The sequence below is a fragment of the Epinephelus fuscoguttatus genome, linkage group LG24 (assembly GCF_011397635.1).
Source record: "Epinephelus fuscoguttatus linkage group LG24, E.fuscoguttatus.final_Chr_v1".
NCBI classification, from domain to species: Eukaryota; Metazoa; Chordata; class Actinopteri; order Perciformes; family Serranidae; genus Epinephelus; species Epinephelus fuscoguttatus.
This window is the reverse complement of record NC_064775.1, coordinates 17,894,223-17,966,311: the sequence shown is the minus strand read 5'-3', so window position 1 is coordinate 17,966,311 and position 72,089 is coordinate 17,894,223. Positions and strand designations below refer to the sequence as shown.

At 41.6% G+C, this 72,089-nt stretch overlaps 1 protein-coding gene and 1 pseudogene across 1 annotated transcript; both read right to left on the bottom strand.

The window, feature by feature from the left end:
- Window positions 1-4,481: 4,481 nt before the first annotated feature.
- LOC125884637 (uncharacterized) lies at window positions 4,482-6,044 on the bottom strand (annotated as a pseudogene).
- A 27,357-nt stretch (window positions 6,045-33,401) lies between these two features.
- Window positions 33,402-68,592, bottom strand: LOC125884964 (sodium/potassium-transporting ATPase subunit alpha-1). Its single transcript, XM_049570300.1, has 23 exons — window positions 68,344-68,592; window positions 51,380-51,493; window positions 50,647-50,706; window positions 47,934-48,035; window positions 47,663-47,764; window positions 47,208-47,321; window positions 46,635-46,769; window positions 45,752-45,869; window positions 45,308-45,576; window positions 44,918-45,226; window positions 42,283-42,417; window positions 41,739-41,934; window positions 41,460-41,635; window positions 41,098-41,234; window positions 40,783-40,933; window positions 38,782-38,950; window positions 38,497-38,651; window positions 38,252-38,375; window positions 36,204-36,349; window positions 35,978-36,108; window positions 34,288-34,389; window positions 34,050-34,141; window positions 33,402-33,788 (listed from the first exon to the last, which is right to left on the bottom strand). The coding sequence occupies exons 1-23, from the start codon at window positions 68,353-68,355 to the stop codon at window positions 33,760-33,762; spliced, it is 3,078 nt and encodes a 1,025-aa protein (XP_049426257.1). The 5' UTR covers window positions 68,356-68,592; the 3' UTR covers window positions 33,402-33,759.
- Between the last annotated feature and the right edge of the window lie 3,497 nt (window positions 68,593-72,089).

Here is a 72,089-nt window from a genome sequence, read left to right as displayed (position 1 = left end):
TTGCACTGAGAGATGTTTGAACAGAGCAGGTACAGCTACTGCATATATTCTGTATGTTCTGTTTCTATGTTTTCATGCTCTTCTCCTCCTGGCTTTGTGTCGAGTCCAATAATGACCACATTGTTTTGTTGCCACCAGCATCACTGCTGGCTAAAAGTTCAGCTTCCACACACACATACACACACACAGTGAGAGCTTCCGATCGCAACGAAGAGCAGGTTTATAAATGCGCGTGTGTGTGTGACAGTGTGTGTGAGAGCGAGGTAGCTTGCCAGACCTAGTTTGCTCATTTATAAAGCCTACATGTCCACTGATTTGCGTGTCCACATGTGTCCCTGTCTATTTGTGCCCAGTTAAATGCATCTGTGTGTGTGTGTGTGTGTGTGTGTGTGTGTGTGTGTGTGTGTGTGTGTGTGTGTGCGTGTGTGTGAAGGAGTGGCTGAGAAAGAGTTGGCAAAGCCAGTGGAAAATGTGCAAGCCAGCGACGATGACGTTGGCAGAGTGGAGAAGAACAAACTACTTCCTGAAAATCTATTCAACACTTTGACTAAACGCTCTGTCCAACAGACCTCCTTACACTCAGTCTCTCTCCGTCTTTCATTGGCCCCAGACTTTTTAACTCTTTATGGTTCATCTGGCGGTCTCATGTGTAACTAATTACAAGAAACAAGATTTCAGTTTTGCTGTGTTTGCACAAAAGAAACAACATTGGTTGAAATCTCGTGTGCTTTTCTTGGGTAAAATTCACTTATTAATTTCAATGTATTGATGTTGAGTGTTTCTATTGCCTCTTATCCATGGTATTTCCTGTCCTCAGTCTATTTAGTTGTCTAATTTCATTTTCTTTTTTTTTCATGTGCATGCATTGGACGATTGTTTCTCTGTTTATATATTTGTACTAGGGCATTAACAGAAAAGTCGATTTGTCGACGTGTCAACGTCAGTGGCACAAGTCGACACCCCCCGGGAGGAGTCGACAAGTCGTGTGTTTTTTCCCTCTCTCTCTCTCTCTCTCTCTGTGCTTGTGTATGGAATGCAATCGCTGCCTCTGATTGGCTTACACTGATACTTTAATACTCGGGTGTACTATAAGCGGAGCAGACTCCACGAGGAATGTCCGCAGTCATTCGGGCTTTCGTAGTCGAGCGCACTTCCACATTGTATTTTCCTGTAAAAATGTCCGTGAAAAATCCCCACGATGTGAAAAATGCATGCCGAGCAGTCACTGATGCGCGGAGCGGAGTTCACGCGTAAAATCTGAGCTTTACGCGCACAGGGCTTGCAGACGTCCACTTTGAGTCCACGCGGACCTCCACAGAGTCCGTTCCGTGTACGCACGAGTATGTTGGGGACAGACACACATCTCATGTGTGGAGATACTTCACTTTCCTCCGCCATGTCAATGTGATGACGTCATCAAATGACTCGTCGACTCGACTTCGACTTTATTGACAGATAAGTCGACCTGAAAAAAATCAAAGTCGTTAATGCCCTAATTTGTACAGTCCTGTGTCTATTGAAAATGCACTAACTTGTATGAAAGGTGCTACAAATAAAGACTGTGGCGTATCCCCAGGGGTCAAAGGCTAATGGTGACAAAAATTTTTATACAAATAATGTATATTTTAATACACTTGAGAGTTGGACAATAAGGCGCAACAAAGTTTCATCCTACACCATCCATGAAAGTTTTGATATTTTATGTTTGGGGACAATAGGAGTCCCTCGAGGATTTATAACAAAAATGCACAAAAACAACAAAAAAGTCAGCACAAGGTGGATACACTGAGGCTATACACTGTGGCTTACTTCCCCTCCTTCTGAGCTATCACAAAGATTATTATGTTCATGCTGCAAGGACACATGCTCACAAACACATAGATGCACATAACGTGCATACTTATCATTTGCATGCTGCTATAATCGCCCATCCCTCTCAAACCAGATGCTCCCCCAGCTCAGGACTCAGTAATTCTACTCAGCCCTGCAGTAGCACAAATGCAAGGACACACCCACCGGCAACACACACTCACACACACAGTCACACACACATATACTGGGTCAGGTAATTAACAGTCTGTAGATCTAAGCTAGCTTTAATCTAATCAAGCCACCCAGCCTCAATTTCCCCTATGGGTTTGCACAACAATTTACACACACAAACACACACACACTTTTCCTTTTTTATCTTTCATCCAGTTCTCTCTTTTCCTCCCTTGCTCTATTCATCTCACTTAGGCACCAATTTGGCATTTTTATCAAACACATTTGTAATTTAGCACACACCTGTTTCTCAAAAGAATCTATAATGTGATTGGTTGTGTGTGTGCATGAGGGAGTGTGTATGTGAGTGTGTGTGTCTGTCCTTCTCAAGCTAATCTCGCAAACTACTGGACCAAACACCAGTTTTATTGACCGTTTTATATCTTCATTGACGTCTAATTCCTCTTAACTCACTAGGGGCCGCAAGTTTTCCAGAAATTAACTCAACTAAAACATCAAGCTGCACAGTCAGTTGCAGGCCTCATTTTGGCTTTCATTGTGGCTTAAACACTTACATCCATAGAAAGGTTTGATCTGATTTTGAACTGGAGCACCTGCAGATTAATTTCAAACTCGATATGTTATGATCTGCTAAAGTAAGGCACGTTACAAGATGAATTAGTCCCTGCTTTTGTTATCTTTGCCATCTTGACAAAGGGAGCCAGGAGGGACAAGTCCATCAGGCAAAGGTACCACCTGGTTTTGTTCTATCTGCTACATGACCTCATACCACACCAGAAACGTTTCAGAAGCCAGTGTTTGCTTGCCCAATTTTGTCATGCTGATTTTGTTGATTTGGGCATTTTTCCTTGATATTTGTGCTTCTCCCCTTAGCAAGTAGGCTATGTAGTTACATGGTTTCTCTTTTTTGTCTGTTTTAATTGTGTTTAAAGTTGTTATTTCCTATTTTGTTGTGTTATGGCTGACAGACAAAGTTAAGACAGTTTAAAGTCTAGTTATGAATACATTAATCAAAGGTTTGTGGCTGTGTTTTAGGTATCAAAATACATTTTTCCTCATAATTATATAGTATCTATAGCCCCGTTTCCACCGAGCAGTCCAGTACGGTTCAGTTAAGTTCGGTAAAAGAGGATAGTACCAATGGAACTGTTCCATATCGTCCCCATTTTTGGGTCCCCCCTCTGTCGGGGTACCTAGCACACAGATCTGGTACTTCACTGGCAAGGACCACGCCACAACGATGTGCAGTTTAAAGATTTAATGATGTAATTGTCAGAGAAATGGTTATGAATGGGGTGGTGATGAATGGGGGAGTGCAGATTTGCAGATGAGTGAATCAGGATGGAGATGACATCATCGGAGGGTCAGACTAGGTGAGGTGTAGATGGGGGTGAAGAGACTCAGTGTGGGGGTTCCGTCTTGTGTCTTGATGAGCCCGTGCTGTTAGGAAGCCCCCCGGTCGATGCCAAGAGTGAGATGAGGAGAGGCACACAGCAGATTGACAAGATAGAGGAACAGAGGGGGAGGGAGGGTGGGTTCGAGAGATCTGAGAGGCCTGTGGTAGTGCTGTGCTGGTATATATATGTTAGTCAGGTAATTAGGGGAGTGGTTGAGGCGTGGTCCTGCTCCTGAACCTAAGTTAAACAATTAACTCCATTTCACTAGCGAGGACCACGCCACAACAATGTGCAGTTTAAAGATTTAATGATGTAATTGTCAGAGAAATGGTTATGAATGGGGTGGTGATCAATGGGGGAGTGCAGATTTGCGGATGAGTGAATCAGGATGGAGATGACATCATCAGAGGGTCGGACTGGGTGAGGTGTAGATGGGGGCGAAGAGACTCAGTGTGGGGGTTCTGTCTCGTGTCTTGATGAGCCCGTGCTGTTAGGAAGCCCCCAAAAGAGTCTGGTTATGTGAGACTTAGTCTGTCGTGCGCTAGACAGAGATCATTGAGGTTGTTGTGGATGTAGGTTTGATATGCTTATGAAGACCAGCGGCCGAGGACCTGGATGACTTGGTCTGAAAGCGAGTAGAAACATTAATTACAGTGTTAAGTCGACTGTGGGAGAAATGTAACCAGAGCACAGAGTGCGTATGCAGCGGCAGAGCAGATCGGAGGTGAGAGGAAGGCGTCTGGCTGTCAGTGCTGGTTTGTGCTCTCGTAAGCCTTTGATTAGCATGGTGACGTGGGAGTGTGAGATTGACTGACAAGGAAGGCCGGTGGATAATTAATGGAATAAATTGATACCAGCCAGATATGTTTGTATGCTGGAGGCCCGGATCTTTGTTACAGTGTGACAGTGCGTGATGAAGTTGCACATGGACATGGCGTCCAGAGAGGGAAATGGTGGATGATAAGTGGCGTGGTAATTCTTGAGGGAATTCCAGCCGGTGAGGTAAGCAGATAGCGTGCTTGGCGCTAAACTGAAGGATGGCTTCTTGGGAGGTGCGAGTGAGGTTTGCCAGATGAGGATTTAATTGAATATGGTCGCTGAAAACGATGGGATTGGTGTGGGATGGACATCCGAGTCTGGAGCCAAGCGTCTGCACTTCTGGAAAGAGAAGCGGGAGAGTGAGTCAGCAATGGCGTTGTGGTGACCGGGAATGTGTGATGCACGGAGGATGAATTGATGCTGAGCAGAGATGAGAGTGAGTCAGCAGGAACGGCCTTTATTGATGATATCTACTACTGCTGTGTTGTCAGAGTGAATAGTGATGCATTTTTTGGACCATTCGTGTCCCCAAATAAGAGTGGCGATGATCACAGGATACAGCTCGTACAGAGCAGACGAGGGAGAGCATGACTCTGCGTCGAGGGACTCGAACTCGGAGGGCCAAGCAGCAGCAAACCACCTCCCCCCATAATACCCACCGAAACCTACAGAGGGAGCTGCGTCCATGTAGAGTTGAATGTCCTCGGGATGAGTGATGAAGTCATCATAGAAGAATGAGACGCCATTCCAAAATGACAGAAATTGCTGCCACATGCGCATTTCCATTTTACAAGTGTCGCCCAGAACCACGTGGTCGTGGAGAGAGGGAATGGATGCAGCTTGAGAAAGAAAGGATTTTGCCTGTGGAATTATGCGGATGGCATAATTGAGCTGCCCGAGGAGAGCGAGCAGCTGGCGTTTGGTGCACCTGTCTGTCAGGAGATAATTAGACAAGAGCAGCGAGATGCGCTGCACTTTCTCCAAGGGCAGTGAAGCCTGGAATGACAGTGAGTCCAGAGTGATGCCCAGAAACTCGATGGACGTGCCAGGTCCTGAAGTTTTTTCTTCAGACAGAGGGATGCCGAGGTTGGAAAATGCGGACGTGAGTGTAGTGAGACCGTGGCGAGGAGGTGAGGATGGAGGAGTCATGACAAGAAAATCGTTGAGGAGATGAAGCGCGTAGGGGAGCCTGTAATTGTTGGAGAGGATCTAGCATAGAGCCTCAGATAAAGAATCAAAGATTTTGGGACTGCTCTTGCAGCCGAAAGTGAGGCGCACAGAGAAGTAGTAAGCTCCCTTCCAGCAGACATCAAAGTAGCACCAGAAGTCAGGGTGAATGGGCAAGACCTTGAATGCGCTGGTGATATCGGCCTGTGACAGCCATGCCCCATGCCCTGCCAGACGGATCAGTGTCATGGCGTGGTCAATAGTGGCGTACTGCATGGAAAAATCCGGGCTGGGAATAAGGCTGTTGATGCTCGGGATGTCGGAGCCGTGTGGAGAAGACAGGTCAATGATCAGCCTCTTTTTCTCCGAGTATTTGCGTGTAGCGACACCGATGGGACTAATACGGAATACAGAGAAAGGAGGATGATCAAAAGGGCCTATCATAAATCCCTCAGTGACCTCTTTTGCCAGTAACGTGTCGACAGTGTCGGGCTCAGTGAGAGCGGACTGAAGATTGTGACATGTGTGGGAAGAATCGGGAAGCACCTCCATGCCAGGGTGAAAACCATGAGTGAAGCCAGAGATGAGAAAATTGACAAACTGCTTATCAGGGTGGTCACTGAGAGCAGCAGCGAGTGCACGTACCTTGATGGGCATGCCGAGGTGACGTTCTAGTCATGCTGCTGTGTTGGTGGGATTGTGGGGGCAGGTGGTCCTGGCGTGAGCGCCCCCGCAGAAGGAGCAGACGTGCAGAAGGCGGCAGCCGGACGAGTTACAACCCCACTGATTGAAATTATTGTACACCATCCTGCCGCCCTGATAGAGGATCGGCCGTCCTCGCTTGTCAACGCCCTTTGACACCGGCATGTTGACAGTGGGACGTGCGTCCTGGGCTCTGGGGATGACAGGAGGAGGAGGTGCAGCGGAAGACAGACAGTCGAAGATTGGGGCATTGCGTGGGGTGGTGGGGCAGGAGTGCAGTGGAGGAGCCATGATAGTGCATGTAGAGGCCGGGTGAGAGGGGGCGCCGCATAAGTCGCAGGAGAGGGAGGGACAACCTGCGAAAATGCGGCAGTATATTTCAGAATCAAGGACCCCCCAGTACGTCCCCTGATTTTGCTGCTGCAACCGGCCGGCAGCTTGTGCAGCGAAGTGGACATGGTAGTTATAAAATCCCACCCACCCAAAACGCAAAGCCATGTCCAGCACGATGGACAGGTAGTCGTCCAGCTCTGATCGACGGTAGGGATAAGCGGAGCAGATGATGTCACGAAAGAGGGAGAAAGCTACAGCAAACTCGACAGGAGTTAAGTCTTTAGACCTGGCTGGCAATGACTGCTTCAGTAGAACTGGACCGAGGACAGTCTGCAGTTCCCTGGGTTGACTACTGTCAAAAAAGGGATGGCTGAATGAGCTGGGCTAGGTCTACATAATAACCGGATAGTATTTGCTGGCGCAGTGAGTGCGAGACGGGTGAGGGGCGGTGGATGGCAGAGGATGGCGGAGCTGGTGGTGTGGCTGTGGCCAGAGTGTAGATGGCAGCAGAGTAAAAACATTAGGGTGTTGGGGAAGGGAGGGGGTAGGGTGGGAGTAGGGAAGGGATAAGGAGAGACACGTCGGAAAGAGAGTGGAAGGCAGTGAAACGCCTGCTGGAGGAGCCTGTTGTGCTGCAGGACGGGGCTCCTGGGCTGCGCTGCCAGCCGGACCAGGATAGTTGGAAGGGAGGGTAGAGGAAAAGGATGTGGGGATGGAGGATGTGTATGCACGGGGTGAGAGTGGAGGCCTGCGAGACAGGGAAGAGAAGAAGGCAGATACTGCACGTGACATATCTGCATCAGAGGGAGTAGGCACAGGGGGTGATACGACCTGACCCGGCTCGGCTACCGGCAGACTGCTGGAACGGAGTCGGAGGATCACCTGGCTCAAACGGGGAGTCGTACAAGTCGTCGGAGTCGGATCCGGACGGGTTGACTTGCAGCACATGATCCATCTTGGTGAGTACACGAAAAAACACACTCGCTTGAGATACGTAGGGTCACCAATGTTCGAGAGATCTGAGAGGCCTGTGGTAGTGCTGTGCTGGTATATATATATGTTAGTCAGGTAATTAGGGGAGTGGTTGAGGCGTGGTCCTGCTCCTGAACCTAAGTTAAACAATTAACTCCATTAAAAGGTGGAGCTGTGAACACTGCAGTCTGTTGATTGGTCAATAGCAGACAGTCACTCTGCTCAGGGCTGAGTTGTGGCTGGTTTTGAGGTTCATGTAACCACTGTTCGTGTAGAGTTTTATTAGTAAAATATAACTATATAATGAAAGGATGTTTTGCTGCCTCTTGCAGCAGCTGAAGTCGGAGAAAAAAATGATTTAATTCACTAAGCTGACTGCCAGCAACTTTTAAGGTGGAACATTAACTTGTAATGTTACTCAGAGTTGACGACGTGAATCTATCAGCACTCCTTAAATTTCACTTTACCAATTTTGACCATTACGTACGTTTTAATATGACATACACTTTTAGTAATGAGTGGATCTTCAAGCATTTAAAATGTTTATTAATTTCGACCGGATTATGTGAACTGCATATATTCTAATCCTCACTCGGAGAAAAAAAAAGCATTGCGAAGCGTCGTCCCTGTGGGCTCTGGCAACACTAAACCCTGGCCTTAGAAGGACTAAATACACAAACCCACTATTTTTAATTATCTCATCAAGTGAGACTCTCACTGCAGCCTGTTCTGTTTTATTCAGAAAATGTTGCCGTGCAGCCTTGTTCTGTGGGCAATTAATGAACTGCAGACTTCCATTTGTGTCACCGGTAAAGAGGAAATACAGTGAGAGCTGGATGAAGCAGTGAGTGACAACAACCCTGCCCACATTTAAAAGGTACTGTTTGCAGTGAAAACGCTTTGCGGACCCAGGCTCTAGGTACCATGTCTGAAGGGTTACTTTTGGTTCCAAAGGTACCATACCCAAAGTGTTTGGTGTTAAAAGGGCACATATATCACATATAGTGCCTTTTAGTAATTGTATTCTCCTAAGCTTTTGGGATGCTTCTGAAACATGCTGCAGTGCGTCTGCTGAAATTACAAGGGATGTCTGGAGTGGTTGCCTGGCGGAGAGCTGCACCCTACAGAGTGCACCTTTCTAGCTAGACTTTGTGTTTACAATTAACATGTTTTCTATCTGCAATGACATTATTATACTCCTGTGAGGTGTAATCTGTTCCTGATCTGCCTTTATTATTGCACATTAGTGTTTTTTGTTTATTGTTGCTGTGGGCAACATTTTAGCTGAAATGGTTTGTTTTGTGTAGAAAACTGAAACGAACAGAACTTGATTGGTAAAACTGAATCTATAAAACAGTAAAAATATAAAGAAACAGTGCCTATAACTGTGCAGGTTTGGAGCTCCTTATTGCCTTATTATTTACAACTTTCAAGATAAAAAAAAGTAACTTTCATTCATCAAAATTCAAAGGCATGCAGCCATCATCATTACAGAACTGCTTGATCACTTCTCAGTGCTCAAACAGAAAAAAAGGGTGCTGATTTTGTGTCAAACCTCTACAGACCTCATGCAGACACAATATAATCTTTGCTAAAAAAAAAAAAAAAAAATCTCCAGTTTAGTAAAAAGTTAAAGTTCACTTGCAGCAGATCTGGCTGACAAACTTAACAACAAACTTTTTCTTCTTGTTAATGGACACACATACGAAACAAACAGCTTTGAGTCTGCAAAGAGTCATACCAAGTCCCCTCTTAATGTACTTCATTATTCTTTTTCTACAAGCAGAAAAGTCTTGTTAATTAGTGCTCAGTGTGCTGTAACCTCAAACTTCGTCATGATGCCACAATGAAATGAAATGAAACCATCCAATTAAATTTCAAGGTTCTCTAGTCTTTTGACAGTGCACAAGAGGCAAAAATGTATTCCTCTGCCTGTTTTATCACAACTTACTGAGCATCACTGAGTGTCACCAGTGTAACCTCAAATCAAGTCAGCTGTATTTAGTCAGGTAAGTTTATATTTGTATGAATCATGTCAGACAATATCTACGCTATGAAACCAGTGGTGAAGTTAATGCAATGTGGGCCTGCCTCGATAATCTCCATATTCATTGATTTCTATCTTATTAGCACTGCTAATGCTTCACAGCATGAGAACCAATTATATAAACCAACAAAAATCAATGTTACTGTCACACCGGGACAGTTGGTATGTTGAGTCACACATTACAGCAGCACCAAAGGCTTGGTAACATTTAAAAGCTACCCTGCTCTTGCTCTTATTTATTTTCATGTTGTATTATCACTTCTATTTTATACTTATCCTTCTGCACTGTCTGCATGGTGGGTCTTGTATCTTGAAAAGATTACAACAGAGGGATGGTAAATGGACCTGCACTTGTATAAGGCCTTTCTCATTCCCAACCACTCACAGCACTCTTACACTACCTCACATTGACCCATTCACACACAGGTGGTCGATCATACAAGGAGCCACCTGCTACTCAGCTTAAACGCACTCACACTCCGATGGAACAGCCAACGGGAGCAATTTGGGGTTCAGCATCTTGCCCAAGGATACTTCACTACGCAGACCAGAGGAGCTGGGGATCAAACTGCCAATCTTCTGATTAGTGAACGACCTGCTCTACTTCCTAAGCCACAGCCGCCCCAACAGCAGTACCAACTATATGATTCTTAAAGTGACACCCATACTATAGAGTGATTCATTTGACAACTTTTTTTATCCATTCATTTCCACATTTGATACTAGTGGCAGTTACGTTTTTTTGCCTGCTGATACCGAGTCCAGATCCAATATTTCTATTTTTCTAGATAACACAGCTGCGCAGTTCTCACTTCAAGTACACATGATCAATACCTTAAGGGTATCGAGTACTGATAACCAGCCCTTAGCAGCGCACAGTTTGAACTAAATACTGAGATCTGTATGAAAACTAACTATAAAATGGTAAAAATCTTAAATGTGATGACATTAGCAGTCACACAGAAACATCAAGCGATGCAGTCTCATCTTGTTAGTTCCTCGACTGTCCAAGCACATCTGTGCCCACTCAGTGTGCGCTAATTCAGTCCTAAACTCAACTTATTACTCTGCTACAGCCGAAAATTTCGTCATTAGATAGATTTTTCATGCTACTGCAGTTTCTGTTTATTTCTACAGCGGTGACATGGTTTATTCATCTGCAAAGTTTCAGGATGCGAGTTTGTGTGTTGCACTGAGAGTAGACAGGTGCAGTTGCCTAAGAAATAACTTCTGCCTGAGGGTAGCCTCCTGTCTCTTACTAACAGAGAGAGATTGAGAGCATTGTGGATGGAGGGAGGAGAGAGTGCAAGAGGATGGAAAGAGGGAAAACATTTCTGCAACTCACTTTAGCCCCCAGGAGAGTGAACCGAACAACAACACAGAAACCCATCCACTCCGAAGCACACACACACATAATGTCATACAAAGAGTAACACAGGGACAAGTGGTTCCTTCTTTGCTCTTGGACAAATTTTCTGGCTCATTGGGTCCTTTTAGAAATGGTGGGCAGCAGCCGTTACATGGGTCTGCCTGTAGCGAAAATGACAATGAGACCTATAAACTCATAAAAGTCTATTTATTGTCCCATTTCTGTTGGCTTATGTCCATTTGTGCCTCATATAACCTGGAAATTGTGTCCCTGAACATCCTCATATCTCAAGCAGGTTCACTTTTCTGTGATTTTCCCACTAAGTCCTTTATAAGTCTTGATTTTTTCAGGAAGCTAAGGTTCGCCATGAGTCATCTCAGATGTTTCACACATGGGACACAAAGTCAGCTGCCTGTAACTGTTTGAAAAAGAAGAAAAGATGTGGATTCTTTGGGACCATGATGCTATAAGGCATTTACATGGGTTAATTTATGACTGCTGTCATCTGCTTCATTGATGCTCAAAGCGGCAGCTGCTTGCCACCTCAGCTAACTCGACTGAGCAGTTTACTGCTCGATGGCTTCATCAGTCTTTCCCATAAGCCTGCATATTCAGTATATTAAAGCAGTTCCAGTCTGCAGAGGACTTCGCAGAACTCCTAGCAGGCTGAAAATGATCCTAAGCAGGCCCAGTGGAAATATGATTATTCCAACAATCATCTTGTAAGCCTCGAGGCCAACTGTTACCTTCCAGAGAACACACATTAGCTGTGTTTAGGGACAGACAGTTCAGGATAAAATAACAAAGGTTTGGGCAAATTAATCAATCCAATAAAATGGAGCCAGTAAGATGTTTCTTTTAATGTGTTTTGGTGGATAAAAAATATTTACAGAAATATGTGGCACAAATGAGCAGACTGAGTTTTTCTCACAATGAGCTGCATACAGACAACACATAGATGTGCTAGTGTGTGTGTGTGTGTGTGTCACTGTGCAGCATCGTGGCTTTATAAGGACAGGAGACAGTTTTATTTCAGGCAGCAAGAACAGATACAGTGTACAGAGATGACTAAACAATGAGCTGGACTGTCTGGAGAGACAAGCACCAACAGTGACAGTGAACGTTGTGCTCAGCTTCCTGTAGTCTTGTCACTGTGAGTTTTTTAATTAGTTATTTATTCTTGGGGATAGTGCACATAGATCAGCATCACTGTAAATGTGCCAGTGTCAGCCAAAGGGCTAATTTTCAAACTGTTGTCCCTCATCCTGATGTTTAATTGGCCATTCAAACAACAAATAAAACACACAACATGGATCTATAAAGAGACCTGGATACAACATTGGAGACGGGGCCCCATTCATTCCTATGAAAGTTGCTCAGTGGCGCATGTAGCCAACATGGTTCAACTGCCGTGCAAATATTACCCAGATAATCAGCACTGCTTCTGCATCTTTGGGTCCATAGAGCAGGCGCACAAGACTTCCAACGGCCAAGCCGGCTAGTTCCGGTTTAGCGCTCCATTAACTTAAATAGGGATAAACTGATTGACTTGTGCAGCTCTTCTATACTTTCAAAATGTTAACAGAACAAATGGCTTACATTCTGATAGTAAAACAAGTCATAGCCAGTAAGTCTATGAGGAAAAGTCTTTTTGGGCTGCAGGGCATCATGTGACGGTGCAGAGACACTGTTCGGCCACTACAAAAATTGTCTTCAAAGCTCAGCACACTTCCTGGGGGCCTATTTGAATAGTGCCAGGCTAGCTGTTTCCCCTTGTTTCCAGTCTTTACGCCCAGCTTAGCCAACCAGATGCAGCTTCATATTTCACTGGCAGATAATGAGAGTGATATCAAATAAGCGTATTTCCCAAAATATCAAACTATTCCTTGAAATGATACATCAGATTCCCGATTTGGTTCTATGAGATTTCTTTGTCATAAAACTGTCTTTTGAAAAGCACTCAGAGGATCCCACTATTCTCATATTCACGTTGTTTGAAAAGCCAGATGAAACTACAGTGGGTTTATACAAAATGTCATATACTTTCCACATGCACAGTGTTTCTTTATAAGTCTCATATTTTTTTTTACCTTAGAATGAGACGTTTGTATGGACATATGGAGCAGCATAGACATATATACATAGACGCCGCATTGACTGCCGCTGCCTATCAGAGCCGACGTCCTCGCCGGCCGCCATCTTGGATGGGTCTCGCTTCGCCTCCACAGTGCACTCACTTCTATTGAGGAAGTAGCTGTATGCACAAGTAAAATAGAATAACCCACTGAATTTTTAACTGATTTTTACGCGGTTTGGTTTGTTACAAACGGCACATATGTAGTTATGATACAGGATGCTTTCGTACATTAAAAATGCGGGATTTCATGCTTTAATACTTTCTGCAGATAGCAACAGCATGTTATTTAGGTCACAACACAGTTATTTTATTCACCTCAACCCCAGAGTGGGATATATATATATATATATGTATGTGTGTGTGTCTATACATATATATATATACATGTATATATATATATATATATATATATATATATACAGTACAGGCCAAAAGTTTGGACACACCTTCTCATTCAGTGCGTTTTCTTTATTTTCATGACTATTTACATTGTAGATTCTCACTGAAGGCATCAAAACTATGAATGAACACATGTGGAGTTATGTACTTAACAAAAAAAGGTGAAATAACTGAAAACACGTTTTAAATTCTAGTTTCTTCAAAATAGCCACCCTTTGCTCTGATTACTGCTTTGCACACTCTTGGCATTCTCTCGATGAGCTTCAAGAGGTAGTCAGCTGAAATGATTTCCACTTCACAGGTGTGCCTTCTCAGCCTTAATTAGTGGAATTTCTTGTTTTATCAATGGGGTTGGGACCATCAGTTGTGTTGTGCATAAGTCAGGTTAATACACAGCCGACAGCCCTATTGGACAACTGTTAAAATTCATATTATGGCAAGAACCAATCAGCTAACTAAAGAAAAACGAGTGGCCATCATTACTTTAAGAAATGAAGGTCAGTCAGTCCGGAAAATTGCAAAAACTTTACATGTGTCCCCAAGTGCCTGACGTGCTGACGTATTGCTGTAAGCGAGTTGTGTCATTTCCGGTGTTTCTGTGACAGCGTCTCTGTACTGCTCTGGTGAATTCTAGTAGCCTGTTTTCTCACTTCAGTTGCTTTAACGTCTACTTCAAGTCTTAACCCACACTAGTTCTGTTTAAGCACTTATAGCTCTCCTCCTTTCTACGACTTTATCGCTAATCTCTTAGCTGTTGTTTGCACGTTACTAGCCTTGGTAGCTACATTAGCTTTAAAGTTAGCGATGGCTTCTCCCTCTGTTCTTTCTTGCTCGGTGTGCCAAATGTTCAGTTATGCCTCTGCCTCCTTTAGCGACAGTGGTAATTGTAATAAGTGTAGCGTATTTGCTGCGTTGGAGGCGAGACTTAGTGAATTAGAAGCGCGGCTCCGCACCATGGAAAACCATTCAGTAGCTGCGGTAGTTAGCCAGCCCCCTGTAGCCGGTGCGGAGCCACATAGCATAGCCTTAGCCTCTACTAACTGTCCTCCGGTAACTCCCGTTCAGCCGGGAGGTTGGGTTACGGTTCGCCAGAAACACAGCTCCGAGCCGAAGCCCACGGCTCACCACCAGCCTGTTCACGTTTCCAACCGCTTTTCCCCACTCAGCGACACACCCGCTGAGGATAAAACTCTGGTTATTGGCAGCTCTATTCTGAGAAACGTGAAGTTAGCAACACCAGCGACCATAGTCAAATGTATCCCTGGGGCCAGAGCAGGCGACATTGAATCTAATTTAATACTGCTGGCTAAAGCTAAACGTAGATTCAGTAAGATTGTTATTCATATCGGCGTCAATGACACCCGGTTATGCCAATCAGAGGTCACTAAAATTAATAGTGCCTCGGTGTGTGAATATGCAAAAACGATGTCGGACTCCGTAGTTTTCTCTGGACCCCTCCCAAATCTGACCAGTGATGACATGTTTAGCCGCATGTCATCATTAAATCGCTGGCTGTCCAGGTGGTGTCCAGCAAACGATGTGGGTTTCGTTAATAATTGGCAAACTTTCTGGGGAAAACCTGGTCTTATTAGGAGAGACGGAATTCATCCCACTTTGGATGGAGCTGCTCTCATTTCTAGAACCTGGCAAACTTTATTAGTAATTTAAATCCCTGACAACCCAGAGTTGAGACCAGGACTCAGAGTCGCAGTCCTATACGCCTCTCTGAGCTTCTAGTTCAGTTACCCAGCCATAGTTTTCATAGTTTTATACAAACGGTGTCTGTCCCTCGACCACCTAAATTATTTAAATCTAAAATTAAACAAAGAGGAGTTGTGCATAACAACCTCATAAAAATTAAAACCTCTTCTGTGACAGAAAGACAAAACAGGAGAATTAAATGCGGACTGTTAAATATCAGGTCTCTATCGTCTAAAGCAGTGTTAGTAAACGAATTAATATCAGATAATCATATTGATTTACTCAGTCTCACTGAAACCTGGCTGTGTCCAGATGAATATGTTAGTCTAAATGAGTCCACTCCTCCCAGTCATAATAATACCCACATTCCTCGAGGCAGTGGCCGAGGAGGGGGAGTTGCAGCCATTTTTAACTCTAGCCTGTTAATCAGCCCTAAACCTAAACTAGATTATAGTTCATTTGAAAGCCTCGTTCTTAGTCTTTTACATCCGACCTGGAAAACCTCGCAGCCACTTTTATTTGTTATAGTGTACCGTGCTCCTGGCCCGTATTCTGAATTTGTATCTGAATTCTCAGAGTTTTTATCCAGTTTAGTTCTTAAATCAGATAAAGTTATTATTGTAGGCGATTTTAACATTCATGTCGACGTTGATAATGACTCCCTGGCTACCGCGTTTATCTCATTATTAGACTCCATTGGCTTCAGTCAGGGTGTACATGAACCCACTCACTGTTTTAACCATACCCTCGATCTAGTTCTGACGTACGGAATTGAAATTGATAATCTAAAAGTCTTTCCACAGAATCCCTTGCTATCGGATCATTATCTGATTACTTCTGATTTCTTTTTACTCGATTACACGCCACTCAGCAACAGTTACTATACTAGATGTTTATCAGATAGTGCTGTCGCAAAACTTAAGGAAAAGATTACTCCGTCATTAAATTCAATACCAAGTCCCTCAGTAACAGAGGTTTCCCATACCGACTTTGATCATTTTGTCGATAGCGCTGTAGGCTCGCTGCGAACAACACTTGACTCTGTAGCTCCTCTTAAAAAGAAGTTAAAAAAGCAAAGAAAGTTCACTCCTTGGTATAACTCTCAAACCCGTAAGTTAAAACAAATATTGAAAGGAATTGGCGATTAACCAAACTGGAAGAATCTCGTTTAATCTGGACAGACAGTCTCAAAACTTATAAGAGGGGCCTCCGCAATGCCAGAGCAAACTATTACTCAGCATTAATAGAAGACAATAAGAACAACCCCAGGTTTCTTTTCAGCACTGTAGCCAGGCTGACTGAGAGTCAGAGCTCTATTGAGCCTTGTATTCCTTTAGCCCTTAGCAGTAATGATTTTATGAGCTTTTTTAATGACAAAATTCCAACTATTAGAGGCAAAATTCATGACCTCCTGTCCTCAGATAGTACCTATCTAACCTCAAACACAGCTGTAAAACCTAATATATATTTAAATTGCTTCTCCCCAATTTCTCTTCAAGAATTGACCGCATTGATTTCTTCATCTAAATCATCAACGTGTCTCTTAGACCCCATCCCAACTAGACTACTTAAGGAGGTCTTTCCTTTAGTTAACACTCATATATTAGATATGATCAATATATCCTTATTAACAGGCTATGTACCACAGTCTTTTAAGGTAGCTGTAATTAAACCTCTACTAAAAAAGCCCACCCTGGATCCAGAGGTGTTAGCCAACTATAGACCAATATCTAATCTTCCCTTTATGTCAAAGATCCTTGAGAAAGTAGTCGCAGACCAGCTGTGTGATTTTCTCCATGATAATAATCTATTTGAGGAATTTCAGTCAGGATTTAGAGTGCATCATAGCACTGAGACAGCACTAGTTAAAATTACAAATGACCTTCTGATTGCTTCAGACAAAGGACTTGTCTCTGTACTTGTTTTATTAGATCTTAGTGCGGTGTTTGACACAATTGACCATCAAATTCTACTGCAGAGACTGGATCACTTAATTGGCCTAAAAGGTTCTGCACTGAGCTGGTTTAAATCTTATTTATCTGATCGTTTTCAGTTTGTTCACGTTCATAATGAATCATCCTTACGTACCAAAGTTTGTTTTGGAGTTCCGCAAGGTTCTGTGCTCGGACCAATCCTATTTACTCTATATATGCTTCCTTTAGGTAACATCATTAGAAATCACTCTATAAATTTCCATTGTTATGCGGATGATACTCAGTTGTATTTATCGATGAAGCCAGAAGAAAGTAATCAATTAACTAAACTCCATAACTGCCTTAAAGACATAAAAACCTGGATGAGCACCAATTTCCTGATGTTAAATTCAGACAAAACTGAAGTTATTGTTCTTGGCCCCAAACAACTCAGAGACTCTTTATCTGATGACATAGTTTCTCTAGATGGCATTGCTCTAGCCTCTAGCACTACCGTAAGAAACCTCGGAGTAATATTTGATCAAGATTTGTCTTTTAATTCTCATTTAAAACAAACCTCACGGACTGCATTTTTTCATCTGCGTAATATTGCGAAAATTAGGTCTATCCTGACCCGAAAAGATGCAGAAAAATTGGTCCACGCTTTTGTTACCTCAAGGCTGGATTACTGTAACTCTCTATTATCAGGTAGCTCTAGTAAGTCCTTAAAAACTCTCCAGCTAATTCAGAATGCAGCGGCACGTGTACTAACAGGAACTAAGAAACGAGATCATATTTCTCCTGTTTCAGCTTCTCTGCACTGGCTCCCTGTAAAATCCAGAATTGAATTTAAAATCCTACTGTTAACTTATAAAGCTCTAAATGGTCAAGCTCCGTCATATCTTAGAGAGCTCATAGTGCCTTATTATCCCACCAGAACTCTGCGCTCTGAGAACGCAGGGTTACTCGTGGTCCCTAAAGTCTCCAAAAGTAGATCAGGAGCCAGAGCCTTCAGCTATCAGGCTCCTCTCCTGTGGAATCATCTTCCTGTTACGGTCCGGGAGGCAGACACCGTCTTCACATTTAAGACTAGACTTAAGACTTTCCTCTTTGATAAAGCTTATAGTTAGGGCTGGCTCAGGCTTGCCCTGTACCAGCCCCTAGTTAGGCTGACTTAGGCCTAGTCTGCCGGAGGACCCCCCTATAATACACCGGGCACCTTCTCTCCTTCTCTCTCTCTCTCTCGTATTCTATTACTGCATCTTGCTAACTCGGCCATTCTGGATGTCACTAACTCGGCTTCTTCTCCGGAACCTTTGTGCTCCACTGTCTCTCAGATTAACTCATATCGCAGTGGTGCCTGGACAGCGTGACGTGTGTGGTTGTGCTGCTGCCGTGGTCCTGCCAGATGCCTCCTGCTGCTGCTGCCATCATTAGTCATTAGTCATACTTCTACTGTTATTATACACATATGACTATTGTCACACTTGTATACTGCCAGATATTAATACATACTTTCAACATATTGTACCGCAGTAGCCAGAACTATAACTATAATATTATTACTTTCAATAATGTTGTTGTAAGCTACTGTCATTACCTCTCCCTCTCTCTCTCTCTCTCTCTCTCTCTCTCTTTCTCTGTCTCATTGTGTCATGTGGATTACTGTCCATCCTGGAAGAGGGATCCCTCCTCAGTTGCTCTTCCTGAGGTTTCTACCGTTTTTTTTCCCCATTAAAGGGATTTTTTTGGGGAGTTTTTCCTTATCTGCTGTGAGGGTCATAAGGACAGAGGGATGTCGTATGCTGTAAAGCCCTGTGAGGGAAATTGTGATTTGTGATATTGGGCTTTATAAATAAAATTGAATTGAATTGAAAATTGAAATTGAATTGAATTGAAAGTGGAGTCGCAAAAACCATCAAGCGCTACAACGAAACTGGCACACATGAGGACCGACCCAGGAAAGGAAGACCAAGAGTCACCTTTGCTTCTGAGGATAAGTTCATGCGAGTCACCAGCCTCAGAAATCGCAAGTTAACAGCAGCTCAGATCAGAGACCAGATGAATGCCACACAGAGTTCTAGCAGCAGAGCCATCTCTAGAACAACTGTTAAGAGGAGACTGCGCGAATCAGGCCTTCATGGTCAAATAGCTGCTAGGAAACCACTGCTAAGGAGAGGCAACAAGCAGAAGAGATTTGTTTGGGCCAAGAAACACAAGGAATGGACATTAGACCAGTGGAAATCTGTGCTTTGGTCTGATGAGTCCAAATTTGAGATCTTTGGTTCCAACCACCGTGTCTTTGTGAGACGCAGAAAAGGTGAACGGATGGATTCCACATGCCTGGTTCCCACTGTGAAGCATGGGGGAGGAGGTGTGATGGTGTGGGGGTGTTTTGCTGGTGACACTGTTGGGGATTTATTCAAAATTGAAGGCACACTGAACCAGCATGGCTACCACAGCATCCTGCAGTGACATGCCATCCCATCCGGTTTGTGTTTAGTTGGACGATCATTTATTTTTCAACAGGACAATGACCCCAAACACACCTCCAGGCTGTGTAAGGGCTATTTGACCAAGAAGGAGAGTGATGGAGTGCTGCGGCAGATGACCTGGCCTCCACAGTCACCGGACCTGAACCCAATCGAGATGGTTTGGGGTGAGCTGGACCGCAGAGTGAAGGCAAAGGGGCCAACAAGTGCTAAACACCTCTGGGAACTCCTTCAAGACTGTTGGAAAACCATTTCAGGTGACTACCTCTTGAAGCTCATGGAGAGAATGCCAAGAGTGTGCAAAGCAGTAATCAGAGCAAAGGGTGGCTATTTTGAAGAAACTAGAATATAAAACATGTTTTCAGTTATTTCACCTTTTTTTGTTAAGTACATAACTCCACATGTGTTCATTCATAGTTTTGATGCCTTCAGTGAGAATCTACAATGTAAATAGTCATGAAAATAAAGAAAACGCATTGAATGAGAAGGTGTGTCCAAACTTTTGGCCTGTACTGTATATATATATATATATATATATATATATCCCACTCTGGGGTTGAGGTGAATAAAATAACTGTGTTGTGACCTAAATAACATGCTGTTGCTATCTGCAGAAAGTATTAAAGCATGATATCCCGCATTTTTAATGTACGAAAGCATCCTGTATCATAACTATATGTGTGCCGTTTGTAACAAACCAAACCTCGTGAAAATCAGTTGAAAATTCAGGGAGTTATTCTATTTTACTTGTGCATACAGATCCTTCCTCAATAGAAGTGAATGCACTGTGGAGGCGAAGCGAGATCCATCCAAGATGGCGGCCGGCGAGGACGCGCTCAGGCACTCGATGCGGCGTCTATGTATATATGTCTATGTGGAGCAGGCCCTCTTCCACAAATTCCACCATGTTGTTTCTACAGTAGCCCAGAATGGACAAACCAAACACTGTCTTTCAATAGGGCCACTAGTGTTTTAGCGCCGGCCACTGTAGTTCTCCTATGCGCATGGCACATGTGACAAGTTTAAGTTCTGTAACCTCACTGCTAGATGCCACTAAATCCTACACACTGGACCTTTACGTTTGTGTTTAATATAAAAAGGTTAAAATCCAGTGAAATGGTCTATAATAATGGTCATGGATGTTGACAATGTATCTGAAAATTAAACAGATAAAATCCCAATCTGAAAACTTTGTTGACAAAACTTTATACAAATGTTTCTGAGAGGAGTTTTACATTTTCCCTTCACTTGTTGAGACTATGAACAAAACGCGATCTCTTCTTACACCAGAGATGTGCGCAGAAGCAAAGAAAATGGCAGCTGCTGCTAAAAAAATGGTAAAGTGGTAAAGTATCATCATCATTGATATGAGTGAATACACCATCAACCAGTGGTCATGTGAGTTCATTTACTAAGTCTGTAGCTTTGATTATTTGTGCAGCGAGTCTCTTCCCGATTATTAAAGCTATGAATAGTGGATCTCATCTGCGCAAGGAAGAGGCACAGATGGTAAGAAAATAGTGACCAGTGGAATTTTTTACATGTATTTATTTTTGACAGCAAAGTTTCTTTTGTTTACCTCCATGATTTCAATACAGACTCGCTGTTCTCAACAAAGCATTATCAGGTAAAAAAAAAAAAAATAGGGTGTGTCCCCTGGTTGTGTCGATCATGAGTCTACTGCGTACTATCAAATTTTAATGCATCAGAGATTCAGGACGCATACCTGGCAACATCACTGTGAAGTCTTTTAATATAATCAATGCCAGGCCCTATGAACTTATAATTTCTGTAGCAATATTCATTTGCAGTACATGACAAATGAATCACTAGCTGCTGAAAAAAAACTCACTGTCACAAAACTTTCAGAAACAAAGTCACAGCACAGGACTGCGCCTATTGTTCCAGGATGGCAGGAGTGTTGTTACATTCTGTTCAAAGAATAGTCACATTTGTTCTGTGAAGAAACTATGCCACCAGTCCTGTGCCAGGGACAGGGCGGAGAGTAAAACAGATGCACCCTGTCCCTGCCAAATCAAGATATCTACAGTTATTTTTAAAAGGAACAAGTCAAACTGTTCATTTTGAAATGTCTCGGGGTAAGTATGTATTGTTGGTGTGTTATTTGGAAAAACTAAACAGATCCAAAATCATACACCTGCTCGTCTATTATTTATGTCCATGACACATTCTGCTGAACAGTCACATGGGTGGTAATGGATGTGATGATATTAACGTGGTTCAATGATATCAAATCTCAGAGCTTAGCAAGGATAAGTTTCCTCTTTATGTGATTACGTTTATAGCATTACTAAAGATATTACACACAGAGGCAGGATGACAGGACTGACGTACAACACAGGAAGAGGACTCACCCACAATCTAGGCTGTTCATGCAACATAGAGGTGGAAAGGCAGCAGTGTGACATGGCACAGCTAAAGTGATTTCATTAATGAGTAGACCGGAAGGCAATAACTGATACAATATAGGTTTAGATGGCTAGCAATCATCAGCTTCATGAATTTCCATACAAAAACATTACAGCAGCTGGTGCCTGCAAGTCAAAGACACAATCTTCAAGGAATATAAGCACAGTGTTTCAGTATGATTTAACTGTAATTTACACTAAAAAGCACACGTGCAGAGTTCCTTCTAACATTTCTTTTTCTAGCTGCATTGATAACATGTGTTTCCTTCAGTTTGCAAATACAAAACAGGCAGAGCAAGCCCTTCCTAAACACTAATAACTATATATATATAAAATAATGACCAATTTCTTAGAGTGAGTTTTTATTTTAAGAAGCTTTGGGTATTGCTATTGAATTAGTACGAGGTACACACTGTATGACACTTGAGGATACTTGATCACAGGATGTGGCACAGGGGACACACAATCCCATGAGAAGTATACCTTAGGGAGGAATTTGATTGAATCGTTTACAAGTGGGTGTGTCATAATAGTGAGGCCATGGCAGTGTATACTGACAGGGGTGGGCGGATCGATCCTAAAATATCTATAGTCTCCATACTACATTTTCATTTTGAAGATCAATCTTAGCATCAATGGGATCGATACCAAAAAAGGGATCAGTTTCTCTCTTCTACGTCGCATCTATCCGTATTTCAAAACTAATACTGTCCGTGTAAACAATGTTCCGTTGTTGTGAACACAGCTAGAGCATGTACTCTTTGCTTCTCCATTGCTTTTGTGTTGTCTGCATTCAAGCAACTTACTCCAGACCAAGCATCGTCTTCTTAGTTTCACTTTCACCCAATGTCGGCAGTAGGACAGTAAGCTCACCTACCAGCCGTCCCGTTTACTACTGGGGAGTATGAATAGAAACATCTGCGTTACCGTAGCTGTCTGTGGACATTCAATATGGAAATTATGTCAGACACATAATAGCAGTGATGAATTAATGAAAAAGGAAAACCACAAGAAAGAGAACTTGGAGCTGCAACCAAAACAAGAGGAGAAATGTCTCAGCATCCAGACCTCTGACACAGAGACAGAGTTCACTGCCAGAGTTTTCAGAGAGGATCAGACAAGGAATGTCCAGGTATATAGTAGCCTTGTGAAATTAATATTTTAGTCAAATCAGATATTCAGTATTGGTTGATGTTACATTTTCAGACTGTAACTGGTTAGATGTCAAGATATTATTGGTTGAATATTGGTGGTTTAAGCTTAAATGCACGCCTTGGGTTGTGGTTGCATGCATAAGGTGGGACCCATTATGAAGCCTACTCAGACAAGCTGTTGAGTGTGCACTGGACACCAGGGCCAATCATCCACCACCAATACCAGATGACTTTGGTGTTGACTGGTAAGGTGACCCACTGTCTGATCTACCAACACCTGACTGGTTTTATACCAGACGCAAAAAGAGAGGAGGAGATAAAATGTTTGAAGGCTACACCCTTCTCTTTTTCTACATCACTGTCATACATTCTCTCTCTCTCTCCGTAAGGCGACTGGCGCCAGCTTATATGACATCTGTCACTGCAAACTAACCCTATCTGAAAAAAGGGTATCCTCAGAGACAGAGAAGAGAGGATGTGAGCTGAGTTAACACTGCATTGTCAGCACGCAAGCACATGTACAGAGCAATGGGTTCACACTCACACACACATCCACACACACTGGAGATCAGAGTGCCAGAGCTGTCACCAGGGTCAGTCGGGAGACGTGTGATATCTTGACAGAGCTGAAGTGTTCACTGACACAGAAACACATGCAACACACTGTGGAGCCTCACAGTCTGTCCCTGTCCCTTGGTGCGACCAAGGGTGCGTACGTGTGCATATTTTAAGGACGAGTGGGTCCTTTATACTTAAAGTAAAGCCTGACTTTATTAGCAGACACTGCTCTTAGCTCCAGGAGCATTAAATAAAATCCATTTATCCTTTCTAATATTGTGTTGTTGTTGTTTTCTTTTGTTTTCTTTATTACAACACAGTCAGAGCTCTTACATTCTTAACCCTTTTGAATTGCTTTTGAGTGCAGTACTGGAGATGCAGTTATTGGTAAGTGACATCTGTTAAGCATAAAAAATTAACATATTTAGGCCATAATATCAGTCTGTTTATGCATTCAATTAACCCAGATTTACTGTATTGATCATCAAGTAACAAACAACCTGTGTTTGCTAATGACATGTCGAAACCCTTGTTAAGTTTTTGCTCTTCATTTTAAAACAGCAAACATTCTTTGAATATTCCACATTAAAGTAGAAGCAATATTCAGCATCAAGGACAGGCTATTTAATCTAAGATAATTATACACTTTATGATGTGACAATTTCTTGAATTCAAAGGGTGGTCATGGGTATTTAAATTCTTGTGTCTGTAGGCAAGGAAGAAGTTTTGTGCTGCTTCCTTTAACTGTAATTCTCTTCAGTTACTTTATGATTTAAGTACGCAATAAAAATCCAAATAAGCTTTTTAAAAAGAGGCCTTAGTTGGAGCATGCTACATACCATGTGCTGTGGTACATATTGTACAAGGAAATACTGAAAGGGTCACACCTATATGTGTAAGACATCAAACACATCCAAAGATTCTCCCTTTAATGAGCTCCCAGGATGCACAGCCTCATGCTATATGAGGATGTTTACTGAGATGACGGACACGTGCCGACATTTGGTTGTTTATTAGCCATGATGCCGTGTGGAGTCAAAAATGACGACAAAGTCAGAGGAAAAAAAATCTCTGCTTTATCCTTATTTAGGGAATTTGTCTTCTGTAATTAACATTTTAAATTGCACTTTAGTTATTTGTGCTGTATTTTATCCTTACTGTAGTTTGTGCATTATTTAAAGCACTTTGAATTGCATTTGTGTGACATGTGCTCTGCATATCTTAGCTGGGTCTTTGTATTAACGTGTAGTTGTCCTTTTTTGTCTTTTTATGGTGCATTTCTAGTTTATATAAACAGAATTTTTTGGCGTTTCTTTGTAGTAATCTTATTTTGTGTTTAATATGGCTTGTTTTAGAATTGTATATTTTTATTCTGTATTTTTGTTTAATGTCTGTCTGTCTGTCTGTCTGTCTGTCTGTAACTTATGTTGCTGCCTGTCTTGGTAAGGACACTCTTAATCTCGAGGTTTTTCTGGTTCATTAAAGGTTAAAAAAATAAATAAATAAATAACATAACTGATACCTGTCCTGCAAGGGCAAGTCAAAACTGCAACCAAAACGGTTGCATATATGACCATTAATTGTGAGTGTGGGAGTCTGAATGTCAGGAGTGCATGATGTGTGTGTTTAAGGGTATAAACCTTTACAAAACAATCTATTTAGCTGTTTTCGTGTTCCAAAAATTAAGTGGTCTATTGCTGATTAAATTTAAAAGTAAAATAAGGAGAGAAAGGAGAAGGCTGATGGGAAGGGTGAAAGAATGTGAGGCTCCGATTCAGACAGGACCAATGATTAAAGTGCAGGCAGGGAAAGACCAACTGACCCAGTGAAGAGGAAAAAGATGGCTGACGCAGTACCCATGGTTGCAGTACAGGGGAAAAGCTATGCTGTGTGTGTATTGTTAGCTACATGGCCCGTCTTTTGCAGGCAACTCTAAACTCATCATTGGTCCAACACAGTTTAAGCTTGAAACTTTGAAACTGTACAACGACAGTAAGACGCACAAAACCTGCAGGCACCGATGCATGACCAACACTAAGCCCTTTCCAACTTCATTTGATTAGATGAGTAACAACAAAGAGAAATGGGTGCAACCAAATCAAGTGCTAGTGCTCCCATCTGAAAAAGCTGGCAGCACCAGTGCTACCAGTGGAAAATTTAGTCCGGAGCCCTGCCATATAAAATTATATTAAAAGCTAAATAGTGGGGGCGCCCACTGGCTCACCTGGTGGAGTTGGCACCCCATGTTCAGGGGCCCCGCCCTTGCCGCTGCGGCCGTGGGCTCAGTTACAGCCTGCAGCCCTTTGCTGCATGTCGTTCTACCTCGCCATCCCGCTTTCATGCTAACAACAAATATTTAAGAAATACTCCTGTACAATCAAAAGCATCAACTACTACATGATGAAACAGTCTGTCAATGAACTTAGGGTGCCATGTGGACCACTGACCATTTTCTAATTCACAATCAAAATAGACTGATATTGTACTTGTACTTTTGATGTCAATAAGATGCCAGAGGGCATTAAAAAAAACATCTCAAAAAAAGTGCCCCACGAGAATCCCCCCTGATAGGAATCTTGGCTAAGCCCTAAATGACGCCTGAGGTCTAAGTTGAAGTTAAAGTTAAAGTTAAAGTTCCACTGATTGTCACACACCTGAGTGTGTGAAATTTGTTCTCCGCATTTGACCCATCCCCTAAGGGAGCGGTAAGCAGCAGCAGTGTCACACTCGGGAATCATGTGGTGATTTAACCCCCTCCAACCCCTGATGCTGAGTGCCAATTAGGGAGGCAGTGCGCTCGTTCGAGATGAACTGTGCTTTGCCTGGAAAGTAGACGAGAGCAGGCGGCCACAGCAGGGGGCAGTGACAAAAAGCCGCGGTGAAGTTGGACAGTTTCCCGACAGTTTCCAGCAGCCTTCAGTCCATACAGGAAGTCAAAGACAGACACTTACATCCTGTCTGGAATTATGTCAATTCATTAAAGAAGTGATAAGACCCATATCAGTTTGTTTTCAGTCACCAGTTGGTTTAATTATGATAGATTCATTTATTAAAATGCTTTACAGGTGATCTGTAGTTTATGTTTATCCTCCATTTGATATGAATTCTCCTGTAAATCAGCATCATATCAGTTTGACCTGTCCCCTCAACTGCACAGGCTGAATAAACTGTGTTTGACTATAAGGTTCATATTTTCAGAGGAAAATAAACAGCTTTCATTAAGGCTCAGTCAGATACAGTCAGGGCTTCACATCTGTAGGCTACACTTTATTTTAAGAATCCTCACTTCCCACTGACCACAAGTCTCTGTGTTGCTAAATACTTCAATAATTAAAAAAGTCCAGTGTTAATATACAGTAGACTGTATAGTTTATGATGAATGTGTTTAGTCTCTGACAACTAAACTTCACCATCAGTCACACGTTTTCTGTTCACAGGATAAACCTTCAGATCAGACAAATACAATCTTAATCTCTAAAATTCAACAAAAATGAAAAGCTTATCTAAAATGTCATCTTGTTGAGTCGACATCTTAATCAGCTGTTAGATCAGGTGAGAGCTAGGCGGTGCATTCGGTGGAGAGCAACTGCAGCGCCTGGCTCTAAAAACTGCGGCCGCCTCGCTCTCGGGGTTTTATCGCCGTCCACTTTTGTAATACGTCAAAGTCGGGATGTAGTCGGACACAAAATTAACCGACATGCATTGTGCGCCGATTGCCAGTGATCGAATCTGCGCAGGCCTGGCTCATCTTCAGCGAACCTAGTGGGTCCCATTTTTATAGTCTTTGGTATGACCCGGCCAGGACCAAACCCACCCTTTCCCAGTCTCAGGGCAGACACTCTATCACTAGGCCACTGAGCTGGGTCTAGAAACACCCTTGCCTACACCTGGGGCACATTCAATCTCAAAACGTGTGTAACAGGCTTATGTTTTCCCTCATTTGGTGGGTGTGTCAGAGGTGTTACCCAATCAGCAGCAATATGTATATAATACAAATGCTGGTAGATCCTTAGTTATTGTGCCTATGGTTTTTGGTTTTATTTTACGCTTGCTTTGGCAATGTAATATATGTTCCCCATGCCAATAAAGTCTCTTTCAATGAAATTTGATGAAACCCTGCCTAATTAAAAGGCAGTGTACATGTGTAACACAACAGGGTGTTTAATGCAGCACCGTTTGTTTAAATAAACTTTTTGCTACATTTGTCAGGTCTGAACGCAGTTCTGATGTATGCAGGGCTGCTGTGACCGAATGAGTGAGGACAGCAAATATGGAAAGGTTGAAACCCTTTTTTATATATATTTTGCAAAGCAAGATGGGTGTCCCTGATATGTTCTCATTGCATAAACACACAGCTGTGACTTAATTTCATTAAGAATATGCTACTAATACCCTAATTGCAGCAGCCTATGAAAAATAATCTGCTCCTTTTTCCTAAATTAACTATAATCTTGGTCATTCAGACAAACAATAACTGTTTTTTTTCCTATGAAAACTTCTCAGAATTCTGAGGTAATCATCTCACTGATTCAGAAAAACAGGGCAAATGTGTTTTTTTATCTCAAGTGAATGCAATACAATTCCAAAGCAGCCACTGTCACCTGCATGTTAGCCTATATGAGCTCACCTTGTATCACGTCTTCAGTAGCATCACCAGCAGCTTGAATCTGTAGCAGTTTCTGAAATATGAGGGGGATTTTTAATCACAATGTTACAGTCTTGCCTTTGAAAGCGATATGAAAATCACTAAGTACACATTTCAATATTTTGTTTTCACCTGCTCCCCTCTCCATTTCAGATGTATGGACTGTAGATGGGATTTAATGGGTGTGATTTTGTTTCACAGGCCCCTCTGAAGGTGGACGGTATGCCTGTCAAACGTGTTACTAATGAAAATACTGCATTGCACCAAAATGGAACCCAGCTAATTAGTTACACCTGTGGTTCTCTGGCTGTCGCAAGGACCACTGGTGGAATGAAGCTACAATTACTACTGTACTTTAATAAACATGTTAAGTATTTATAATGTACTTGAGTAATATCCATTTTCTGCTACTTTATACTTCTACTTTACTACATGTAATTTCATGAAATGTGACGCACTGTTATAAACAAAACATAAAATGGCAACTTTAAATTTTACACGACCACTTGGAGGAGTTTTATTTGACAATGAAAGTACATTTTGCTAATGTTACACATATAATTCAGTCAAAATATCCGCCATGTCAATTAAAACACTAGAAAAGTTTAGCTTAACGTTCAGCTAGTTTACCTGTCAGTTAGCTAACTTCACCACGGAGCTTAACGTTAGTTTACAGCAGCATTGAAACACCGGCAGGCTCACCTTTTCTTCTGATAAAACTTAGTAACGAGTTGTTTTAGTTTTCCTTCCTTTGTTTTCACTTGTGCCTGTAGTTTGAGGATAACGTTAATTTCCTGACGCATCCTTCATGCGTCACAATCCTGCGGAGTCTGTGGGGGTGCGTGATGATGTATCTTTTCAATGTGCTGATATTAGGGACTGTTCTGTACTTCAGGGGGGTGGCTTGGGTGTGACTTTTTTATTTATTTATTTTTATCTTAACCCTCCCTGAAGCTACAAATATTTTTCCTTGAGCCTCCATTAATTACTGGGGAAAAAATGTATGCCCTTCCTTCCACCATAAATAGCCATATTTTTGTGTATTAGAACCAAATGTAGGTATTGGAGGAGTGAGAGTTATCACCAAAACAAACAGCTAATTTCTTGAGAAGTATGCAAATCCTCCTAACAAAGTTAAAAGTTGGAAACTAAATCCTGGAGTTGAAAAAAAGCTTTAATTTTTCACTAATGTCATGCATGCAGGAACACAGAATTTAATGTTTTTAAAGGATCTGGTTCATGCCAACCATTTATTTTTGGCAAATCCCTCTGTCCTCCATTTTGCCCATATTTGTGCACATTTTCTGAAAACTTACGGGTACGGACAAAACTGAGCAGTACCACCAGAGATCATGGGAGCGGTGTCACATAGTTCAAGCGAGATATTTGAATAGTGGCACGAATGTAACAGATTGGTAATATGTGATAATATATAGTAATATACAGTGAAAATAGTGAAGAGTTCTCCGTCCATGTGTCGTGATGTATATAATGGCCGCACAGACCTCTGCCATCTACAACGCTGCCTCCATTAAAAGGTACATTAGGCTATTACAACCTCTCCCACGTCATCTCGTTTGTTGACTCTGCACTCTGGTGCCATCTACTGGCTGTATCAATTCCATCAATAAAGGACGCATTGAAGTATGACAGCGGTGACACTGACAATCTTTGAAACGGACATACCTATTTTTGTACGTAAAGGGAGTATAAATAAGCTGTTTGTCACACATGTTTTCAAGGATTGTCAGAAATTTGAATATTTGACAATTATCTATATTTTAACAGTTTCTGGTTATGATAACTGGTGTAATTTTGGTATTTTTTTTAATAGATAACATGCCTTTTAAACCCACCAGCAGGATTTTGTGAGTGAGGGGGTATTTAAAATAAATACAAAATACAACCATTTTAAGTGGTGTGTCCCTTCCTAACCAGAATAAAAAACCCAAGTCCCTCCCCACTGTTTTAAAATGATTATGTAGCTTAAGGTGAAAACATTTTCATTAGATCATCACAAAAGTGAATGTGTTAGATTCATGTTTTGTTTAAGATTGTGATCCCCCATTTTGCACCCCCCCACGCCCCCCCCCCCCCCCCCACCCCCCTTATAAATAAGGAACAGTCCCTTAGCAATATAAACTGATAGTAATGTTGCAGTTTAACATAAATTATTTCTGAATAGTTGGAGTAAGCATAAACAGCATTTTTTCTCTCTCTCAATTTTGTGTATTCACTTGTAATTATTTTGAATTGCCTGGTTTAGTTAATTAACTCACAACTGTTAGCAGTAGTGGCTAGCAATAGGAAAAGAGGAAGATATCTGCAGCCAAAAAGCCTACAATTTTCTCTTTATTTTTGATATATTAATTTAAGTCCAAATCATGATATCTGGGTTAAAATATCTTCAGTCACCTTTGTCTATTGGAGAGATCATCACAAATGTGACTGTGTTAGATTCATGTTAAGCCTCCTTTTCTCTCTAAAACCGTGCATTTTTAAGGTAGGAGGGTGCTGAGCTGCTAAGTTTGTGTTCTCCTCTTCTTAAAGTCTTAAAAGTCTCCTCTTCTGTTTGTGCGTGTGTGTGTGTGCATATCAAGACTCGGCGAGCGATGCGTGGGAGGAGGACAGAGACCACATACAGTAGCTGCTTGAAACTCCCAGCTTTAAGCATAATGGATATTGGATTAGACATCCCAGTGCCTCTTGGTAAACTAAAAACACCCACTATGTCCTTAACAACTCAGAGACCAGGCTGCTTCTGCAAAGTTCATGTGAGGTTAGAATCTTTCTATCCGTCAATCTAAAGTTACATGATTGATTTTGAATAACTCCATCATGTACAACCTGGCAGCATACACTCCATATTAAAGCTGCTTATGAGTCTCTATTTACTTTTTGGTCTGCAAATATCACTCAGTCGCCTGTCGACTCTCAAGTCAATTTATTTTCCATCATAATAGAAATCAGAAAAATATTGTTTTTCACAAAAATAACAAAGAGGACAGACTGAATTCAGAAAAAAAAACATTTTATTGGTGTCATTTAAACACCACAGTGCTCGAATTCAAACAAGCCTTGGTCACACTTGTATGGTTTATAGTGGTGCAATGAGCACACACTGTATCTACCACAGGCATGATATCAACTGGCAGTACTCAGCTGAAAGCAGCTGGCTGATAAGACTTCCCCTTGTTCTGCTGATAAAAAGCACGCCCACAATATGTCCCGTGGGTCGACCTCGCCAAGATGGCGGCATGCTTTATATGTAGGCTGTTACGGGTTAGAGGCAAATAAAGGCTATTAATGAATACACAGATTCTAAACTAGTCATCCCACTCCCTTTAACAGATAAACTGCTACACATAAACATTTTATTAAGAAGAAATTAGTCCCGTTATCAGATACCAGGCTGCGAGCAAACATGTCACTCTTGTCAGATTAAGGTGTTTCCCTGAGGTCAAATGTTACCAAACACTAAAAATAAAAGAAGAACGTTTTGGACACAAATTTTAAAGCCAGAAGGTAAAACACCACTGGTTCAAGTCTCAAAATGGTTTTGCCAACCACAGTATTTCTGCAACAAAGTTTGTCGAGGAGCAGAGGAGTAAAGCGTAGAGAGGTTGGGTTGACCTCTAGCACTCCTGGGAGAGCACGTACAATATGTAGACAGAGTCCTTGTTTTCTGTTTGGAGTTACGCGGGTCTATAATCCTCTGTATTTGTGTGGGACTGTTTAATTAGGACTAAGCATGTGTTTTTTTCCCCTTTATTTATGGGGGAAGTATTATAAACAGCCTTGGCTCTGTAAAAAGTTACTGCAAATCCTGAAAAGCCTAAAATGGCATTGAATTCATGAATCTTAAAATAAGGCCTTAATTGCAGGGGCAGATTATCAGAAAATGGGCCCCTGGGCACAGATAGGCAAAAGCCAACGCCCACCTCTTCTACATAGGAGCAAGACAAACACACTTGAGAGCCTCTTTTTGTGCAGTTTTATTTTAGAAATAAGCCTTGTTTTACTTAAAGTGCAAAGAAAAAAAATGTGTGGAAACTACTTTTCTGTCTGTGCTTGATTATGGTGACATGCTGTATATAAATGCTCCATTTCACGTATCCTTGATTCAGTGTACCATGCATCTCTACATTTAATTGCAAATGCAAGGTCAGTCATCTCTGCATTCTTTATGATTTGGTGGGTTGGACATCATTGCCCACTCAGGTTTCCAGCTACACTCCTACAAGTGGTTGCCTTTTAATGTACCCTGGGTTTTAACAGATCTGGGGAAAACTGCATTCTCCTACTCTGCACCTTGGACATGGAACAATGTTCAAAAAGATCTAAAATTAGAAACACTGATATTCATCATTCAGGACCTCATAAAGAATGTGGTGATAGAGACATGTGCTTGTTTTGTCTTCTTAAATGTATAATCACCTGAAAAACAGAATCATTGGGTTTTCTTTACCATAGAATAAGTTGTTTATATCTACATAGAGAGTGGGTGATTTTTATGAGTAAAGCTGCTTTATTCAGTGTTTTTACAAGTTTAAATCATCTGGTGCATTTGTTATGGAGAGACCTCTGAAAATAATTCAGCTCCCAGTAAAAACCTCCTTAACAATGCACACTAAATGAATTCTAACCTGGAGAAGTTTCAGCTGGTTGCAATCTGCAGTACTCACCACTAGCTGCCTCTGAATCCCCCTAAATCTTACACGCTGCTCCTTTAAGCTTAAGTAACTCTGTGGGTGACAAACTCTTCCAGCCAATTCGCCACAGGGGGCGTGTGTGCTAGTGCACAGAACAGGAGAAAGGCAATAGATGTGTAAATAGAAAGGCAGTGGGAGAGAGATGGAGAGTAAATCTGGCACATGCTAACGTGCTGGACTCCACCGCACATTGTCAACAACCTTTCTCCAGAATCGCTGACTCCACCTTTAACTCTAATTATGGTCATCCCACACGCTGAGAAGAAAGGTGGGAAAACACACATCAAGATTTATCTCCCAGCAAAACAGGGATAACAAAATCTACAGTTACAGGACACACACACACACACACACACACACACACACACACACACACACACACACACACACCCACACACACACACACGCACACACACACACACACACACACGATAAATGAGCACAGGAAACGTTTGTGGGACCTGACTCGAGCGCATTTTTATTTAACGTTTATAACTGTTAAAAACATGTATAAAATTGGTCCTGTTTCAGAAACAAGGCACGCATAGTCATGTCAAATGTTCAGTGTTCATGTCATTATTAGCATTATCATTTATCAACATCATCATCAGCATCATCATCAGCACGTTCCATCTCAGTATTTGTCTAATAGTAGTATCAAGCATTCCCTAATATAAAAACACGTTCCAATTTTTTTTTTTTTTTCCACAGAGGTTAAAATTTTATTCCGAGCAGCAAGACAATATTCATGCAAAGACGGGAGTGGAGGAGAAGATGCGAGCTGACTGGACTGACAGGCTGACGGGTCTTTAATAGTAGGTCTCCCGTTCCACCCAACCTGGATACACAGGGAGAGAAAACAAACAAATACTGGATTTAGAGGCAACTTCTTGGGTCGATTGGGTATATTTGACCTTTATACTTCATTAAAAGCATACAAAGAGATAGAAGAACACTTCAGTTTCTCCACCTCCCTCTGGAGAAGAAAAACAAGAGCAAAATGGGGAGAAGAGATGGAGAAAGGGGTAAAGATGTGCAGAAAAACAACAGAGCGGGGGGAAGAGAAGTAGGAAAATAAAAGCATGGATCCTGGACTCACCTCCTGGGCTGCGTCTGAGGATCAGCTTACGGATTTCATCATAGATAAAGATGAGCAGGGAGTAGGGGAAGGCGCAGAACCACCAGTTGGGCCTGAAAAACACACACATGAAGAAATGAGATCCAGCGCCCTTGGCCAGGATGAGCAACATGTGGTAGGTGGTGTGAGCAAGATTACAGAGTCAGATACATGTGTATACAGCTTACTGGTGGATGGTGAGATGAGTTTTTGTGCTTACTTGAGAGGGTACATTCTGAGGGCGATGTCCATGCCCGGGCAGTAAGAGAGGAAGGCGGCCAGGGCAGTCTCCTCGAACAGCCCAAAGATCAGGATCTTGTTCCTGAGACACACAGGGGAGCAATTAAAGACTCACTGTTTGGAGAAAATGAAACCTGAGACCCAAACAAACCAATTCGACTGCCTGAAAATAGCAACAATTTTTATAAACTTCATCATCTAAGTCCTTGGATTTCAAGCAGCTGACACTGAGCCAAGGCACTGACACAAACCACAGTCTGAAATGTCTAAATACACTTCATGTAGTTTAAAGCCCAACATAAACACCAAGGTTATCTAGAGTGCTTCCTGGAAAAGCACAGCAGCTAGAAAAATAATAAAATATGGAACAGAAGGCATGACATCCAAGATGGCAGCTGGAGAGAGCAAACTTTGTATTTTCTGATGAAATCTCCACAACTCAGACTTGAACAGTTCAGAGTTGGACGAGTAATGTACTTTAAATATATGCTGGGTATTTTTTTACCAAGCAGCAACCTCAGGGGCTGAAAAGTAAAGCCATCACAGAAGTGCCAGGAACTGCAGTTCCTCGAATGGCCACTTGAGGCTGGCTCCAAGAGCAAGTCTATGCCCATGGACTCCCCTCTTAAAATACCTAACCTTACAGCAGAAATAAATGTCTTTGCAGCCTGGTATAAAAACTTTTTTTTTGTCTCTTTAGCTAATTTCTACGTTTGTGACAACCGTATGGGCTGAATTTTTTCTGTACTGACCCGTTTAGTTGTTATTAAGGCCTAAAGTTAGACAGTGTGTGGCTGCTGTGAGTGACAAGTAGATGCCACCCTGACAAGTTGCGAAAACACTGGTTAGGCAATGTAACCACGGCATAACCCCAGATTCAAAGAATATAGGCATAGAATGCTGTCACGATTTTAGTGTGCTCCAAGTCCATGAACATTAAGTGTAACATTTTGGTCATCTAAAAAAGTCTTGTTCAGCATTTGTTTGTACTAAAAGTCCCTTTGAGGAGTTTGATGGTAATGGTTTTAAGCCAGTTTTCTGCTAGCAAAAATTAGCATTAGCATTATCAGAGGTAAGGTTATTGCACACCAAGTCCATTTTTTGTCCAACACTGTTATATATTTAAAAATAAATACAACCTTATGTTGTGTCAATCCTGTTTGCAAACGGACTCCAAAACGTTCACCCGTCATTTAAGTTTCCACAACAGGTTCCATTTTCTGTGTTTTCGCATCCATCAAATGCCTTAAGAGGGTCGTAACCTGCGAGATACCTCCACAACGACGACAGCCATGGCATTTCTCTTTGGCACAAGCTGCTCAAGTTGCTCAGTTGGCTCGGTGTTTGAGTTCTCCTCTGTGTTACTTTAAGGTCACGGACTGGATGGGGTGGAGTCACTTCATTACACATGCAGGGTTTTTTTTTTGTTGTTTTTTTTTTTTTGATTTGATGGAATGAAAAAAATCCCCCAAAAACAGACTTGGTGTGCAAAGGCCTTCAATCATAGCTGTAAATGCGCCGCACTAACCAAGCTAGCAGCTAGTATTAGGGTTAGCTCCATCTTCTCCTCCAAATATGATCACTTCTGGCTCCAAATATCCAAGATGACAATGGCCAAAATGTCAGGCTCAAGGCTTCATGATAATATACAGTCTATGTTTTGTACTCACTTCATGCCCTGTTGGAAGACAGAGTTCCTCCTAGTCTTACAGATGATCAGATCGGCCCACTGGACAATGACGATGCTGACAAAGAAGGCCGTGTGGCAGGTGAATTCCACAATCTTCCTCTGCTCGTAAGTCTGACAGGAAGCACACATCACAAACAGTTTAAACCAGGTGGTGATGGCCAAACTTTACCCTTTACCTGTGTGTCTGTGAAATAACCGCTACTGACCCACTGCTGTCCATAGCTGTCCTCCAGATCATTGATGTATTTATTGTCCCAGTTCACTCTGATGCCCAGCAGGGTGGACGGTAGGAAGCCATTTTCAGCCAAGATCACAAAATAGGTGAAGAAACCTGCGAGCGCCTGGATCATACCTGCAGGAAAGAGATGGGATTGAGTCAGTCACAGAATCAGTCTGATATAATCTTTTGATTAATGGCTGAAACAGTTTGTCTTTTGAGCACTTGACTGAATAAATTGATTCAGTTAATTAGTCAATTTAGAAATTAAACCAGGAATCAATAAATGATTAAGCAAACAAATAGGACCTGTGGTCTTTTGGGGGAAATACGATGAATGAGAAAGCAAACGGCTGAGTCAGTAAATTTGATTAATCAGTCTTCTGGGGGATTTTGAACACTAAACCATGTGTGATCTGCTGAATAACTGAGTAAATAAATAAATAAATAAATAAATGATATTAGGCTGTCTTTTGAGGAATTAGAGCCTTAATCAAAATTAAAACGATTAAATGCTGAAATTGTTGCAATATGAATGAAAGATAATTTGATTATTTTAAATGTTTGGCAAGATGCACAGATACATAATAGTAAACATCTGTCAAAAAGACAGTTGTATCAAGAGGGTAAAGGCACTTTAGTATCCCTTCAAGGGTGAGTTTGGTATTTTTTAACCTGAACATTTTTTTTCCAATGTGTCTAAGTGACTAATGGGTACCACAATTTTTGAAATTGATTCAGTATTGAGCAGCAGGGTAGCCACTAGGAGCATGTTCACACCATCAATTTATGTCTACTTAAAGTGCTTGTTTTTGCCAGCCTCATATCATTATTGCAAGTGTCTGACAACATTACGGAAAGGATCCCTACAGAGAAACCTTTTTTGTTGGAGTAACATCCTTTTGTTTAACCAGAAACAGCCCTGAGATTGCCACTGCTAAACCTACCAGACTCCATATAAAAAAACAACAATTTAGTCACCACAAAACACGCTTAGTTCAAAGTCGAGAGAAACAAAATAAAATTCACATAAGTCATCCCGGTTTGTCTTGCCACTATTCTAGCAATCACCAACTCTGGTTTGGTTGAAATAAACCCTTTATTCATCCAGTCAATTGTGAAAATATGCTGGGTCTATGCATGCTAAAATTACTGCTAATTTCAATGGAGTCTGGTGGATTTGACAAAAGCCATTTCAGGGCTGTTGCTGAAACAAAAAGGATCTTACTCTTGAACAAAAAGAGTTTATCTCTGTGGGGATCCTTTCCATAGTGTGTTTGGGCACTACTAATCATAACCTGAGCCTGTCAGTGCAAAAACAAGCACTTTCAGTGGACGTAAATTGATGGCACATATTTGCCCTGAGTGATTACATTGCAACCTGCCAGCTACAGCGCTCTATCTCAGGGCTCCACCAATTAAAAAAAATCTTGTTCCCATCAGTCACTCAGACAAAAAAAAGGGGAATATTGAGTCCAGGTTAAAAAAATACAGAAGTTACTCTTTAATCCAAACCCTAAAAAATATTTAAATTCAAAAGTACAGGCTGGACAAAATGTCATTCCTTTATTATAGCGAGTGACATGACCTTATTGCGACAATTAATATGCTGTCAGCTCCTTTTAACAAGAAAACTTTGTAATAGGAAGGGAAGAGGGGCAACAGCAATATCAACAAAAATATATTCCCATCAAAACTTTGAGCAAAATCTGTCTCGACAACAACAAGATTGGTCTTATAAGGCAGTACAAGAAGTTCAGGAGGGTCAAACCTATTCTTGGCTTCATTACTGAAGAGGGGAAAATCAAAAGCCAGAGGCACTGGTCTGTCATCACTCAAACACACAAACACACACGGTCTCTATCAGTATAAGCCTATTTCGGGTGCTTGCCACTCTTCTAGTTATCTTGGACCACCCAGATACTGAGCAGCCTTTCCACAAAAAAATCTACCAAGGAGCCCTACATAACAAACTCCTCGTTCTGGTTTGATATCAGCTGTGTACTTGATAAACTTATAATCAAAACATCTGTTTACCGATCTGTCCATAGGCTATACTGATAAGCCTCTCGTTCACCAGTTTATCTGTTTTGGGGTTTCTGGGCTGTCTCTTCATGATGTCACTCTCAGCTGCTTCATAAGCCAGGGAGATGGCAGGGACCTGGGACACAGGACACAGCAATGAGCAAGTTGACACTGACTTTTTTCACAAATCACAGAGCTAAGAATATAAAATGTGGTGCACAAAACCCGTTGTGGATATCGCTAAACTGCATCTTTACCATGTCGGTTCCCAGATCAATACAGAGGATGGTGACGGTTCCCAGGGGCAGAGGGATGTTGGCGATGATGAAGAGGAGGAAGGGGGTGATCTCAGGGATGTTACTAGTCAGAGTGTAGGCGATGGACTTCTTCAAGTTGTCAAAGATCAGACGGCCTGATGAGATCATCACACAAGAGCCTACAGTCATTGTTTTATTCATTTCTAATCCTCCAGCTAAATACGAACATTCAAATTTAAAGTCCTTCAGCTCAAACAGCTTTAAAGTATTCTGTTACGTGCAAACCTTCTTCCACTCCAGTAACAATGGAGGCAAAGTTGTCGTCCAGCAGGATCATGTCAGCGGCCTGCTTGGAGACGTCAGATCCAGCGATACCCATGGCGACACCGATGTCAGCCTTCTTCAGAGCGGGAGAGTCGTTCACACCATCACCTGTCACAGCCACAATGGCTCCCTGCAGAGAGAGAAGCATTGAGGGAAATATTAATGTTTGGGTGTGGAAATTACACTTAGAAAGAGAGGAGAAAAGTTAAATAAAAATGAAGATGAAGAGGAGCAAAGGATGTCACATACTCTCTGACAAGCAAATGTTTGACTTCAGTTGAGAGGAGAAGTCAAATTGATTTGCGTGTGCATAAAAAAACATTTCGACTGAGGTAACAGGTGTCACTTCCTTTTCAGAGAAAAGTCACCATTCTTGTTGTTGAGTGACATTCCCATTTTTCTTAACATGCACTGCGTCACATGGAATAATTTCTTTTTGTGTGAAAGAAAAGCCTGTTTGCGGAAGGTTTCAGGGCAATTCTGCTTTATCTGACAGTACAGACAAATGTGATAAAAGTGAAGGAGACACAGGGCTTTTATTCTGGGCAGAAATTTGAAGAGAATCGGGATGTGTTGCGTGCTGATGGTGTATGAGGAATTTCCTTTAAAGAAAAAATAACTTGCCAACTCTTAATCCAAACTATGTTAAATTGTGCAGCCATTGGATAAAAAGTTCTGAGCCTCCAAGTACGTATAATTCTTGGGGCTGCAAATCCCTGTGTGACATCACAGTGCATCATCAAAACATAAGTTAATGGCATTGAGTCATCTTACAGCTGCTAAACTGCCTGGAAAACGTGCATGGAATTCACTCAAACATGATATTATGGTAAGTTAATCAAATCTATAGTAAATGTAACAGTGTCTCTCATATGAGTATAACAACGGTGCTTTCCCAGTATTTACAAGCTTGCTGACCATGACAAGACATCAGCTGTATCTATGCTGCACTGCAAATGGCTTGAACAAGACTGTGGCTGAGGAACTGAACTGAATTGAAGTTACTGGGCTCATAGGATAAAATGTCAATAGAAGTCATCATCAATCCCCCTCCGACTCCTCTAGGAAGCACATGGGGCGCACTGGAATGCATTATGTAAATTGGTTCTGGAGAGGAAGAGTACTACACTGACTTCAATTAAACTAGTGGTTATAATTGGTTATGTATATACACATATATATAAATATATATATCCTCCATTTATTCAGACTCTTACATATTTATACATATTATATATGCTATATTATCATTATTATTATTATTGCTGTTATTATCATCATTACATTGATATGGTGTGTATGTGTTCTAAAATATGTATTTGATATATGCATATTGTATTTTAACCAACCTAACCTAACCTGCATGTCGTTGGGTTGCGGTAGGAAGCCAGAGTGCCCGCAGTAAACCTGCGCTGCCAAAATATGTTTTTATATTTTTCTTGTAAATACGACACACAATATGCGTGTTACAATTATCCTGTGCAGCTATCAACCATGACCATAGAATATCTGTATAAGTGGAAGGCGAATGTAGTGTATAGATTTTATATTGCCTGTATTTTAATCTTATTCTATGTTATTTTTGTCTTGTTTTTATCTTGTCTTGTTTTATTATCACTCGTCATTTTTTCCCTTTTTCTTTTGCTTCTGACTCTTAAACTCACATGTGAGAGTTCACTCTGCCTACTGATACACTGATGAATATTCATGCAGGGTCACAGCTTGACAGATGTTATGCTTGATTATTCTGCCAACTTAGTCATCAGACCAAAGCAATAATCATAAAGAAGCATTAGAGGATAGGCATATCAAATATTCACTCATGAATTTACATAATAGCACATAGGCACATGCTGTGTTTGTACCCCTGTTTTACAGTTTGGCAAACACTGCAGAGGCTCATCAGAGCAGAAAAATCTTCACCCTGACACACAAACACCTGCTCATTTATTTGGTTTCTACCTGTCTCTGGCAGCCCTCCACAATGATCAGTTTCTGCTGCGGGGAGGTTCTGGCAAAAACAATCTCAGTGTGGTACTTCAGGATGTCGTCAAGCTGCTCTGCGGACAGATCTTTCAGGTCTCCACCATGGACTACACAGGCCTTGGCATCTCTGGAGAGAATACAAAGTCATTAGGTTACCTGCGTATATCTAAAGCCTTGGGTTGGAAACCATGCGGTACATTTAGAACCGAATAGAGCCCAGGACGTGACCTAGGGGCACTCCAGATACATTTCTTTAATAACTAGAGCAAATGCACTTAGTATAGTCAGTACCTTGGGTTGACTTCATTGATTGGGATGTTCAGACGCGCAGCAATGTCCTCAACAGTCTCGTTGCCTTCAGAGATGATGCCCACACCCTTAGCAATGGCCTTAGCTGTGATTGGATGATCACCTGTCACCATGATGACCTATGACAAGGGGAACACTTTTATCAAGCCTGAGGATTATACTCTAATTTTTCCACTACACTGTTCCACAAGGATGAAGGAGAGATTTATTATTAATTAGGCCACTTGGAGGGCATACAACTGCACATATTGTGTATTCATATTTAAACATTCCACGTGAGTAGGCTGCCTGAAATAGCTTCATGTTAACTAAATAAGTAATTTTGATTTGAATATGGGCTTTACCTTGATTCCAGCACTCCTGCATTTGCCCACAGCATCGGGCACAGCAGCACGAGGAGGGTCGATCATGGACATGAGGCCAATGAAGCACAGGTTCTCAGTGGGGAAGTTCACCTCCTCAGTGTCAAAAACAAAGCCCTCTGCAAACTGCTCATCAGGGAGGATGTAATGGCAGAAACCTAGAACAAGAAGCATTTTAGGATGATTTTCAGAGTAATCATTTGAGTTTCTGCTCTGTTAATCACTTTATTCGTCTCAGTTCCAGCAGCTGTCGATCCTTACCCAATACTCTCTCTCCCAGACCTCCCAGTTCCAGGTAGGCATTCTGGAAAGCGTCTTTCATCTCATCGTCCAGGGGCTGCTCTTTGCCTTGCATCATAATGGTGGAGCAGCGGTCCAAAATTCTCTCTGGTGCACCTTTCATCACCAGCAGATGCTTGGACTCTTGGTCAGATGAGCCATTTTTGTGAATGGAAAGCTAAGAGCACACATGAGAAAAAAATTAAAAAGGTCAGTTTGAGCAAACTGACTATTTTTATGGCTTTTATAACCTTTACGCTTTTCCATAAAACTTATGAGGGAATAAAGGGACACATTCTCTAAGGGTAATCCATTTCAACAATTAGCAAAAAATACATAAATAAATAAATAAAAATATAAAGTTACTAAATTTACACAAAAACTTTAATCGAAAGGTCTCATACAAAGATCATTTTTACCTTGTTAAGTTAATGTAAAAAAACATTTAGAAAAATGTGGTGGACATTTTTATCTCTGCAAGAGCAACAACATTGGTTTCACCACAAGCCAGCTCCTTGATCCATACCTGGTACTTATTAGTAGAGTTGAACGGGATCTCAGCAATTTTTACATTTTTCTCTCTCATCTCTGCAACTGATCCGCAGCACAGCTCAATACATTTCAGCAGAGCTGACTCAGAGGCGTCACCAGCCACATCTCTCTAGTGGAGGAAGACGGAGAGTGAAGAACATTAATCATGGACATGGGCATTAAATTCAACAATAACATCTTGCTTCTTTCAACACTTTGTTGTTCCCAATTACTCATCTAAAGTGTTATTGTCTTATTTCAATTACTGTGGGTGTATGTGTGTTAATGTCTGAGCCAAACTGTACTTTGTAGTAATATAGAAGTACCACAGATGGCAGAAGCTACATTTGACGAGAATGTACACGTTACAGAATTTTCCAGAACATGGATCCACAAATAAAATGCACAATAAAAGCCTTGTTGAAATGGATACACGAAGTACTGAGTTTGCATCAATATCAGAACACATCAGCTACAGGTCTGATGACAGTTTAGCCTTTTGAGGCAACAGACAAAATTTTCAGGGTTCCGATGTAGCCAGTGGATATCCAGATAATGAATTTCAGGGCCAAGATTGCCTTTTCCATGCCATGTCATTGTTAACAGTACAGTTAGCAACTTGAGACCCGAGAATGGTGCTGGAGTTGAGCATTGACGCCTACTATAACAAGCTAATTTCAACAGAACAAGATTTTGGTATCAGAATTGTTCTGGTTTCTGTTTGTAGTCCAAGTATTATTGACCAATTACATTTGAGAGGCAGGTAAATGCAATTTCTGCTACTACTGTAGTAGCTACAGTTTGGCTTTACATTGGCTGTTTTTTTAATGTATCTGCATTAATATGAAGTCATCTGTTTAAGGGGATTAAATGACCGGCACACGAAATTTAAAGTCTTAGCTCGGATACCAACTGGCTACACCACATCTACCGGAATATTGGTGGTTGCCCCCAGAGCCTTTATTATCATCAGACTGGTAGCCGATGGGTTCCAAGATTAATAAAAAACAAAATCAATGTCAGATAATACTCGATGGGTTCCAAAATTGAAAAAAAGCTAAATATAGATCAGACGATAGCCAGTGTAATCCAAGATTGACAAAAGGCTAAATCAATGTCAGATGGTAGGCGATGGGTTCCAAAATTGATGAGAAGCTAAATAAACATCAGACAATAGCCATTGGGTTCAGAGACTGATAAAACGCTGAATCATTATTAGATGATATGTGATGAGTTCCGAGATTGATAAAAAGCTAAATCAACATCAGACAATAGGCAATGGGTCCCAGGATTGCATTTCGGCCCATGCATTCTTTATTTTGCTCTCAAGACAGCCTGTTTACCTGCATGCAACCAAAGCCTGCTCAGACGTAATGAGTCAATACTACTCCGACTACCAAGGGACTATAAATGGAAACACTGTGATACCCAAATCTCTGTAGAATCTGCCTGCAGATTCTGTATACAAATGCAGATATCTGTTTATAGAGATTAAATTTGCATTAACAGCATAATACAAAAACTAAAATGTATCAGGACAAACAAGAGCAGAAGCATCAGAACATAAGGAGGATTCATACTACAATAATTTCAAATACTTGTCAAACAGAGGGAATTAAATAAGTGTTAAACCCTCTGAGTTAAAGTGGCAAAGCATTGCCAGTGGAAAACACCTATTCATTTTGAAAAAGCAATCACCAATGAGGAAACTCCAACACTCAACCAAACAATGCTGTAACTTCATCAGTCACTCAGTAAATCAGGGACAGACTCTGACGTTTACAGAGCTGGCTCCACTTTGCTGCGGTCCAGCCAAAGATAATGAGCAGTGAGAGAAAATGAGTGGTAATTAGAGCTGTGATGCCAGCCAGACATTTACAGGTGATTAACACACACAGATACACATACATACGTTAACAGGTTATTAACACAGGGTGGAAACCAGAGACTGGCCTCAAAGGAAAGTGCAGGTGCCAAGAGACTTTCATACATCTGTGTGTGTGTTTCAGTGTGTGTTTTTGGGGGTGGGGTTTGGGATAATTATGTGGTTGCAAAATGTGTGTGCTCACTCCAGGGAGAGTGTTATAAGCTGGAAAACAAACCTGTTGGCCTGAGTGGTAAACACTGTTTGTGTAAACATTTTACAGGTGTAAAATAAGGTGTGGCAGTTTTTATGACTTTGTTAAATATCACGTTTCACTCTCTTGTCCTTCATCAGATTTGAATAAATGAAGCCAATTTCAGGAAAAAAAGAACAATAGGGAAGAGGAACACTTGTTTATTTCTGCAATAATTTTCAAACTGTTTAAAAAAGGGCACATTCAACTTGGAAAATGAGTCAGCAGACAGTACAGGACTTCTAAATCCTGCCCACATAATGAGCACACAAGTTTAAGACCTAGAACAACAGAAAAAGCTTTCTTGTTGTTGAGCAAAGGATAAAAGATAATGCAGACTTCTGTTTTTAGTTCAAAGGGCTAATTATGTCCCTGATAATGTTACACAATTCATGTGAAAAAAAAATCTCTTCTGTGGGTTGTTGTCTCAAAGAAGCCTTAATATTTGGAATTATTTATTCAAGTAAACAAAAAAAGAGAAACATAAGGGGTCAGTAGGGTAAAAACACCTACCTTCAGGATGGGTACGTTGCTCTGCTCTGCCAGGAAGACAGCGCGGTTGCAGAGTCCGGCAATCCTGGCCAAGGCAAACCAGGTGGCCGAGCTCCTGTCGAAAGAGGTCCCGCTCTGGTTCTCTGTGGTGTCGGCCTCGTGGATCTGGTTGTCAAACCACATGTGGGCCACGGTCATCCTGTTCTGGGTCAGGGTGCCAGTCTTGTCAGAGCAGATGGTGGAAGTGGAGCCCAGGGTCTCTACAGCTTCCAAATTCTTCACCAGGCAGTTCTTCTTAGCCATACGCTTAGCAGTCAAAGTCAGACACACCTAGAGATGGGATTGATTGGGTCAGTTAGCAATTGAGTCGCCACTAGTTAAGACAAATGCACAAGAAACACCAGGACTCACAGTGACAGTAGCCAGGAGACCTTCTGGCACGTTGGCGACAATGATACCGATGAGGAAGATGACGGCCTCAAGCCAGCTGTATCCGAGGATGAGGGAGAGGATGAAGAAGGAAACACCAAGGAAGACAGCCACGCCGGTGATGATGTGAATGAAATGCTCGATCTCAATGGAGATGGGGGTTCGTCCAACTTCGAGGCCAGAGGCTAGCGTGGCAATACGACCCATGACGGTGCGGTCTCCAGTGCTGATCACGATACCACGGGCAGTTCCTGTCACAAGGATGATTTTTTTTTTTAAATACAGCAAACATCTTGTAACCTGTTTATCCAATCACTCAAACATGTCAAGGTGGTAAACAGGGTGTCTGATTCACTACAGAGTGTCTGAAGTACTAATGCACGTAGCACTGTCTCTGAACAGCTTTGATGTATCCTGTTGTCGTACCTTCAACACAGTTGGTGGAGAAAAAAGCAATGTTCCTGGTCTCCAGTGGGTTCTCATTGGAGAAGTCAGGAGTACGAGTCTGGGGCTCTGATTCGCCAGTCAGAGAGGAGTTGTCCACCTAAGAAAGGAAACACAGGCTGTGATTGATGGAAGAAAGAAAAACAACATGGCTACATCCACCTTAGGCAAGAGAGGAGAACATGGCTGCCACAAAGTTCCTTTCTCAGGGAGGAAAACAAACTTTCTCCTGCAATGTTTTCTCTGTGGTTAAAACAGCTACTGAGGGGCTGATGGCAGATTCAGGTCAAATGGGCCCATAATGGAGCAACAGCGAGATGATGCAGAGGCAGGTGATGAGATATAACAATGAATGATGCAGAGGTGGATGGAAGAGCATTGGGAATAATTGGGTCAAGTGTTGCTCTTGGGTGTTGAGTTTAGTTTAGGGCCCAAAATGGGTCACAGACTTGTTTTTTGTCCCCATAATAACACTACGACTAGTCATGTGAAAAAGCGCGAGTCCATCTATCAAAGTAGTGACTGCAAAGGAAAAGTCTAAGTGGGAAATATGGTGTCTTGAGCTTTACTTCGCACTCACGAGGCACTGTCTGATATTTAAATATCAGAGATATGAACAAAAAGTTTCTTGACATTATTTGAAACAACATAGTTGGTAATTGCTCACATCTAGCAGTTTGCTGAGGTTATATGAGGGTAAGCTTTTCTATTTCAAACAGAAGTACAAACTTCTAGACGTTCAAGGCGCAAACAAATATTACTAATTTCAAGTGCCAAGGAAAATACAGCAGCAGACTGAAATTACAAATGGAGAAATTGTTCCTCAAATATAAGTCTCACATAGACTCAGTGTCGGAGTACCCACCTTGCAGCCGTGGGCAGAGATGATTCTCAGATCAGCAGGGATCCTGTCACCACCTTTCACCTCCACTAAATCACCGACCACCACCTCTTCGGCATTGAGGTTTTTCTTCTCACCGTCACGGACCACCAGGGCTTGCTACAAGACGAGACATGGCAGAGACACACTTATGTAAGACAGAGGAGAGAGGCAGACTGACGGCTTTATTTTCGATCTGTTTTAGCTGCATGCAGAGCTCATTTTTTTTCATAATGATGAAAATGATTTTCATAATTAACCTCCGAATTATTTAATAGGGCTAATGAGATTTGTGTGTCAAGAGGACTCGATTGTTTTTGTACTGCAAAGTGGATAAGACCTTAAATTAACATACTAAATCATGAGTTGACATGGTGACAATACAGAGGTTTTTTCAAAGCAGAGGTTTCAGTGTTACAGTGTTAATTTGTTGTAAGCTGAGTATATTTATGAATATGTACAAAACAGTCAGGGATCAAACATTGATGCAGTTAGAGGAATCAAACTAAACAGAGATGAATAGATGAAAAAAATAAAGGTTTAAAGTGTGAGGGGCACCTGTGGGACCAGGTTCTTGAAGGAGTCCATAATCTTGGAGCTCTTGGCCTCTTGGTAGTAGGAGAAGCAGCCAGTGATGATGACGACAGCAGAAAGCACGACACCCAGGTACAACTGCGAACGCCAAAAATATTACATTTACATGAGGTATAATGAAGTTTACGTCTAACTGGGGGGGATAAATGTAAACAATTTCTACATCATCTGCTGGTTTGTGCTTATTGCTGTTTTCTGTACAGTTATTCCCTGATAATGACTATATTTCAATACATTAATCAACAAATTACTCACTTCATAGCACCAACAGACTTCATGCATCATAAAACCTGCTTTGCCCTCATAAAAACAAAATCAACATTGTGTGAAATTAGCTTGATAGCTTGTAATCTGCTATCCTCATCCAGCTACGACTGTCACATCAAGACACTACATACACTACAAGGACCTTTTCTCACATTATCATTAGCGGGCTCATCCTCCATTGCAGCCTGGATACCATAGGCCAGGAAACAAAGGATGGCACCGGTCCACAGAAGCATGGAGAAACCGCCAAACATCTACAGGGAAACAGAACAAGAGTGACCTTTTAAATAAGCGCCTTCTCAATTTGTGGAAACTTGTAAACTGGGAAACTGTGGCATCAAGAGGAAGAACGCTGCTAATGGTCATGACGATCCTGTACCATAAAGACAGTTGACGTGCAATTTACAATGGAGCTGATGTTACCTGCTTGCAGAATTTGACCCATTCTGGGGTGGTGGGAGGAGGAGTGAGGGCATTGGGCCCATCACGAGCCAGAATCTCAGCAGCCTTCGCACTAGTCAAACCCTGAAGTGAGAGAAGAAACAGATTCAGTTACGATAGGTGATAAGACTTAAGATTCATGGCCAGGTGCCCCAAGTGTCATGTGTTGACTAGGGTGGGGCACCTGGAAGAACTACTGTATCTGTGACTGGCTGAGTACACCACCAGTTGTTTTTTGGGCAATTTTTGTCAGTTTATTTTGAAAGCTGCTGATCGGCGCAAAAACAAAGTGTGGAGGTAGGTCTGGCTGTGTGTGACTTCTCAGTGATGGGTTCTTGTTTAGCAAGCTTACATGGGTAACTCAAAGAAGCCAGCACTGGCACAGCGAGACAGTGGAAAAGCAGCCTGTACAGCCAGAATATTTTCACATCTAACTCTGTGAAGCAAGAATTTATTTCAACCAAGCCAAGCTGGTGATTGTTGGACTATGACCGTTTTGGTGAGTTTTATTTGGTTCTGTCGAGTTTGAATGACGTGCGTTTTACGTTGAGTTAAAGGTATACTATGCAGGAAATGTCGGTTACTGTTCGCAAAAGCGATCTTGGAATAAGCTTTGTCCGCTTGGCATTTCACCTCGCTATGGTTGTGATTTTTTTGGTGCTATGTCCGCAATTCTCTGAACTTTCTTTTTATACAGTTCCGACTTCACCTAAGCACTGTTACTGGCCTGTGGCTACATGTCAAAAACATCCTGAACACAGCAAAATAAACACAAAATAAGGAAATACAGGTAAAGGGCAGACAGTACTTTTATTGTGTTCGTCCGACTGAAACTGGATTTTTAAAACACATGTTAACATGTTAGTCTGACTGAAATCATACTAAATTGAATTTCTCAAAGTTGGACTAACATACCCAGAATGTAATTGGGAGTCGAATTACTCCTGCGTGTATACAGTCAATCAGACCCAAACTGACTGAGGCACTCTGAGCATGCTCCACAGTTCCCAACCCGGATTTTGACCCAAAAGTTTTGAAGCAATAAATGCATATCAGAAGAAGAAGCCGGTAACAACATGGCAAAATCTACATCCAGAGCCATGCAATTTTGGACGGACAAACTGTACAGCCATGGTACCAGTTTTCCACTAGCTAACGGTAGCTAACTTGTTTGGTGACTGTTTGGTCTGTGACGTAATAGGTCAACCAGAAAGAGGTCCAATACTAACAAGCTGAAAGGGGGCATATCGCCACCTATCGTAGCAGAGACGGACATACTTAGGTCAATAAATCGATTCCCCTCCCGTGCCTGCATACTGGGACAGGGACAGGAGTCCAATTAAAGGGCTTGGTCAAGCTATAACTGCTCAACCTGTAAAATTTAAACATATTGCCCAACCCTACTGATGACATGTAGGAAGTCAGATACATTTAAAACTATTTGTAAATACCACTATAACTTAAGCACGTCATTATTGTTTTCCAGACACATGTACACAAAAAACTCACTGACACATATCTTAAGTCCAGGGGGGGCACTGTAGGTGCTACTAGTTGCCTAGCAACCCAGCATCAACAGAAAAACAGGGCCATTTCCTCCATCGGCAGGTAGGAGAAGGAAGAAAACAGAAGGAAGAGGAAGAAGGAGAGGAGGAAGGTAGAAGAGGATGTTACAGGAGAGAAGGGAGGAGGCAAATAGGATCAAATGAAATCAGGGCACAGGGGCTTCTGCAGCTGATAAATTATTTACAACTGCTGCGTAACACATGCACGCACACACACATGCAGGGCTCAGGGACCCCAGTTTAGAGGCACTGATTAACGATTCTCCTTGATCTTTCCTGCATGATCAGGAGCACATTTGCATGAGTGGAGAGGGCTAGTTGGAGTGTGTGATTGAATGTGGTGGGGGGTTGGAGGCATGTCTTAAAGACAGTGGAGCATTCTGCAAAACACTGAAATCATTGATTTCTAATCTGGAAATAAAGTAAAAGGTGGTTTCTGAAACTTGTGATCAATATTTTTGGAAAATATTCTTCACTGTACACATTTAAAGGTATTTTTGAAAATTTGTAAAGTATTTTATTTGATTCTTGCTGAGATATAGATAAGATCAATACAACTTTCATATTTCTACGGTGAATATGAAGCTATAGCCTTTTAGCTTAGCACAGAAACTGGAAATAGGGGGAAACGTAAGCAAGCCTGGCTCTGTCCAAAAGGTAACAAAATCCACCTACCACCACCTCTAAAGCTAAATATTGAGATCAGTAAAGAAAATCAATCCTCCTGTTCCATGCAACCCTCCCCCTCCTCATCTTTCTCTCCCACTCTCTCTCGTATCAACGCTCTTTGTCTAGAAAGCCTGTAGTGGCTGATCACATCCTCCATGACATTTCCTTCATGATGTGAGGAAAGATCTCTCCCCACTTTAAACAGGGTCCTCTGTTATATCCATCTTTGAATATCAACTGACAGACTCAAGAGAAAAATGGAGGTTAATGGCAAATGGCAGCCAGATACTTGATATTTATCTGATCTCCATGATAAAAGGAGACACTTTGATAGAAATGCTCTTTTCCAAATGAACACTGGCTGTCAAAATTACATCTCATTGAGACTTCTAGCTGAAGGTGAGACACACTCAAAAGTAGCCACACATAATGCAGCACACTCTCCTCTTCATCTCACTCACGTTGTTGAGGTCTGTTCCATATTTGCGATTGAGCTCATCGAGGGTCAGCTTGTGATCATCCTGCGAGGACACACAGAGAAAAGGAGGTGATGTCAGTCCAGTGTTTATGTTTGCATTTACTGTACGCATGTGTGTGTTCAATATGCCAAGAGCCAGTGACATTTACAATACATTGTGTGCTGACCTTTCATTTTTAAATGACTGCCTCTCAGAGGCAGAGCAACGACAATGACCGAGAGACATTCACAGGTGGGAAAAAGGAATGAATGGATGAGGAGCCAACAAAAGACACCAGGGAGGTAAGAAGAAAGTGAGGAAGAAAAGGAAGGGTAGGAGAAATGAGTGAGAGAAGAGCAGAAGGAAGATGGCAGGTAAGGGATGAAGTGAGAAGAGAGGGGTATGTATGGAGGACAACGTTTTTAAGGAGACAAGCTTAAAAATTACACCATACAACAAAACCTTGAATTAAATATTAGACTAATGTTATACTTAATAAGTGAATAATAAGCTGTAATTGATCCAGAAAACAAATTATATATACATTTTAGCACTTTAAGACCTTTAATTTCTGATAAATAATAAATCTAACATAATATTTTCAGTTTTTGTACGTGGTACAGACAAACAGGAGGCAAGTAGAGATACATAAAGGGAGAAAAGACAACACAATCAAGAGGACGGGATATGGTCATACTGAGAGTAGGAGACAATCAAGGAAGAGCAAGACACTCACCATGTCCACTTCCTTCTTCAATTCATCCATATCCTTCTCTTTCTTCTTCCCCTTCCCCTTCTTCTTGCCGCCCTGCTCTGAGGTTGCAGCAAGCTCATACTGCTCGCGTCCTTCCTGAAAACACAACGAGAAGGATAGAAATGAGAAACAATGTTTAATAGCATATACTATTAGTGATAGCAAAAGCCAAACATGTCATTAACTGTTCCTGCTTCAGTTTTCAGACTGGTAGGGAAGCATGCGCCAACATCTGTCTGCTCTCAGCGTATCCACTGTAACTCTTTCTAATTGTACTGCACACTCACTTCACCAAACCATGTACTATGCGGTGGTACTGCGAGCATCAAATCATGCATGTGTTTGTTTTTCTTCATCTTCTTTAATTTGCATATGTCCTGTGGAGTGCAGGGAGGTGTATGTGCACGTGAAGCTCATGGGGCCAAGTGTTTCCAACACAGGTGTTTTTTTGTTGTTGTTCTTAATCGCAGCTTTTGCTTTAAAGATTACAGTGCCAAGTCTGTTTGAATGGGATTAGTCTTTTAGCTCTGCTGGCAACTGGGACACAATCATGCGGCAGCCTCCAGGGCTTAAAAATGAAGTCAAAGCAAAACTGTCAAAAATTGCAGTTCCTCTAATGGCCACTTTAGGCTGGCTCCAAAAGCAAGTCAAACTCCATAGACCCCCATGTTAAAATGCCCAGTGAAACACCCATTTACATTGTCTTGAAGTTACACATATTCAAGGGCAGGGCTGCTTTGAGTGACAGACTGTCTGCCAATAGTGTTCTCTACTTCTCTTTCAGATCCACCCTTCGTTCCTCCATGGCACCACCCTCTCATCCATATTTGGTCGCTTCTTATTTTTGACTCTGATGGAGCTTCATAGAGCACTTTCAGCAACACAGAAGCTTTAACAAAGTTATAATACACAGACTAGGGCTGCCACGATTAGTCGACTAATCGATGACTAATCGACTATTAAAATAATCGCTGACTATTTTAGTAGTCGACTAATCGGTTTGAGTCATTTTTCATAGAAAAGTACTATAAAAGTACCCCAAAATACTCTTATTGCAGCTTCTTACGTTGAAATATTGGCAGATTTATACACTCTCCCATGACAGTGAACTAAAACCCTTCGGCATGAGTAGGAAACAATACATTAGATGACATAATTTTGGGGTTTGGGCGAGACAGACTGACATTTTTCAACATTTTAACACATTTTTTGGTGAAATGATTAGTCGACTAATCGAAGAAATAATCGACAGATTAGTCGACAATGAAAATAATCGTTAGTGGCAGCCCTAACACAGACTGAACATTCTACAACGTGATTACGGATACTTTGGTGTGATCTGCCCTCCAAGGTCCTGTATTACCACTTAAATGATAAAAAATTGTAACATTTTGCCTGTGTTTCATATCATGGGCCCTTTAGGTGGAGCTGCATTTGGCAACTGTGAAACCAGTTTGAATGGGAAGTATTCTGGCAAAGTGAGCCTCAGTTCAGACACACAACTGTACCCACAGCTCTTGATATTAACCATGGCTGTAAACTGACAACTGTTAGGGATCTAGAGATGTGAAATCACCTAGTTACTAACAAGCAGCAATTATAGTCAGGTATATTATCATAATTTTGCGTAGCAGTAATGTTTTCTTCTCTTTGCTATCTGTTAAACATCTCACAACAACCCTTTACAAGGCTCACCATTCTCCAAAAGTTGACAAAACTTTCCGGTCACAACTTTTCTGCCTGGCAACAAAAGATGCCGTGCATGAGTAACATGCTGACAACTGCTGAGGTGTGTCTGATGCAACGTGAGCACATGTGATGTCTGATGCTGACTCAAAATGCCAGAAGACATTTTGTCATGCTGCATCTTTTTAAGGACTCCATGTGGGTCAATGCACCTCGAACCTGATACAAAAAAAAAAAGGATAAACAGAGCCAAGTCGAAAACTGAGAATACTGTGGCCTAAATTGAGGAGACAAACTGCCACAAACTTTAACTGACAATCCAAGAAAAAAAAAAGAGGCACCCCTTTACTTGTCACATGCAGTTAGATTGTGAGATCAAGAGCCCTGTTGGAAGAGAAGAGAGTGAAAAAAAACAGTCTTGGATGCTGGCTTTATGGACACCAGTGCCATCTGTCACTGCAGAAACAACTCTATGGGGATCCACTTTTTATGAATTAGCAAACTTTCGCAGAGCTTTCTATTGTGAGAGCAGTTTATGACAAACTATTTCCTTTTGTTTTGGTCCAGCTGCATCAGACTTAATCTCTGCTTATTGAGTATTAATCCTGAGTAATCCATGTTCAAATAAAACACAGGATAGTAACATTCTGCTCCACCAATCATCCAAACCCATGATGTACTTTCTGCAGTGTTTTATTGATCAGCAACCTGAAGAACAATCAGACAGAAGTGACACTTTCTGTACGTCAGCAAAGGGGAGGAACAAGCATCATGTGGTTTTTGGTCTGTTGAAAGATAAGTGCTGCCTTTTTGCATGGTGAGACAGATTACGCTGCAGGGTGAAAACAAAATTCGCTTGTTTAAACACCCACGTGTGCAATAAAGAGTGTCGCCGCCCGAGTGAGAAAAATACTCATCGCTTAACTCATTCACCAACAGTTTTCCTAAACATAACCTCACCAATTAAGCAGCTCAGCCAAACCCCAGAGTGGTACAATGAACCACACTGGAGTCATTTACTGGTAATCACACGAGGGGACATTTTGTTGATTTTGACTCTGACTGCGACACAAATTATGTCGCTGTAGGCAGGAAAGATTTTAATTAAACAGAGAAAAAGTCTAAGTTTGACATGGAAAAACAAAAACATACAATTTAAGTATCCTAATACCCTTAATTTGTGTGACTCCTCTCCCACCTGACATCCCCTATCACACTGTCAAGCCAGTCTGCCTCCTCTCTCTCCCTTCCTGCCGCCGTCTCCTCCACATACATCTCAACTCATTATCAGCAGTCACTGTATCTGACAGAGCAACAAAAGGCCCGAGCAAAGATTGTGTGTTCCAGACAGCTGTAAGCCAGAGGGTGTGTGAGACAGACTGACAGAGAGAAGGTGAGATAGGGAGGAGAAAAGAGGTGCCAAAGTGAAAACTAAAGAGCCCACAAGATTCAACAAATCAGCAAATGGGAATGCTAAATCACACACTAAATAGTGTGGATGGACGTAAACAACTTCTCGGACTGACATAGTCAGATCCATCCCACCGGCTGTCTTGCCACAGGTATAATTAGGTAAGCTGCCACCAGCACAATTATGAGCCTACAAACCACACCCTAACTAAATTATTTCACATTATCCAGATGGCCAGCGTAGCCACTCCTGATGTCATTTTCACACGGATATGAAAATCCATCTACAAGACTGTCTTGAGTCTACCACACCTCTAAACTACTCTTTTACACTGAGGGAGACCATACTTGTTAAAGAGTTATAAAAACTTAAAAAGGAAAAGAAAGAAATAAAGAAATAAAAAGGGACAGATTTAAAAATACACATAGAGATATTATGAACTTAAAAACATATTAGATAATGTAACGGTACAAAAACCATCCTGTCCAAATATACCATGAGAGTATACCAGAATATACCAGACATACTATAAGAATATACCAAAATATACCATAACATACTGGAAATTTGTCAACCTTTTTTGGTTATGTTGGACCATTGTGGGCGAAGTTGCATATTTTCGCATGCAGAATTTTAGTATGCTGATGTTAGCATTTAGCTTAAAACTCAGCTGTGCCCAAGTACTGCCTAGAATGGCTGTAGACTCTTGATCTCGTTTCTTTAAATGGTTTCAAGGAATATCCCCAAAAATGTGAAATATCATGGAACATATGTTTAATAAGATTTCAATCATATTACCCCCCTCTGTAAACAAATACAACAGCCGACCCAATAATTAGCATCCAGATGTGATATACACATGTTTGTGGCTTTGGTCCTGAAGGGCATGTTTGATAAGGAGCATCACTTAACAGGTGAAAAATGTCTATGCTTCTGTGTGTGTGTGTGTGTGTGTGTGTGTGTGTGTATGTATGTGTGTGTGTGCTAATCACAGAGAGGGTGAGAGAGTCAAACCTGTGTGTGTTTCAGGTAGGTAACAGGAGATCACAACACTAGAAGCCAACATCGATTAGCGCTTAAGGCTCATCCATAATTCAGCGGCGTACAAGGATCAGAGGTGTTAGCATGTTAGCAGGGAGCAAGGGAGGCTGCCCAAAGACCAAGTGACTACAAATGAGCTAACTAACAGCATGCATCGCCACGGTGTACTGCAGCCATTTTGAAACCTCTTTACAGACGATACATTTGGCACAAAAGTGGAGTGACCACATATGGACATCCTGCACACAGGCCCAGTCATGGAAATATGCTAACTAATACTGTTTTTCTACTGCATTAGCCTTTTAAAGTTTCCCAGGGAGTCACCAGAGCAGAGTGTGTGATCCCAGCACATGTTGTTATTGTTGCTCGAGCCCCCTGGCTGGCTAAGCTGGGAAAACACTGAGTCTGGTTCTGGATCACTGCGGCCAGATCTTAGCCTCTGGACCCCCGAGGCCATCTGGCTTTAGGCAAATAATTCACAAAATGTGGTCCAGAGTCTGATGTTGGAACGCAGACTTTATTTCCAACGGACATGACAAGTATACATGTTGTTTGTTTGAGCCTCATTTTAATACAAAGCCATTAGATTTATTGTTTCTTTGACATATTGTATAGAATGACAGTGGGTCAATCAGAATTAGTCTTGTCACGATGCTGGAATTTCCAACCCTGATGCAATACATTGAAATTGATACAATTTTCAATACCACAGGTGGGAATAAAATGCCAAAATGGTCAGATGTGATTATTTTGACAGACACTACAATTGCAATTTGTCATGATTTTAGTAGTAATGATAATCTTCACAGTTCACTTTCACTGACTTTTGTTGCCTCACGTCTTGAATATGACTGTAGGGTGGGGCAAACTATCATTAAGGGCATACAAATTATTTTTTTATTGAAAGATAAATAAAACAAGGCTATATCATGACGACTTTTCTTTTCTTGGAAGCAACGAACAGTAGTGTATCGACACCAGTGTTGGGTAAGGGTTACTTTAAAAGTAATCAAAGTACGTCACTGCGTTACTTTTTAAAAAAGTAACCAGTTACTTTACTGCGTTACTCCCTGAGTAAAGTAACTCAATTACTTTAAAAGTACTTCCAACGTTACTCCCTGAGAAAAGTAACTCAAGCACTTTTAAAGTACTTTTGAGTATTCTACATTTCCTATTGTGCAATGGACCTCAGGGCGCTAAGCCTACATTTTTTTTGTCTCCAAAATTAAAGTTATGGACCACTTGCCCTTCACTGAGATCCAATTCTCCCATCACAGCCGTCACTTTGACCACTAGAAACACAGAGCGATCTGCTGCCGTAGACAACTGTATGACAACAACACCCCAGCATTTTTAATATTTCCTCCAGGGATGTTACCACACAGAGTAAAAGGGGGAAATGATGGTATGAAACAGCAGAGGCACTTTGTCAACCTGCTGAGTTAATGTTACTGTCATTAGCATCAAGCTAGCAAACAATGGTACATCCTCACGGTCGGACATAAAGTAATAACATTAACAAATAGCAGCGGGGCTTTTACTCACCACAACTGCAGAGGCTCCCAGCTTCATTTGAAACAAACTATATTATAGACAGTCCGTTATTTATTAATCCCTCTATGTGTTTATATCTTTACTTTTTATGCACTCCGTTGTCTTTATAAAGTTAACATATCGCACCGTCATTTCAAACTCAACACTTGTTTCAAATTAAAAGCCCCTTATAACCTTGGCTGAGAGAATCCCTCCATTTTCTAAATAGGCTTTTATTCTGAAACATTTGTCAGAACTTCCTGTGGAAGATACAGTAGCTTGACAGTTTACGTATGGCACTTCAAATGTAGCTCCTGCCATCTGCTGACGCTTTTAGGTGACTACAACAACATGTCGGCTGGCACATGAACAAACACAGTGACTCAAAATAATAGTGAAAGTAATAACAATAGGACAAGAATAACCCGATGACATCACACACGCCGTGAAAGATGACCGGGGATAATTGGTGAGTGCCAGTGTGTAGCGTGTACCAGGCATAATGCAAGTCCTGAGACTGAAATATGTCTGTCAGCGAGTCCTACTCCACCCATTGAGACTCCATCGTAGACAACGGCAGCATTTCTCCGACCACGTAACGAGCCACAAGCTCTGTGGCTTCTTTCAGACTGATAGGTTTAACGTTATCTCCGTTATTAGAACCAAACGACAGTCGTTGCTGTTTCGGAGCTGAAGGACCAGTGTTCTAAAAGTAACAGAAGTAACTGATGCCTTGCTTGAAAATGTACTTAAGTATTTGATTACTCAATCAGCAAACTAAAATGTTAGGTTACTCGTTACTGCAAAAAGTAATCAAAGTACTCTAACGCGTTACACCCAACTCTGATCGACACTGCAGAAAATGAGCATTGAAACCATTTAAAATATTTAGAATTGCTATGTATCGACAAATTGATATTTTTGACAACACTTATCAGAATATAATAAATGCTGTCAAATCAAAATTGTATTTCATAAATATCTTTCACATTCTATCATTCTAGCAATGCCAGCATTCATATGGGAAATTTGAGACATTTAAAAATACTCTCAATTTCTAAAACTATGTCAAAAATGACTTTTTTTTCCCCCGAGACCAAGAAAATAAATGGCAGATAAATTGATGACGAAAATAATTTGAATTTTAAGCATTAAACCTTCCTGAAGTACGCCAACTCATAATCAAAATAAAGAGGGTATATACCAACAAGTGTATTTTTCTAAAAGCAATTAACAATGAATGACACTTAACAGCAATCTTACAATGCTTGAGAAAACAGAAGGAGTCGCTTACTTTGGTTACCTTACATGTTGACATAGCAACCAGTAAGATCCAAACACCTGATATTTCAAGTGCACCACTTCAGCTAAATAAACAGAGACTGAGGAAATGCCAAAATAGAAATGTTAATCCATTTCAGGGCACGTCATCCCTGACAATATTAAAAAAAAAAAAAAAAGTGAGCTGATATTCAAATGTTCAAACTCAAGCTGTTGTACCCTGCTCTGTAAATATGCTCCCATGTCAAGACCGGCAGTTGTTTACATCTGACAAGAAACAGTGAAGCCAGAGCTGCTGCACAGCGTCCTACTCTTGACATTTGAGCAGACTGAAAAGTCAAGATAGTTGGATTCAGACAACCACTTCCCTGGAAGAAAAAATAAGCTGCTGATGACGACACATCTCCACCTTCATGTAGTTTTCTGTTTCAGTTTCAGTTCTGTATTTAGTCGGACACACTCACTCATTGTGTTTAGTGCAATTAAAGCCCCTACGTGAACACTTGCGGTTTTTCTTATTAGCATGTGAAGTTTGGTGACTGCGTGTACAGTAATTCCCCCACGTAATCTCAAAACACCTGTGTGTGTGCCTTCAAGGGAGAGTCCCGTTTAATCAGACACTTTCACTCTAAAGTTCACTTGTCACACTCAAATGAGCTTTAAAAACACCTGGCAGGGATTTAGTCAGCTTACTCATCTTATGCTGACAAGCAATTTCAACGCAGCAGACAAATTTCCAGTGTCGGAATAAAATTACAAGTTTGCTGTGGCGCATTCCTGAGATCTTGAGTGTTTGGTGTAAGGTGGTCTTAAAACTCTTTTTCTCCAATAAAATCAAACATGTTTCATATTATCATAGGTTGTTTGTCTTGGCTTGCGCATACAGTGAAGTGAACCTTGCCAATAACCAATAGATGCACTCTCCTCAGCACCAAACAGGAAGCGGATAACCAGTAAGACAGGAAACATGGAGGGGACTCTGGGGGAGAACAAGAACCTGACCAAGTCTCTGTTCTCTTGTGGAGGATGAAAAAAGTCTACAAAAAATGCTGCAGCCCTGTCTTTGAAGACTTTTATAAAACTGAAGTCTGACACCCTCTCACATCTAAAGACAATGTGTTAAAAACATTGTCTTTAGATGTGAAAGGGTGTCAGACTTCAGTCTCCTAAACGTCTTTTCTAAGTCTTTTCTTGTAGGGAAGGCATTACCCTTGTCCAGAGTTCCCAAACCACTTCTTAGTAGTAAAAACTTAGACTAGTCGACTAGTCTAAAAGGCAAGAAAACACTCTTAATCTATAAGGTTGTCCAAAAATTATGAGAGCCATTTCAAATTGTTCACATTTTTCAATGACCAAATCGTATTCTAAATGCTGCTGAAATGTGTGGCGTTTTGCACCGTGCATCATGAACATTGCACATTATCTTCCAAAACATGACAGCAACTCACCAAATGAAAGTTAACAAATCCTAGCATTTATTAAAATCAAGTTTCTATGGGAAATAAATCTTTATGAAATGTGCCTGATCATTACAACAGCTTTTACACTGGATGAATGCAATTGCATAAAAATAATAATTATAATAAAAAAGTTTAAACAACTGTTCCCAACTGGTCCAGCCACTGGGTCCAGATTTCTCCTTAATCATTAGTTCAAGGTCCACACAGTTTAATAAAATCAGTCTCTTACTTGTGGTCGACCATGTCGTCAAGCTACTTTGCCGTCTCTGTCAAGTAGCTGTCCATTAATCACTCACTCTACAGTAGGAGACGGCACTTCAAAATAAAAGCTCTGTGCTGGAAATTCACAGTACTTAAAAATTAAGAGTGTTTTTTACAAACTTGACATGTTTACAAGTCACTTGTGGTCCATTCAGGATGGACCCACGACTGACTTTTGGACCGCGACCACCAGTTGAGAACCAATGTTCTGCTCTGGTCAATAGTATTAATAGGATCGACACAATCCTGTTGTACTTGTACATGACATCATGGTCCACATATTTCCTCGTGTCGATTTGAAAAACTTGCCACAGAGACAAAAGCCCAGCTGCTTGTACTTATCATTAAGTACAAGTAGCCCAATGCTATTTTAATGCAGTTCAAGTTCATAAATGTCTGTGTAAGTATTACGTCCATGGAAGCTCCTTTAGTAGAGGTTCTGCAGATGCAACCATGTTATTTCACAAATTTGTAGCATATATAGTGGATCTGGTCTGAAATTTTGAGAAAATCCTTTTGGTATGCACCTTATGTGACTGTGATGCATTACAGGTGAAATGTCTTTTCTATGCTGCATTGTTTTTCAGATAAAAGATGATGTTCTCCCAAAGGAGACAAGAAAGTAAACCCTAACCTTGAGGGATAGCACTCAAAGTCGCATCACCATATTTATCGAAAACCAAAATAATCAAAGAATAGGAGGAACAAAGGGAAGGGGGGTTAGAAAAGGGCAGGGAGAGCAGAAATGGAAGGATGCTTTATAGCAACGGGGTGACACTCCAATGAAAACAAACATAAACCAGTGTGGAGTTTGTCTTTGACACACACACAAACACACAAACACACATACACACACACACACACACACACACACACACACACACACACACACACACACACACACACAAAAGCCTACTGGACACAGAACAATGGCCCTTTGAACAACTTCCATAAAATCTGCATCAAAAAAAATACCAAAAGGCTCAGAAATCTTTTCATGTGACTGTTAAGACCACGACCATGTGGGCCAGTTCAGCCTTTATGGAGATTTGTGGGAATTTCAAAATGGACCAAGGCCAAGGAATAAAACTTTCCAAAAATGTAGCTTATTTACGGGTGTTTGTTTGCACTGCCTGACAGGCTATGGTTGAATCTGATCACAGTCTGAGTGCAGATTATAGACCAAAATGCTTCAGTCTGTGACATCAAGTACAGTTATACAGGTTACAGTGTTGTGTTCATACGTAAATGAAGACTAATACTGGTCCCGTGTCAGCTGAAGGAACTTCTGAAGTTGTAAACCTTGGTCAGGAAAAGCGAATGAAAGTTAACTGAACTTTTGGTGGAAACTAAGTTGAGATATGTCAAATTGAAAAGCCAATGATTTGAGTGAGGAACCCTTCAAACACTTGAATGAGCCAACCTCTCTGAATAGCCATGAACCCCCCAAAAAAACACAACTTAGCCAAGAATTTTTGAGGCCTATTTCCCTCCCCTTCCCCCCTTTCTTTCCCCGCCTGAGAGAACAACGTCCGAGCTCAAACAAACATCAGAGGAGAGCGTTCGGTCAAGCGGCCACATATTTTAAAGCACACACTCTATACAGGCCGACTTGAATTCCTATGAACTGTCCTTCCTAGTGCCAGGGTCTTTGCCAGATTCACAAGCTGCTCATTCAACTGTGCCGACACACATGCACACACAGCCCTGGGACTTTTCCCAGTTGCTACCGGCGACTATTGCCACACCTCTTCAGATATGTGAATGGACAGAGTGTGGTAGCCCCCCCCCCCCTCCTCTCTTTCTGCCTCCTTCTCCCCAGTGTCCCCTCTCTCCTCCCCCATACCTCTCCCTCCTCCTTTATTCTTACATTTCCTCCAACTACTTCTCTTTCTGTTTAAATAGTGAAAAGAAAGTGTGTTAATTTACACAGCGACGTGTTTAACACTCCCTTCACGTCCTGTGAAAGTTTCAGCCGTCTTCCAGCAGAACAAAAGTGAATGAATGAATCAATGCTGTTCCTTGTTGGAAACTTTGTGGGCACTTTTCTCCTTCCAGAGTGACGCACAACACCGCTGACATTAAAAATGTACAAACTGCTGCCATCAACTTAGAGTGCTTTTGTTTGCTGTTTGACAGGTGAATGTGGATTCATCATACTTGTGACAATACAGTGGTAAAGTACCTGTTGGAATTTGCAGAAAACCAGTTAAAATGTAAATGAGTTTATATCTCTTGGCACTGTAAGCTCTGCTAACCTTTAACAGAAAAGCAGTTAAAATCTCACAGTTGCAATCCTGTTTAATATGGCATCCTGCTGCCGACATGACGTGGCTCTTAAGGAACTTCAAACTTCATGGACAAAAAGAATCGCCAACTTTCATTGAGTCTCTGCAAAGAACACACCTAATTATTTCTTCAAAAGCTTTGTGTTCATTGGACTTTCTTGCAGGTTTTCCACTTGGATTTATCTGCAAAGTTGTTAGGCTGTATCTACAGTATCACATCTTCATTTTAAAACAACAACTTTTGCAACATTTACGCCCAGCATCTACCCTACTTCAGAATTTCCAAACCCCTACAATGAATACTTCTGAAAATGCTATTTCATTTTGAAAACTCTGGGATTTGCATTTTAGTTCATACAAACGCAAATGTGGAAACTAACACTTTTGGAAATGATGATGAGGGTCTTAGCAGTCCTGACGAGTCCTTTCTCAACCAGGACTCACTCCTAACCGTATCAAATACTAACACTTGCTCAGGGGCTTGTTGGTGCCAGACACTGACGCACAGAGGCACCCTGTAGCGGCTTTGATCCTACATGCAACTACTGTGGAATCAACAAGTTTCTTTACTAACAAAGTAGTGTTTTAGGATGTGCTGGAACCATATGTTTGATTTGTGTGAAATGTATTATCCCAGCATGCCACTAGGTTGCTTATGTCACTGGCTGAGGCAGGCCATGGTATTGAAGTTCATCACAGTAAACACAGGCGTTGCTCATGTTAGGAAGCAAACAGTTTGACTGTGCTCGGATCAAAATTTATATTATATGGCTGTACCTTTTGGAAGTTTGTGTTTAAAGTTACTGGAAATTATACAGACATTACGGACAATGGTGAGAAAATAAACAAATTATGTACAAAATATACAGCATTGGTAAAGATTGGGAGTACACATCCAAACAATTTAACCAATTAGCAACCAGTAGCGGCTAATGTGTAGGCTAATCACTACAGTAAGTGTAGCACACTATGCTAGCTGAACATGTCCCAGGAAGTAAATCATGTGACGTGATTACGTTAGTAACAAATGTACTTACTCTAAGCCAAACCATGATGTTTTTTCTTCACCTAACCACATACTTTTCTTGCCTAAAGTCAGAAAGTTTTGTTTTTTGCCTGCTTTTATTTTTGAAAAAGAGTGTAGGAATTTAATGAGCAGAAACTGTTTAATTTAATTAAAGTTTAATTTGAAAAGACACATTTAATGTAACAAGCATAAATTGATATGCCGCCTCTGGACATACAAAATTGATGCTGGAGGAGTACCTAGTGTGTCATATTTTGACGTGAGGGGTCAGTGACCAAGTGTCTGTATTTGACAAGTGGAGAGAGCCTTTCTTCTTTCCTAAACTCTGCATTTTATAATGCTGTTAATAAAGTAAACAAATCTCATGTCATTTTACGAGATACAGGATCTTTTGTCCAACAAGAAAATATTTTATATTCTACAACAACTCTTAATGGTAAATTGTTCTCTCTGTGGGAAAAAGACAAGTCATTTCAGAGCTGAACAGAAAACCCAGAGCTCTTCTGGACTTGAATGAATGAACCACGAAATCAATGGCTCTTTTTCCTCGCTTTCAGGCCTTGGCCACACCTCCGTGACATTAACTGGCCAAAACATCATAGCTACATGTTGCATCATTTCCTCAAGAGGGGGGAAAGCTGAATGTGTCACACATGTTTGTCTCAACTATTCAAACTTTTCATGTTGTCATAATCACATGAACAACTACCCTGTGATTCAGGCCACGGTGCTTAAGACCTGGATTACGAGATGACTTTTCTCTTGGCATAGAGAATACATATTTCCTCATGTGGGAGATGCACGGACAGAGGCAGAGGAACAGTGTGCTCTGGAGTTTGTTATTTTTAATGTGAATGTTCCACTTTCACTGAGCAACAGGCTTGCAGCGAAAGTTCAAAGAGCTGTCACAGAAAACAAATCGCACGGCTCAAGCTGCTTAGCCAAACAGACGCAAAAAGGGAGACGGCATGTGAAAGAACAAGAGGAAGAGAGGGAGGGAGGGAGAAAGGAAAGCAAAGAGGGCGAGAGATAAGGAGACAAGGGAAACAGCATAAAGATAGATGAAACAAGGCACAACAACGAGGCAAAGGGAATTACAGGAATCAGGAGATGGAGTGAGCTCAAAAAAAGAGAGGAAGAAGGAGAGAGGGAGTACGCTGTGTTCTGTCACAGACAAGGGGTGGCGTGTGACAAAAGCCCCGGTTAATACACAATGACTGCCAAGCGGAAAGAATGTTAAATCCTCCGAAAGAGAGAGGGAGAGGGACAGAGAGAAGGAAAACAGGTACAAACAGAGAGAACAAGAGGGAAACAGACTGTGAAGAATGGATGTGAAGGTGTAGTCGGGGTGCCCCTTTGGCTGAGATGAAAAGTGGCCGAGGGCTGACATGCTGGGTCAGCTCACAGTGGGAAGAACAGTGTGAATAACAACCAGCAGAATCCTCACTCGGGAGATAGGGAGGGTGGTTTGTGGCTGAGTGTTGCCATCTCTGGCCACAAACGACATACATCCTCCTTTAGGGAATTTATCTTCCCCCTTCTCCTAAAGAAAAAACACCTTTAAAGCTCTGAAGATATCAAACATATCTTCAGCACCAAGTGGTAGCTTTAACTGGAGATGCAACATAATCTCAGACATCCAGGAACTGAGATCATCTGCCTGTCATACATTTAACATACCTTTAAACTGTGCATTAGGGTAGATGCTAGTTTAACCCCCCTCTTTTCTGCATCAAAATATGTGCCAGTTTTCAGTGTCCCTGTCTATGAACACCTAAAAGACAGCTGAGCAGTTAAGTGTCCCTTCTTTCTCCCTTTTACCGCACAAATGTCACCATCCCAATGAACAGTGTGTAAGATTTAGGGGGATTTAGAGGCAGCTCATGGTGAGGATTGCAGATTGCAACCAGTTAAAAGTTCTCCCACTTAGAATTCCTTCAGTTCAAGGCGTTTTTACCAGGAGCCAAATTATCCGCAGAGGTGTCTTCCTCTCAAAAACAAACAGATGAGGTGATTTAAACCGGTAAAAATACTTAATAAAGCCGTTTCACGTTACAAGTATGTGTTTCTCCAACCATGTTTGGCATATATGAGACAGGACATGAGCTCACCACCTGCTAATCGGTGCTCCCCTTCTATTTCATATAACTTTAGACCCGGACACTCGGGAGATTTTTACCGGGAGCCGAATTATCGGCAGAGGACTTCTTCTCTCCAAAACAAAAACAGACCCGGTGATTTAAACCGGTTAAAACACTGAATAAAGAAGTCCACATTAAAAATAGGTGTTTTTTCATAGCTCTTGTTGAGGACTGTGGTGGCCAGTGTTTGGTTTGTTCATTCTGGGCTACAGTACAATGGGCCAATATTTCCCTCTAAATCCTAAACACTGAACCTTCAATATCTACAGAGCAGAAAAAGTAAGTCTTTTTTTCAAAAGTTACCATTTTGTGATGATTTTTGAATTGCTGATGACTTTATAATTCAGCCCAGCAGGGAGAAAAAAACCAGAGATTCATGTGAGATTCTGAAATATTTAGTCAGATTCCCCCCAGTTGCCTCCCAGTTCCTGTTCTGCATCACTGCCCAGTTAACTAGTCAGTGGAGAGAATGCAGTAAGAACAGATGACTGATTTATATGTTAGAAAATTTATGAGTTCTTCACCTTCATTCATTCAGAAAAGAGAGATGTACCACTAAAATAAAGACAAATTGTGTGTTAATTTACCTGCTACCCTTTGCAAATGATCCCTTCATTTAAAGTGCTGCAGTGGATCATTCATCAGAGTGACTGATTAATATTGCAGTTCAGAAAATTATCAGTTTTCAGCCCCGCCCCTGCCTCCTTTATCCCTCCTCTCCATCATGCCTGGGGGCCAAGTTTCTCAACAGTGACAATGCGGCAACTGGTGCCTCTTGGCTCCCCCTAATATCACCCCACCACCACCTCCCTCCCTGAAGCAATCAATCCCTCTTCTCGCTCCTCTCAGCTCCCTCGCTTTTCCTCCCCATTTATTGCACTGTGCTGCCAATGTGATGAGAAAACACTGACGAGTGTGACAGGGCCAGCGAAAGGGTAATCTCATATTTGCAATGAGCCGGAGGTGCGTGTCCAGAACACAAGGTGGGGAAGTGGAAAAAAAACAATCAGCACTGCTAGACTCTTCTCATACCTGTGCTCCTTCTCACTGGTCTGATTCTTCTCCATTACAACAAAACAACTTCCTCCCTGTCCTCCCTCTACACCTCTCCCTGCTCGCACCAGGAAAGCTCTGTAGTGGCGATTATCTCTTCCAAGTCTAGCAATGTGTCTGTGCCAGCACTGAATGTATTGGAGAAGAGGAGAGAAGAGGAGGGGGTAGGAAAGGAGGGAAGACACAGTGGGGAAGTGGAGTGAGGCTGGATGGGGGCAGGGCATGGCTTTCATCCTCATCACATATGGGAGGAAAAGAAAACCAGCAGCGGCCAAGATGCCCAGAGAGGGAGGAGGAGAGATTTTTTAGAATCGTAAAAAAGTGCCATGGAGGAGGAAGGAAGCGAGACTGAATGAGCCATTCTGCTTCACATCTCCCGCCAGATCTCTCTGGGTCCATCTCCCCCCCACCCTCCATCCAACTCTCCATCCCTCGCAGGCTGAATCTATAATGAGTGTTTCTGTTGCGCAGCATGGCAGGGTGTGGCGACGACTGATATTTCATACAACGGGGGTTCAACTTCAACCAATACAATTGAAGTAGGTGGAAAATAACAGAATAACAGAGGAGCTGCTGGGGTCTTGTTCGTCTTTTGACATGACAGTCTCTAAAGGATGCCTCTGTCAAAATCTCACTTGCAGTGGAAACAATGGTACTTTATAACAAACTGCGTGTGAATGAAAAACAAAAGCTGAATGGCTGCAGGGGAGAAGAAAACAGAGAAGATGGAGATCCTCTTACCAAGCTTGAAACCTCACATTACAATGTTTAAAAACTACTTTGAGACCATTATGTGATCTGTTAATGATAGATGATGAGCTGGTGCAAATTCCATATTTATCCAAGCTTTGTGCTGCAAAAACAATCACAAATGCACCATTTTTCATGCTATTTCCTCACTTCACAGACATTTTAATATCATTTTCTGCAATGCATTGTTTCTAATGTTGCAGCACACAAACTGTGTCAGCCTAAAAAGCAGCCACACTCGCAGCCATTCTCCCTAAAAGGTGTGCAGATCAGACTTAAGATAAGTTGCAGATAATTCGTCACAGGGCTCCAAATCTCCCCTTCAAGAGGCAAAACGTGGGTTGGACTTTTAACACAGAACCTCCCACTGCTGCTCTAAAAAGTGCCTCACTGAAATAGCCAAATGTTTGAGAAATGGCAAAATACCAGCTCCTGAGGGGGGAGCATCACTGACGGGAAAACTAGTCCATGTATGTGTGATCATTTCACACTTATAAAGACAATATCTGAACTGTTTTTCGCCTCAGAATAAATCAAAATAGAGCCCCAACACGGTGAAATAACCCCCTGCAGCCATTCACGCCGTTATTTTCTCAGCTCAGACGCTTTAACTTCCAAAAGCTGCAACGTTGCAGCTAACACCGTTAGCCTGTAAAACTTTGACAGGCGTTTGAGCTCATCCCGTTATGTAACCGGACACCGAACCGTGTGAGAAGCATCTTTGTCAGCGATGGAAACTTACTTCTTTACCGCCAGCCTGGTTAAATGAAAGGGGGTCTTGTCTTTAAGGGGGAGTGGAAAACACGGAAGTCCTCAAAGTACTTTTAAAGCAGCATTTAGATATAACAAAAAAGCCGTGTTGCGTTTGTTAACATATGTAACCCTCCGCCTCCCACCACTGACAACACCGACATCGATTTACTAAACCACTTGTTTGAATGATAAAGTTTTAAACCCAGCTTTTCCCAACACAAACACGAGCATCCCCGAAGTCAAACAAAGATTTCTACTCACTCCTCTTCCCATGGTTGCTCAGATGTGGACTTAATTCTTCCCAGTTCAAGTAAAATTTAAGATACAAATATCCACCTTTAAAAATTATGTACAATAAAAATATTAAAACAAAATAAGACTCCTGGATGTGTCCGTTATTTTTTTTTTTTTTTATCTTTTTTTTTTTAAAGTTTTTTTTTCTTCAGCACGTGTCACTCCTCCAGAACACACATCCGAGCTCGCGAGCCGCCGCGGCAGACCCTCCAATACTTATAGACGGCGTTCCTTCCATTGTGACGTCGACGCCGTTTGCCATGGTAACTCCACGGATGGAGGCGGGGCGTCCTCCATTACTGGGCGTTTTTCTTGCTTTTTTTTTTCTCAGTTTTTCATGCAACACACACACACACACACACAGAGTACACACACATCATTCAGCATGCATGGGTTATAAGATACACTGATAGCAATCAAATACAAATAACAGAGCTATAATTATCAATAAATGTGATGATATTACAGCAAAACACACTGGAAATAAAGAAATTAGTTAATACAACAGCTTGAGAAAAATGATACACAATTTCTTTTCCCACAATAAACACATGCACATGCACACTATCACACGAAACATCTCAATGTGCTGCATGACCCTGTCTGTAAACCTCTGGTGTTAAATGTAATATTTCTATAGTCCTTTTACATTATTTATCACAGACACATCTAAACAGTTTATTATGTGAATATGCAATAAATAAAAGCAACAACCGTTCACATAAATTACATAAATTACACAAGCAGTGCAAAATAAATGTTTGATGCTTTACTTAGACTTCATGTAAGCATCTCATTCATTCATTCATTTTATGTGACCACCAATCCTGTTGGGGGTCGAGATGTGGGGTACACCTTGGTCAGGTTGCCAGACTATCACAGGGCTGACACACAGAGACACACCAATTTAGAGTCACCAATTAACCTGCATGTCTTTGGACAGTGGGAGGAAGCCGGAGTATCCACAGAAAACCCAAGCTGACATGAGGAGAGCATGCAAATTCCACACCTAAAGGCTCCCCAATCCCGGGTTCGAACCACGAACCAGTACAAACTGATATTAATAAGTGTGGCAATGTGTAAAGTTATGATCATGATTGCATTTACTTGTGATTATTTTGGACAGCAGCACATGGTTGCCTGACCAAAATCCACTTGTCAGTACCTCTAAAACTTTCTTGTTTGTTTACTTTACAAAAAAATTAAGTACAAAAAAGAAAATTTGCCAAGGCTTGCTGTTGCTCTGAAAAACTTTTGGAGGTGTGCAAAGCTATGAAGCCAAAATAGAGCCAGAGCGAGCAGTTTTTCTGATAAGCAACATGTCGCTTAACCTGTTCGCTAATGCACGGAGCAGGTAAGGACATCTTTAATGGGAAACACAGAAACAGTCCCATGTTTGCATACTTGTTTGCATCATCTCCAGTTAGGAAGAGGTGTCACCCTGTAAAACAGCAAATTAATTGGCTTTTTTTGGGCAACTTTTTGTATGCTTTAAACAAAGTAGCATCAACATGCTAAATAGTGAGCATCAGAAGTACTGATAAGGATAAGGATAGCTGCTTCCCCCCAGTTTCCAGTGTTTGTGCTAAGCTAAGCTAACGCATGAAAGTGGTAGCAATCTTCACGCCTAACTCTCAGCAAGCAAACAAGCAAGTTTTCCAAAATTTAAAAGTATTGCTTTAAAATTCTACTATATTTCTCTACTGTGAGAAGAGGCCCACCCCCACCTTTCCACGCACACACACCTCTGAATCATCTACACCTCACCCGGCTTAACAGCTGGGTTCGCAGACACCTCCTTTCCCCTGCTGCTTTGACAAGGTTGTTGTGTGCTGATAGCGGGCAGCCAACTTCTGAACCCTTTGCTTCTAAATCCAGAGCTAGATAAGCATTTCTGTCTGCGTCACACAGCGACTGTCCTACTATCGACACACAGAAACAGTGTTTTAACATGTAAGCAATGAACTTGTGTATCTGTTTCATGATACCAAAATGTCAAAAGTGCAGCATGAGATTCCACAGCATGCATGGGACCCCCTTTAGCTCTGGGGCCCCCTGAAAGTATTTCCCCTCTCCCCCTCACTAGTGAAGCTGCCATGCATTGTTTCCTTTAACGTATTTATCTGTCTCTACTGTTACTGGGCGGCAAATGCTTGGAACACTGAATCCCTGCTACCTCCAGGATGCTCTCTGACCCCTGATGGAAGGGGGCCTCAATACATAGACCCCAACGATTATCGCATTGCAGCCGTGTTTGCAAGTTTAGCTGCACTGCACACCAGTAGCAGCACCCTTGTGGCCATTTGCATTTGTTCCAGGAGCTCTTAAACCCTTTCATCCCACAACACAAATGAGAGGTTTAGTCTTTCATCCCTGGATCTACGCCTGAAACCAGAAACATTCAGCCACTTCTTGTTGTATGTACGCACCGATGAGGACTTTCAGGTGTACCTGCACATGCAAACCTTTCTGCAGCTTCGTAGTTTATATATTTCTAAGGCAGACCAGTGAAAAGAAAGCCCAATAGCAGCAACTAAGTGTAACAAATTCCTTACATCGCTCTCCTCTGTGCAGCTTTAACCGCCTATATCAGCACGCTGTAACAGATTAAGTTTTGAAAGCCACCTCTTCAACCATGAAGTAGACACAGGCAGCCCGCCATTGGAGCGCTATTGTAATCCTGATAGGTAGACGGTGTCACTCACTGTCTAGCGCCCTGTGTATTCTAATAGACCTTATCAGCTGGTCTGGAGAGCAATCTGCACCGACTAACAAGATAAACCTGAGACAGATCAAACAGTGCCGGGGAGATCTCACCGCGAAGACTTCATCTCCTCTTCTATCTATTTAGAGCTTTAACCTCTTTTCTAAAATGCAAAACACACAAAAAACACAAAATCACAAGTAAACAAACGAAGCCGCGGGTGGACTAAATTCACAGATGGACACACAGCAGTGAGCCCTGGCATTGAGGAGGAGAGTGTGTGCGCATATGCTGACACATGTGCATATGTAAGTGCATATATGCGCAGTCTGTATTTTTGTTTTGGCAAGCGCATTCGCATGCATGCATGTGCAATGAGTGTAGCTTGCGTGTTGCCAGTGCTGCTCTATAAATAGCCTAGATTTTATTTAGATGTTGGGAGAGAAAGAGAGAGAGGGAGAGAGAGAGAGAGAGAGACAGAGAGAGAGAGAGGGCTCTTAAATGAGTTGCCATAGCAACAGGCACGTTCAGGGGCCCTGCTTGGTGAACGAAGGATGAAGGCATGATAATGTTGGTGTCTGTCTGCTGCCTCTTTTCTCTCTCTCTCTCTCTCCCTCCACTCAATTCATCTAAACTGTATTGCATTATCGGCATGACAATTTATCAGAAAGAATATTAAGAAAGCAGACAGATGATGCTCTCAAATCATAATAAGGTGATTAATTACGTGTCTTGAAAATGCACGCTACAAAACGCCAATATTTGTTCTTTTGCCTTGACTCTTTCCTTCCTCCTCATCACATCGATTCACTTTTCCCACCATCCATCAACCTCATCCTCCTTCTCCCTCTTTCCTCTACATCCCTCCATCCTATTGTCTGCAGACTCTCGCTGTCTGTCACACACTAGCACCCTCTGCTGTAAAAGAAATCACCTGTGAAGTCGGAGGCAGAAGAACCCGATTGGTCGACTGAAACACTCAACCTGAGCTGGGGAGCACGCACGCTTT

What these genes read in the sequence shown, in the direction of transcription:
- LOC125884964 (XM_049570300.1), bottom strand. An exon ending in CTCCACCAACTGTGTTGAAG is followed by an intron (nt 45,577 to 45,751) that starts GTACGACAACAG and finishes TCCTTGTGACAG; the next exon opens with GAACTGCCCGTGGTATCGTG. An exon ending in TGGAGGGCTGCCAGAGACAG is followed by an intron (nt 38,951 to 40,782) that starts GTAGAAACCAAA and finishes CTCTCTCTGCAG; the next exon opens with GGAGCCATTGTGGCTGTGAC.